Here is a 72089-nt window from a genome sequence, read left to right as displayed (position 1 = left end):
GAGGGGACACAGAGAGTTATAAGAGGAGGACACAGAGAGTTGTAAAGGAGGGATACAGAGAGTTATAGGGAGGATACAGAGAGTTATAAAGAAGGGGATACCAGAAGTTATATAGAGGAGGACCCAGAGGAGAGTTGTAAAGAGGGAGGATACCAGAGAGTTGTATAGAGGAAGGATACAGAAGTTGTATAGAGGAGGATACAGAGAGTTGTATAGAGGAGGGATACAGAGAGAGTTGTATAGAGGAGGACACAGAGAGTTGTATAGAGGAGGACACAGAGATATAGAGGAGGGATACAGAGAGTTGTAAAGAGGAGGACCCAGAGAGTTGTAAGGGAGGACACAGAGAGTTATATAGGGGACACCAGAGAGTTATAAAGAGGAGGACACAGAGTTGTATAGAGGAGGACACAGAGAGTTGTATAGAGGTTGTAAGGAAAGATACCAGAGAGTTGTATAGAGGAGGGATACCAGAGAGTTATATAGAGGAGGGATACCAGAGAGTTGTATAGAGGGAGGGATACAGAGAGTTGTATATAGGGAGGGACACCAGAGAGTTGTAAGAGGAGGGACACAGAGTGTTGTAAGAGGAGGGACACAGAGAGTTGCAACATAGAGGAGGATACCAGAGAGTTGTATAGAGGGAGGGACACCAGAGTTATAAAGAGGAGGATACAGAGAGTTGTAAGAAGGAGGGACACAGAGGTTATAGAGGAGGATACCTGAGAGAGTTGTATAGAGGAGAGGATACCAGTTGTATAGAGGAGGATACAGAGAGTTGTATAGAGGAGGACACAGAGAGTTAAAGAGGAGGACACAGAAAGTTATAAAGGAGGGATACAGAGGAGTTGTATAGAAGGAGGGACACTAGAGTTGTATAGGGAGGATACCAGAGAGTTGTATAGGGAGGGATACAGAGAGTTGTAAGGAGGATACCAGAGTTATAGGGAGGAGTTATAAAGGGAGGATAAAAGAGAGTTGTAAAGAGGAGGGATACAGAGAGTTGTAAGAGGGAGGGACACAGAGTTGTATAGAGGGAGGATACCAGAGAGTTGTATAGGAGGAGGACCTGAAGTTATAAGGAGGACCAGAGAGTTGTATAGGGAGGGACACCAGAGGGTTATAAGAAGGAGGACACTAGAGGGTTATATAGAAGGAGGACACCAGAGGGTTGTATAGAGGAGGGATACAGAAGGTTGTATAGAGGGAGGACCTAGAGAGTTGTATAGAGGAGGACACAGAAAGTTGTATAGAGGAGGGACACCAGAGAGTTGTAAAGAGGAGGATACCAGAGAGTTGTAAAGAGGAGGGACACAGAGAGTTGTAAGAGGGAGGATACAGAGTTGTATAGGGAGGATACAGAGAGTTGTAAGAGGAGGATACCAGAGAGTTATAAGGGAGGACCTGGAGTTGTAAGTTGTAAAGAGGAGGACCCAGAGAGTTGTATAGGGAGGGATACCAGAGAGTTGTAAGGGAGGATACAGAGAGTTGTATAGAGGGGGATACAGAGAGTTGTATAGGGAGGATACCAGAGAGTTGTATAGAGGAGGGATACAGAGAGTTATAGAGGAGGGATACAGAGAGTTGTAAGAGGAGGGACACCAGAGAGTTGTATAGAGGAGGGATACCAGAGGGTTGTATAGAGGAGGACACCAGAGAGTTGTATAGAAGGGAGGGATATAGAGAGTTATATAAGAGGAGGGATACTAGAGAGTTGTAAAGAGGAGGATACAGAGAGTTGTATAGAGGAGGATACACAGAGAGTTGTAAGAGGAGGATAACAGAGAGTTGTATAGAGGAGGGACACCAGAGAGTTGTAAGAGGAGGATACCAGAGTTGTATAGAGGAGGACACCAGAGAGTTGTAAAAGGAGGATACCAGAGAGTTGTATAGAGGAGGGATACCAGAGAGTTGTAAGAGGGAGGATACCAGAAAGTTGTATAGAGGAGGGATACCAGAGAGTTGTAAAGAGGAGGGATAACAGAGGAGTTGTATAGGGAGGATACCAGAGTTTATAGAGGAGGGACACAGAGGGTTGTATAGAGGAGGGACACCAGAGAGTTGTATAGAGGGAGGGACACCAGAGAGTTGTATAGAGGGAGGGACACTGAGAGTTGTAAAGAGGAGGGACCTGGAGAGTTGTATAGAAGGAGGGACACTGAGGGTTGTATAGGGAGGGATACAGAAAGTTGTATAGAGGAGGACACCAGAGAGTTGTATAGAGGAGGGATACCAGAGAGTTGTAAAGAGGAGGGACACCAGAGTTGTATAGAGGAGGGATACCAGAGAGTTGTATAGAGGAGGATACAGAGGGTTGTATAGGGAGGGATACAGAGAGTTGTATAGAGGAGGGACACCAGAGAGTTGTAAGAGGGAGGGATATCAGAGAGTTGTAAAGAGGGAGGGATACCAGAGAGTTGTAAGAGGAGGATACCAGAGAGTTGTAAAGAGGAGGATACTAGAGGGACCTGAGTTATAAAAGGAGGATACCAGAGAGTTGTAAAGAGGAGGATACCAGAGAGTTGTATAGAGGAGGGATACCAGAGAGTTGTATAGAGGAGGACACCAGAGGTTGTATAGAGGAGGGATACAGAGAGTTAAATAGAGGAGGGATACCAGAGAGTTGTAAGGAGGGAGAGGACACCAGAGAGTTGTAAGAAAGGAGGGATACCAGAGAGTTGTAAGAGGAGGGATACCAGAGAGTTGTAAGAGGAGGACACCAGGGTTGTATAGAGGAGGATACCAGAGAGTTGTAAAGAGGAGGGATACAGAGAGTTGTAAAGAGGAGGATACAGAGGTTGTAAGAGGAGGGATACCAGAGAGTTGTATAGAGGAGGGATACAGAGAAAGTTGTATAGAGGAGGGATACAGAGAGTTGTAAGAGAGGACACCAGAGAGTTGTATAGAGGAGGATACCAGAGAGTTGTAAGAGGAGGACACAGAGGGGTTGTAAAGAGGGACACCAGAGGTTGTAAAGAGGGAGGGACACCAGAGGTTGTATAGAAGGGAGGGATACCAGAGAGTTGTATAGAGGAGGATACAGAGGTTGTATAGAGGAGGGACACCAGAGGTTGTAAAGAGGGAGGATACAGAGGTTGTATAGAGGAGGATACAGAGAGTTGTATAGGGAGGATACCAGAGAGTTGTATAGAGGAGGATACAGAGAGTTGTATAGGGAGGGATACCAGAGAGTTGTAAAGAGGGAGGGATACAGAGAGTTGTATAGAGGAGGATACAGAGAGTTGTATAGAGGAGGACCCAGAGAGTTGTATAGGGAGGATACAGAGGTTGTAAGGGAGGATACTAGAGAGTTGTAAAGAGGAGGGATACCAGAGAGTTGTATAGAGGAGGGATACCAGAGAGTTGTAAGAGGAGGATACAGAGAGTTGTAAGGGAGGACACAGAGAGTTGTAAGAGGAGGGATACAGAGAGTTGTAAAGAGGAGGGACACCAGAGAGTTGTAAAGAGGAGGGATACAGAGAGTTGTAAGAGGAGGATACCAGAGAGTTGTAAAGGGAGGATACAGAGAGTTGTAAGAGGAGGACACAGAGAGTTGTAAGAGGAGGGACACAGAGAGTTGTATAGAGGAGGATACCAGAGGTTGTATAGAGGGAGGGATACCAGAGAGTTGTATAGAGGAGGGATACACAGAAGTTGTATAGAGAGGGATACCAGAGTTGTAAGAGGAGGATACCAGAGAGTTGTATAGAGGGAGGATACAGAGAGTTGTATAGAGGAGGATACTGAGAGTTGTAAGAGGAGGACACCAGAGAGTTGTATAGTTATAAAGAGGAGGGACACAGAGGTTAATAGGGAGGGATACAGAGAGTTGTAAGAGGAGGGATACAGAGAGTTGTAAGAGGAGGATACCAGAGAGTTGTATAGAGGAGGAGGGATACCAGAGAGTTGTAAGAGGAGGATACCAGAGGTTGTAAGAGGAGGATACCAGAGAGTTGTATAGAGGAGGATACCAGAGAGTTGTATAGAGGGAGGGATACCAGAGTGTTGTATAGAGGAGGGACACCAGAGGGTTGTATAGAGGAGGACACCAGAGAGTTATATAGAGGAGGGACACTGAGAGAGTTGTATAGAGGGAGGATACAGAGAGTTGTAAGAGGAGGGACACCAGAGAGTTGTATAGAAGGGAGGGACACAGAGGGTTGTATAGAGGGAGGATACCAGAAAGTTGTATAGAGGGACAAGGTTGAGGGAGGGATACAGAGTTGTAAGAGGAGGGACACAGAGAGTTGTAGGGGAGGATACCAGAGAGTTGTAAGAGGAGGGATACCAGAGAGTTGTATAGAGGGAGGATACCAGAGAGTTATAAAGGGAGGGACACCAGAGGTTGTAAGAGGAGGGACACAGAGAGTTGTATAGAGGAGGGACACCAGAGAGTTGTATAGAGGAGGGATACCAGAGAGTTGTAAGAGGAGGATACAGAAAGTTGTATAGAGGAGGATACAGAGAGTTGTATAGAGGAGGGATACCAGAGAGTTGTATAGAGGAGGATACCAGAGAGTTGTATAGGGGAGGGATACAGAGAGTTGTAAGAGGGAGGGACACAGAGAGTTGTATAGAGGAGGGATACAGAGGTTGTAAAGAGGAGGACACTAGAGAGTTGTATAGAGGAGGGATACCAGGAGTTGTATAGAGGAGGGATACAGAGAGTTGTAAGAGGAGGGACACAGAGAGTTGTAAGAGGAGGACACAGAGAGTTGTAAAGAGGAGGGACAACAGAGAGTTGTATAAAAGGACACCAGAGAGTTGTAAAGAGGAGGACACCAGAGGTTGTATAGAGGAGGGACACAGAGTTATAAGGGAGGGATACCAGAGAGTTGTATAGAGGGAGGGATACCAGAGAGTTGTAAAGAGGAGGGATACCAGAGAGTTGTATAGAGGGAGGATACAGAGAGTTGTAAGAGGAGGGATACCAGAGAGTTGTAAAGAGGAGGATACAGAGAGTTGTATAGAGGGAGGGACACAGAGAGTTATATAGAGGAGGACACCAGAGAGTTGTAAGAGGAGGGATACAGAGTTGTAAAGGGAGGGATACCAGAGAGTTGTATAGAGGGAGGGATACAGAGAGTTGTAAGAGGAGGATACAGAGAGTTGTATAGAGGAGGATACCAGAGAGTTATAAAGAGGAGGATAACAGAGAGTTGTATAGAGGGAGGGATACAGAGTGTTGTATAGAGGAGGGACACCAGAGGGTTGTATAGAGGAAGGGACACCAGAGAGTTGTATAGAGGAGGGACACAGAGAGTTGTATAGAGGAGGGATACAGAGAGTTGTAAAGGGAGGGACACCAGAGGGTTGTATAGAAGGAGGGACACAGAGGGTTGTATAGAGGGAGGATACCAGAAAGTTGTATAGGGGAGGGACACAGAGAGTTGTATAGGGAGGGATACAGAGAGTTGTAAAGGGAGGGACACCAGAGAGTTGTATAGAGAGGATACCAGAGAGTTGTAAGAGGAGGGATACAGAGAGTTGTATAGAGGAGGATACCAGAGAGTTGTAAGAGGAGGGACACAGAGAGTTGTAAGAGGGAGGGATATCAGATAGTTGTAAGAGGAGGATACCAGAGAGTTGTATAGAGGGGACACTAAGAGAGTTGTAAAAGAGGAGGATACCAGAGAGTTGTAAAGAGGAGGGATACCAGAGAGTTGTAAGAGGGAGGGATACCAGAGAGTTGTATAGAGGAGGAGGGAGTTATAAGAGGAGGACCAGAGAGTTGTATAGAGGAGGGATACCAGAGAGTTGTAAGAGGAGGGACACAGAGAGTTGTAAGAGGAGGGATACCAGAGAGTTGTAAGAGGAGGGATACCAGAGAGTTGTAAGAGGAGGGATACCAGAGGTTGTATAGAGGAGGGATACCAGAGAGTTGTAAAGAGGGAGGGATACCAGAGAGTTGTATAGAGGGAGGGATACCAGAGAGTTGTAAAGAGGAGGGACACCAGAGAGTTGTATAGAGGGAGGGATACCAGAGAGTTGTAAAGAGGAGGGACACCAGAGAGTTGTATAGAGGAGGGATACCAGAAGTTGTAAAGAGGAGGATACCAGAGAGTTGTAAGAGGAGGACACAGAGGGGAGGATACCAGAGAGTTGTATAGAGGGGAGGGACACCAGAGAGTTGTAAAGAGGAGGGACACAGAGAGTTGTATAGAGGAGGATACCAGAGAGTTGTATAAGGGGAGGATACCAGAGAGTTGTATAGAGGAGGATACCAGAGAGTTGTAAGAGGAGGGATACACAGAGAGTTGTATAGAGGAGGGATACACAGAGGTTGTATAGGAGGATACAGAGAGTTGTAAAGAGGGAGGGACACCAGAGAGTTGTATAGAGGAGGATACAGAGAGTTGTAAAAGGAGGACACCAGAGTTGTATAGAGGAGGGATACAGAGAGTTGTAAGAGGAGGACACAGAGAGTTGTAAAAGGAGGATACCAGAGAGTTGTAAGAGGAGGGATACAGAGAGTTGTAAGAGGAGGGATACCAGAGAGTTGTATAAGGAGGGACCAGAGGAGGGATACCAGAAGAGTTGTATAAGGGAGGGATACCAGAGAGTTGTATAGAGGGAGGGATACCAGAGAGTTGTAAGAGGAGGGATACCAGAGAGTTGTATAGGGAGGGATACCAGAGGTTGTATAGAGGAGGATACCAGAGGGTTGTATAGAGGAGGACACCAGAGAGTTGTATAGAGGAGGGACACCAGAGAGTTGTATAGGGAGGACACCAGAGAGTTGTATAGAGGAGGGACACCAGAGGGTTGTATAGAGGAGGGACACCAGAGGGTTGTATAGAGGGAGGATGAGAGTTGTATAGAAAAGGAGGACACCAGAGAGTTGTATAGAGGAGGGATACCAGAGAGTTGTAAAGAGGGAGGACACCAGAGAGTTGTAAGAGGGAGGGATACCAGAGAGTTGTAAAGAGGAGGATACCAGAGAGTTGTAAGAGGAGGATACAGAGAGTTGTAAGAGGGAGGGACACCAGAGAGTTGTAAAGAGGAGGGACACCAGAGAGTTGTATAGAGGGAGGGATACAGAGGTTGTAAAGAGAGAGTTGTAGGGAGGATACCAGAGAGTTGTAAAGAGGAGGGATACCAGAGAGTTGTATAGAGGAGGGATACAGAGAGTTGTAAAGAGGAGGATACCAGAAAGTTGTATAGAGGAGGGATACCAGAGAGTTGTAAGAGGAGGGATAACAGAGAGTTGTATACAGGGAGGATACCAGAGTGTTGTAAGGGAGGGACACCAGAGAGTTGTATAGAGGAGGACACAGAGAGTTGTATAGAGGAGGACACCAGAGAGTTGTATAGAGGAGGGACACCAGAGAGTTGTAAGAGGAGGGACACCAGAGGGTTGTATAGAAGGAGGGACACCAGAGGGTTGTATAGAGGAGGAGGTTGACACCAGAGAGTTGTATAGAGGAGGATACCAGAGTTGTATAGAGGGAGGATACAGAGAGTTGTAAGAGGAGGATACCAGAGAGTTGTATAGAGGAGGATACCAGAGAGTTGTATAGGGAGGATACCAGAGAGTTGTATAGAGGAGGGATACCAGAGAGTTGTAAGGGAGGACACCAGAGAGTTGTAAGAGGAGGATACAGAGAGTTGTAAGGGAGGATACCAGAGAGTTGTAAGAGGAGGACACAGAGAGTTGTAAGAGGAGGATACCAGAGGTTGTAAGGGAGGACACCAGAGTTGTAAAGAGGGGATACCAGAGGTTGTAAGGAGGAGGGATACCAGAGAGTTGTATAGAGGAGGGATACAGAGGTTGTAAAGGGAGACCAGAGAGTTGTATAAGGGAGGATACAGAGAGTTGTAAAGAGGATACAGAGAGTTGTATAGAGGGAGGGACACCAGAGAGTTGTATAGGGAGGGATACCAGAGAGTTGTATAGAGGGAGGATACCAGAGAGTTGTATAGAGGAGGATACAGAGAGTTGTAAAGATGGAGGGATACAGAGAGTTGTATAGAGGAGGGATACCAGAGAGTTGTATAGAGGGAGGGACACCAGAGAGTTGTATAGAGGAGGGATACCAGAGAGTTGTAAGGGAGGGGACACCAGAGAGTTGTATAGAGGAGGATACCAGAGAGTTGTATAGAGGGAGGACACCAGAGAGTTGTAAAGAGGAGGGATACCAGAGAGTTGTAAAGAGGAGGGATACCAGAGAGTTGTAAAGAGGAGGGATACCAGAGGTTGTAAAGGGAGGATACCAGAGAGTTGTAAAGAGGAGGGATACCAGAGAGTTGTATAGAGGAGGATACCAGAGAGTTGTATTGTTGTATAGAGGAGGATACAGAGTGTTGTATAGAAGGAGGGACACCAGAGGGTTGTATAGAGGAAGGGACACCAGAGAGTTGTATAGAGGAGGGACACCAGAGAGTTGTATAGAGGAGGGACACCAGAGAGTTGTAAAGAAGGAGGGACACTGAGGGTTGTATAGAAGGAGGGACACCAGAGGGTTGTATAGAGGAGGATACCAGAAAGTTATATAGAGGGAGGGACACCAGAGAGTTGTATAGAGGGAGGGATACCAGAGAGTTGTAAGAGGGAGGGACACCAGAGAGTTGTAAAGAGGAGGGATACCAGATAGTTGTAAAGAGGAGGATACCAGAGAGTTGTAAAGAGGAGGGATACCAGAGAGTTGTAAAAGGAGGGACACCAGAGAGTTGTAAAGAGGAGGGACACCAGAGAGTTGTATAGAGGGAGGGATACCAGAGAGTTGTATAGAGGGAGGATACACAGAGAGTTGTAAGAGGAGGGACACCAGAGGTTGTAAGAGGAGGACACCAGAGAGTTGTAAAGAGGAGGATACCAGAGAGTTGTAAAGAGGAGGGACACCAGAGAGTTGTAAGAGGAGGGATACCAGAGAGTTGTATAGAGGAGGATACCAGAGAGTTGTAAAGAGGAGGATACAGAAAGTTGTATAGAGGAGGGATACCAGAGTTGTAAAGGGAGGGATACAGAGAGTTGTAAAGAGGGAGGGATACCAGAGTGTTGTATAGAGGAGGGACACCAGAGAGTTGTAAGAGGAGGGACACCAGAGAGTTGTATAGAGGGAGGATACCAGAGAGTTGTATAGAGGGAGGGACACCAGAGAGTTGTAAAGAGGAGGGACACCAGAGGGTTGTAAAGAGGAGGACACCAGAGGGTTGTATAGAGGAGGGATACCAGAAAGTTGTATAGAGGAGGACACCAGAGAGTTGTAGAGGAGGGATACCAGAGAGTTGTAAGAGGGAGGGACACAGAGAGTTGTATAGAGGAGGGATACCAGAGAGTTGTATAGAGGAGGATACAGAGAGTTGTATAGAGGAGGATACAGAGAGTTGTATAGAGGGAGGGACACCAGAGAGTTGTAAGGGGGAGGGATACCAGAGAGTTGTAAGAGGAGGGACACCAGAGAGTTGTAAGAGGAGGGATACCAGAGAGTTGTAAGAGGAGGATACCAGAGAGTTGTAAGAGGGAGGGATACCAGAGAGTTGTAAAGGGAGGGACACCAGAGAGTTGTAAAGAGGAGGATACAGAGAGTTATAAAGGGAGGGATGCAGAGAGTTGTAAAGAGGAGGATACCAGAGAGTTGTAAGAGGAGGGATACCAGAGAGTTGTAAAGAGGAGGGATACAGAGAGTTGTATAGAGGAGGGATACCAGAGAGTTGTATAGAGGGAGGATACCAGAGTTGTATAGAGGAGGGATACCAGAGAGTTGTATAGAGGAGGGACACCAGAGAGTTGTATAGAGGAGGGATACCAGAGAGTTGTATAGAGGAGGACACCAGAGAGTTGTAAAGAGGAGGATACCAGAGAGTTGTATAGAGGAGGGATACCAGAGAGTTGTAAAGAGGAGGGATACCAGAGAGTTGTAAGAGGAGGATACCAGAGAGTTGTAAAGAGGAGGATACCAGAGAGTTGTAAAGAGGGAGGGATACCAGAGAGTTGTAAAGAGGAGGATACCAGAGAGTTGTATAGAGGGAGGATACCAGAGAGTTGTAAAGGGAGGGATACCAGAGTGTTGTATAGAGGGAGGGACACCAGAGAGTTGTATAGAGGAGGACACCAGAGAGTTGTATAGAGGAGGGACACCAGAGAGTTGTATAGAGGAGGGACACCAGAGAGTTGTAAAGAGGAGGGACACCAGAGGGTTGTATAGAAGGAGGGATACCAGAGTTGTATAGAGGAGGATACCAGAAAGTTGTATAGAGGGAGGGACACCAGAGAGTTGTATAGGGAGGATACCAGAGTGTTGTATAGAGGAGGACACCAGAGGTTGTATAGAGGGGAGGGACACCAGAGAGTTGTATAGAGGAGGGATACCAGAGAGTTGTAAGAGGAGGACACCAGAAAGTTGTAAAGGAGGAGTATAGAGGGAGAGTTGTATAGGAGGATACCAGAGAGTTGTATAGAGGAGGGATACAGAGAGTTGTAAAGAGGAGGATACCAGAGAGTTGTAAGAGGAGGGATACCAGAGAGTTGTAAAGAGGGAGGATACCAGAGAGTTGTATAGGGGAGGGATACCAGAGAGTTGTAAAGGGAGGGACAACAGAGGGTATACAGGAGGGATACAGAGAGTTGTAAGAGGGAGGGACACCAGAGAGTTGTATAGAGGAGGATACCAGAGTTGTATAGAGGAGGACACAGAGTTATATAGAGGAGGGATACAGAGAGTTGTAAGAGGAGGGATACCAGAGTTGTATAGAGGAGGGATACCAGAGTTGTATAGAGGAGGGATACCAGAGAGTTGTATAGAGGAGGGATACCAGAGAGTTGTATAGAGGAGGGACACCAGAGAGTTGTATAGAGGAGGACACCAGAGGGAGGATACAGAGAGTTGTATGAGGGAGGGATACCAGAGAGTTGTAAGAGGAGGATACCAGGATACCAGAGAGTTGTAAGAGGAGGGATACCAGAGAGTTGTATAGAGGAGGGATACCAGAGAGTTGTAAAGAGGGAGGGATACAGAGAGTTGTAAGGGAGGATCAGAGTGTTGTAGGGAGGGACACAGAGTTGTATAGAGGAGGAGTTGTAAGACACCAGAGAGTTGTATAGAGGAGGGACACCAGAGAGTTGTATAGAGGAGGGATACCAGAGAGTTGTATAGAGGAGGGACACCAGAGGTTGTATAGAGGAGGGATACCAGAAAGTTGTATAGAGGAGGGACACCAGAGAGTTGTATAGAGGGAGGGATACCAGAGAGTTGTAAAGAGGAGGGACACAGAGAGTTGTATAGAGGGAGGGATACCAGAGAGTTGTATAGAGGAGGGATACCAGAGAGTTGTAAGAGAGGAGGGATACCAGAGAGTTGTAAGAGGAGGACACCAGAGAGTTGTAAAGAGGAGGGATATCAGAGAGTTGTAAAGAGGAGGAGACACCAGAGAGTTGTAAAGAGGAGGGATACCAGAGAGTTGTAAAGAGGAGGGATACAAGAGGAGGGATACCAGAGAGTTGTAAAGAGGGAGGATACCAGAGAGTTGTAAAGAGGGAGGGATACCAGAGAGTTGTATAGAGGAGGGATACCAGAGAGTTGTAAAGAGGGAGGGACACCAGAGAGTTGTAAAGAGGGAGGGACACCAGAGAGTTGTAAAGAGGAGGATACCAGAGAGTTGTAAAGAGGGAGGGATACCAGAGAGTTGTATAGAGGAGGGATACCAGAGTTGTATAGAGGAGGATACCAGAGAGTTGTATAGAGGGAGGGATACAGAGAGTTGTATAGAGGAGGGACACAGAGAGTTGTATAGAGGAGGGACACCAGAGAGTTATATAGAGGAGGGACACCAGAGAGTTGTATAGAGGGAGGGACACCAGAGAGTTGTATAGAGGAGGGACACCAGAGAGTTGTATAGAGGAGGATACCAGAGAGTTGTAAAGGAGGACAGAGAGTTGGACAGGGACCAGAGAGTTAGAGGAGGACACCAGAGAGTTGTATAGAGGGAGGGATACCAGAGAGTTGTAAAGAGGGAGGGATACCAGAGAGTTGTAAAGAGGGAGGATACCAGAGAGTTGTAAAGGGGAGGGACACCAGAGAGTTGTAAGAGGAGGGACACTGAGAGTTGTATAGAGGAGGGATACCAGAGAGTTGTATAGAGGAGGGATACCAGAGAGTTGTAAGAGGAGGGATACCAGAGAGTTGTATAGGGAGGATACAGAGAGTTGTAAAGAGGAGGGATACAGAGAGTTGTATAGAGAGGATACCAGAGAGTTGTATAGAGGAGGATACCAGAGAGTTGTAAAGAGGAGGACACCAGAGAGTTGTTAGAGGGGAGGATAAGAGGTTGTAAAGAGGGATACCAGAGAGTTGTATAGAGGAGGGATACCAGAGAGTTGTAAGAGGAGGGATACCAGAGAGTTGTAAAGAGGAGGGATACCAGAGAGTTGTATAGAGGAGGGACACCAGAGAGTTGTATAGAGGAGGGACAACAGAGAGTTGTATAGGGAGGGACACCAGAGAGTTGTAAAGAAGGGAGGGACACAGAGAGTTGTATAGAGGAGGGACACCAGAGAGTTGTAAAGGAGGGGATACCAGAGAGTTGTAAAGAGGAGGATACCAGAGAGTTGTAAAGAGGAGGATACCAGAGAGTTGTATAGAGGAGGATACCAGAGAGTTGTAAAGAGGAGGACACCAGAGAGTTGTATAGAGGGAGGGATACCAGAGAGTTGTATAGAGGGAGGGACACCAGAGAGTTGTAAAGAGGAGGACACCAGAAAGTTATATAGAGGAGGACAGAGAGTTGTAAGAGGAGGGACACCAGAGAGTTGTAAAGAGGAGGGATACAGAGAGTTGTAAAGAGGAGGATACAGAGAGTTGTATAGAGGAGGATACCAGAGAGTTGTAAGAGGAGGACACCAGAGAGTTGTATAGAGGAGGGATACAGAGAGTTATGAGGAGGACACCAGAGAGTTGTATAGAGGGAGGGATACCAGAGAGTGTTGTATAGAGGAGGGATACCAGAGGGTTGTAAAGAGGAGGGATACCAGAGAGTTGTATAGAGGAGGGACACCAGAGAGTTGTAAAGAGGAGGGATACAGAGAGTTGTAAGGAGGAACCTGAGTTGAAAAAGGAGGGATACCAGAGAGTTGTAAAGGAGGGATACCCGAGGTTGTAAGAGGAGGGATACCAGAGAGTTGTAAGAGGAGGGACACCAGAGAGTTGTAAAGAGGGAGGGATACCAGAGAGTTGTATAAGAGGAGGGATACCAGAGAGTTGTATAGAGGGAGGGATACCAGAGAGTTGTAAAGAGGAGGGATACCAGAGAGTTGTAAAGAGGAGGGATACCAGAGAGTTGTATAGAGGAGGGATACCAGAGAGTTGTAAAGAGGAGGGACACCAGAGAGTTGTATAGAGGAGGGATACCAGAGAGTTGTAAGAGGAGGGACACCAGAGAGTTGTATAGAGGAGGGATACCAGAGAGTTGTAAAGAGGAGGACACCAGAGAGTTGTAAAGAGGAGGATACCAGAGAGTTGTAAAGAGGGGGACACCAGAGAGTTGGAGGAGGATACCAGAGAGTTGTAAAGAGGAGGGATACCAGAGAGTTGTAAAGAGGAGGGATACCAGAGAGTTGTATAGAGGAGGGATACCAGAGAGTTGTATACAGGGAGGGATACCAGAGTGTTGTATAGAGGAGGGACACCAGAGGTTGTATAGAGGAGGGACACCAGAGAGTTATATAGAGGGAGGGACACCAGAGAGTTGTATAGAGGAGGGACACCAGAGAGTTGTAAAGAAGGAGGGATACCAGAGGGTTGTATAGAAGGAGGGACACCAGAGAGTTGTATAGAGGAGGGATACAGAAAGTTGTATAGGGAGGGACACAGAGAGTTGTATAGAGGAGGATACCAGAGAGTTGTAAAGAGGAGGGACACCAGGAGTTGGACACCAGAGAGTTGTAAAGAGGGAGGGATACCAGAGAGTTGTAAAGAGGAGGGATACCAGAGAGTTGTAAAGAGGGAGGGACACCAGAGAGTTGTAAAGGGAGGGACACCAGAGAGTTGTATAGAGAGAGTTGTAGGGAGGGATACCAGAGAGTTGTAAAGAGGAGGAGGGATACCAGAGAGTTGTAAAGAGGGAGGGATACCAGAGAGTTGTATAGAGGAGGGATACCAGAGTTGTATAGAGGGAGGGATACACAGAGAGTTGTAAAGAGGAGGGACACAGAGAGTTGTATAGAGGGAGGGATACCAGAGAGTTGTAAGAGGAGGGACACCAGAGAGTTGTATAGAGGAGGATATAGGAGTTGTAAAGAGGGAGGGATACCAGAGAGTTGTAAAGAGGAGGGATACCAGAGAGTTGTAAAGAGGAGGGACACCAGAGAGTTGTATAGAGGAGGACACCAGAGAGTTGTAAGAGGAGGGACACCAGAGAGTTGTAAAGAGGACACCAGGAGGGATAGGACACAGAGAGTTGTAAAGAGGAGGGACACCAGAGAGTTGTATAGAGGAGGGACACCAGAGAGTTGTATAGAGGAGGGACACCAGAGAGTTGTATAGAGGAGGGACACCAGAGAGTTGTAAGAGGAGGATACCAGAGAGTTGTAAAGAGGAGGGACACCAGAGGGTTGTATAGAGGGAGGGATACCAGAGAGTTGTATAGTAAGAGAGTTGTATAGAGGGAGGGATACCAGAGAGTTGTAAGGGAGGGATACCAGAGAGTTGTAAAGAGGGAGGGATACCAGAGAGTTGTATAGAGGAGGGATACCAGAGAGTTGTAAAGAGGAGGGACACCAGAGAGTTGTATAGAGGGAGGGATACCAGAGAGTTGTATAGAGGAGGGATACACAGAGAGTTGTAAAGAGGAGGACACCAGAGAGTTGTATAGAGGGAGGGATACCAGAGAGTTGTATAGAGGAGGGACACCAGAGAGTTGTATAGAGGAGGGATACCAGAGAGTTGTAAAGAGGAGGATACCAGAGTTGTAAAGAGGAGGGATACCAGAGGGTTGTAAAGAGGAGGGATACCAGAGAGTTGTAAAGAGGGAGGGATACCAGAGAGTTGTATAGAGGAGGGATACCAGAGAGTTGTAAAGAGGAGGGATACCAGAGAGTTGTATAGAGGAGGGACACCAGAGAGTTGTAAAGAGGAGGGACACCAGAGAGTTGTAAAGAGGAGGGACACCAGAGAGTTGTATAGAGGGAGGGACACCAGAGAGTTGTAGGGAGGGACACCAGAAAGTTGTATAGAGGGAGGGACACCAGAGAGTTGTAAAGAAGGAGGGACACCAGAGGGTTGTATAGAGGAGGGATACCAGAGAGTTGTATAGAGGAGGGATACCAGAGAGTTGTAAAGAGGGAGGGGGACACCAGAGGAGGGATACCAGAGAGTTGTAAAGAGGAGGGACACCAGAGAGTTGTAAAGAGGAGGGATACCAGAGAGTTGTAAAGGAGGGATACCAGAGAGTTGTAAAGAGGGAGGGATACCAGAGAGTTGTAAAGGAGGCATACCAGAGGGAGGGATACCAGAGAGTTGTATAGAGGGAGGGATACCAGAGAGTTGTATAGAGGAGGGATACCAGAGAGTTGTAAGAGGAGGGACACCAGAGAGTTGTAAAGAGGGAGGACACCAGAGAGTTGTATAGAGGGAGGGATACCAGAGAGTTGTATAGAGGGAGGATACCAGAGAGTTGTATAGAGGAGGGACACCAGAGAGTTGTATAAGAGGGAGGGATACCAGAGAGTTGTAAACAGGAGGGATACCAGAGAGTTGTATAGAGGGAGGGACACCAGAGAGTTGTATAGAGGAGGGATTCCAGAGAGTTGTATAGAGGAGGGACACCAGAGAGTTGTATAGAGGGAGGGATACCAGAGAGTTGTAAAGAGGAGGGACACCAGAGAGTTGTATAGAGGAGGGACACCAGAGAGTTGTATAGAGGAGGGATACCAGAGAGTTGTAAAGAGGGAGGGACAGCAGAGAGTTTATAGAGGGAGGGACACCAGAGGGTTGTATAGAGAGAGAGTTGTAAAGAGGAGGGATAGCAGAGAGTTGTAAAGAGGAGGGATACCAGAGAGTTGTAAGAGGGAGGGATACCAGAGAGTTGTATAGAGGGAGGGATACCAGAGAGTTGTATAGAGGGAGGATACCAGAGAGTTGTAAAGAGGAGGGACACCAGAGAGTTGTATAGAGGAGGGATACCAGAGAGTTGTATAGAGGAGGGATACCAGAGAGTTGTAAAGAGGAGGATACCAGAGAGTTGTATAGAGGAGGGATACCAGAGAGTTGTAAACAGGAGGACACCAGAGGGTTGTATAGAGGGAGGGATACCAGAGAGTTGTAAAGGGGAGGATACCAGAGAGTTGTATAGAGGAGGGATACCAGAGAGTTGTATAGAGGGAGGATACCAGAGAGTTGTAAAAGGAGGGATACCAGAGAGTTGTATAGAGGGAGGATACCAGAGAGTTGTATAGAGGAGGATACCAGAGAGTTGTAAAGAGGGAGGGACACCAGAGAGTTGTATAGAGGAGGGATACCAGAGAGTTGTAAAGAGGAGGGACACCAGAGAGTTGTATAGAGGAGGGATACCAGAGAGTTGTAAAGAGGAGGGACACCAGAGAGTTGTAAAGAGGGAGGATACCAGAGAGTTGTAAGAGGGGGATAGAGAGAGTTGTAATACCAGAGAGTTGTAAAGAGGAGGGATACCAGAGAGTTGTAAAGAGGGAGGATACCAGAGAGTTGTATAGAGGAGGGATACCAGAGAGTTGTAAACAGGAGGGATACCAGAGTGTTGTATAGAGGGAGGGACACCAGAGGGTTGTATAGAGGAAGGGACACCAGAGAGTTATATAGAGGAGGGACACCAGAGAGTTGTATAGAGGAGGGACACCAGAGAGTTGTAAAGAGGGAGGGACACCAGAGGGTTGTATAGAAGGAGGGACACCAGAGGGTTGTATAGAGGAGGGATACCAGAAAGTTGTATAGAGGAGGGACACCAGAGAGTTGTATAGAGGGAGGGATACCAGAGAGTTGTAAAGAGGAGGGACACCAGAGAGTTGTAAAGAGGAGGATACCAGATAGTTGTAAAGAGGAGGGATACAAGAGTTGTAAAGAGGAGGGACACCAGAGAGTTGTATAGAGGGAGGACACCAGAGAGTTGTATAGAGGAGGATACCAGAGAGTTGTAAAGAGGAGGGACAGCAGAGAGTTTTATAGAGGAGGGACACCAGAGAGGAGGGATACCAGAGAGATTGTAAAGAGGAGGGATACAGAGAGTTGTAAAGAGGAGGATACAGAGAGTTGTAAAGAGGGAGGGATACCAGAGAGTTGTAAGAGGAGGGATACCAGAGAGTTGTATAGAGGGAGGGATACCAGAGAGTTGTAAAGAGGAGGGACACCAGAGAGTTGTATAGAGGAGGGATACCAGAGAGTTGTATAGAGGAGGGATACCAGAGAGTTGTAAACAGGGAGGACACCAGAGGGTTGTATAGAGGGAGGATACCAGAGAGTTGTAAACAGAGGAGGGATACAGAGAGTTGTATAGAGGAGGATACCAGAGAGTTGTATAGAGGGAGGATACCAGAGAGTTGTAAAGAGGAGGGATACCAGAGAGTTGTATAGAGGAGGGACACCAGAGAGTTGTATAGAGGAGGGATACCAGAGTTGTAAGAGGAGGGACACAGAGAGTTGTATAGAGGAGGGATACCAGAGAGTTGTAAAGAGGAGGACACCAGAGAGTTGTATAGAAGGGATAGAGAGTTGAAAGAGGAGGGACACCAGAGAGTTGTAAAGAGGAGGGGATACCAGAGAGTTGTAAAGAGGAGGGACACCAGAGAGTTGTAAAGAGGAGGGACACCAGAGAGTTGTAAAGAGGAGGGATACCAGAGAGTTGTAAAGAGGAGGGATACCAGAGAGTTGTATAGAGGAGGGATACCAGAGAGTTGTATACAGGGAGGGATACCAGAGTGTTGTATAGAGGGAGGGACACCAGAGGGTTGTATAGAGGAGGGACACCAGAGAGTTGTATAGAGGAGGGACACCAGAGAGTTGTATAGAGGGAGGGACACCAGAGAGTTGTAAAGAAGGAGGGACACCAGAGGGTTGTATAGAAGGAGGACACCAGAGGGTTGTATAGAGGAGGGATACCAGAAAGTTGTATAGAGGAGGGACACCAGAGAGTTGTATAGAGGAGGGATACCAGAGAGTTGTAAAGAGGGAGGGACACAGAGAGTTGTAAAGAGGAGGGATACCAGAGAGTTGTAAAAGAGGAGGGATAGAGAGAGTTGTAAAAAGGAGGGACACCAGAGAGTTGTAAGAGGAGGGACACCAGAGAGTTGTATAGAGGAGGGATACCAGAGAGTTGTATAGAGGAGGGATACCAGAGAGTTGTAAAGAGGGAGGGATACCAGAAAGTTGTATAGAGGGAGGGATACCAGAGAGTTGTAAAGAGGAGGGATACCAGAGAGTTGTATAGAGGGAGGGATACCAGAGAGTTGTATAGAGGGAGGGATACCAGAGAGTTGTAAAGAGGGAGGGACACCAGAGAGTTGTATAGAGGGAGGGATACCAGAGAGTTGTAAAGAGGGAGGGACACCAGAGAGTTGTATAGAGGGAGGGATATAAGAGAGTTGTAAAGAGGGAGGGATACATGAGAGTTGTAAAGAGGGAGGGATACCAGAGAGTTGTATAGAGGGAGGGACACCAGAGAGTTGTAAAGAGGGAGGGACAACAGAGAGTTGTATAGAGGGAGGGACACCAGAGAGTTGTAAAGAAGGAGGGACACCAGAGAGTTGTATAGAGGGAGGGACACCAGAGAGTTGTAAAGAGGGAGGGACACCAGAGAGTTGTAAAGAGGGAGGGACACCAGAGAGTTGTATAGAGAGGAGGACACCAGAGAGTTGTATAGAGGGAGGGACACCAGAGAGTTGTAAAGAGGAGGGACACCAGAGAGTTGTATAGAAGGAGGGACACCAGAGGGTTGTATAGAGGAGGATACCAGAGAGTTGTATAGAGGAGGATACCAGAGAGTTGTAAAGAGGAGGGACACCAGAGAGTTGTAAAGAGGGAGGGATACCAGAGAGTTGTAAAGAGGAGGGATACCAGAGGAGGGAGGGATACCAGAGAGTTGTAAAGAGGAGGGATACAGAGAGTTGTAAAGAGGGAGGGATACCAGAGAGTTGTATAGAGGAGGGATACCAGAGAGTTGTAAAGAGGGAGGGATACCAGAGAGTTGTAAAGAGGAGGGACACCAGAGAGTTGTATAGAGGGAGGGATACCAGAGAGTTGTAAAGAGGAGGGACACCAGAGAGTTGTATAGAGGGAGGGATACCAGAGAGTTGTATAGAGGAGGGATACCAGAGAGTTGTAAACAGGAGGGACACCAGAGGGTTGTATAGAGGAGGGATACCAGAGAGTTGTAAAGAGGGAGGGATAGCAGAGAGTTGTAAAGAGGAGGGATACCAGAGTTGTATAGAGGGAGGATACCAGAGAGTTGTAAAGAGGAGGGATACCAGAGAGTTGTATAGAGGAGGGACACCAGAGAGTTGTAAGAGGGAGGGACACCAGAGAGTTGTAAAGAGGAGGGATACCAGAGAGTTGTATAGAGGAGGGACACCAGAGAGTTGTAAAGAGGGAGGGACACCAGAGAGTTGTATAGAGGAGGGACACCAGAGAGTTGTAAAGAGGAGGGACACCAGAGGGTTGTATAGAGGAGGGACACCAGAGTTGTAAGAGGAGGGATACCAGAGAGTTGTATAGAGGAGGGATTCCAGAGAGTTGTAAAGAGGAGGGACACCAGAGAGTTGTAAAGAGGAGGGATACCAGAGGGTTGTAAAGAGGGAGGGACACCAGAGAGTTGTAAAGAGGAGGATACCAGAGAGTTGTAAGAGGAGGATACCAGAGAGTTGTAAAGAGGGAGGGATAGCAGAGAGTTGTAAGAGGAGGGATACCAGAGAGTTGTATAGAGGAGGGATACCAGAGAGTTGTAAAGAGGAGGGATACCAGAGAGTTGTATAGAGGGAGGGATACCAGAGAGTTGTATAGAGGAGGGATACCAGAGAGTTGTAAAGAGGAGGGACACCAGAGAGTTGTATAGAGGAGGGATACCAGAGAGTTGTATAGAGGGAGGGACACCAGAGAGTTGTATAGAGGAGGGATACCAGAGAGTTGTATAGAGGAGGATACCAGAGAGTTGTAAACAGGAGGACACCAGAGGGTTGTATAGAGGAGGGATACCAGAGAGTTGTAAACAGGGAGGGATACCAGAGAGTTGTATAGAGGAGGGACACCAGAGGGTTGTATAGAGGAGGGACACCAGAGAGTTGTATAGCGGAGGACACCAGAGAGTTGTATAGAGGGAGGGATACCAGAGAGTTGTAAAGAGGAGGGACACCAGAGGGTTGTATAGAGGGAGGGACACCAGAGAGTTGTATAGAGGGAGGGATACCAGAGAGTTGTAAAGAGGAGGGACAGCAGAGAGTTTTATAGAGGGGGAGGACACCAGAGGGTTGTATAGAGGGAGGGATACCAGAGAGATGTAAAGAGGAGGGATAGCAGAGAGTTGTAAAGAGGGAGGGATAGCAGAGAGTTGTAAAGAGGAGGGATACCAGAGAGTTGTATAGAGGAGGGATACCAGAGAGTTGTAAAGAGGGGAGGGATACCAGAGAGTTGTATAGAGGAGGATACCAGAGAGTTGTAAAGAGGAGGGACACCAGAGAGTTGTATAGAGGAGGGATACCAGAGAGTTGTATAGAGGAGGGATACCAGAGAGTTGTAAACAGGGAGGGACACCAGAGGTTGTATAGAGGGAGGATACCAGAGAGTTGTAAACAGGGAGGGATACCAGAGAGTTGTATAGAGGGAGGGACACCAGAGGGTTGTATAGAGGAAGGGACACCAGAGAGTTGTATAGAGGGAGGGACACCAGAGAGTTGTATAGAGGGAGGGACACCAGAGAGTTGTAAAGAAGGAGGAACACCAGAGGGTTGTATAGCGGGAGGGACACCAGAGAGTTGTAAAGAGGGAGGGACACCAGAGGGTTGTATAGAGGGAGGGACACCAGAGAGTTGTATAGAGGGAGGGATACCAGAGAGTTGTAAAGAGGGAGGGACACCAGAGAGTTTTATAGAGGGAGGGACACCAGAGGGCTGTATAGAGGGAGGCATGAGAGAGAGAGGGATACCAGAGAGTTGTATAGAGGGAGGGACACCAGATAGTTTTATAGAGGGAGGGACACCAGAGAGTTGTATAGAGGGAGGGACACCAGAGGGTTGTATAGAGGGAGGGATGAGAGAGAGAGGGATACCAGAGAGTTGTAAACAGGGAGGGACACCAGAGGGTTGTATAGAGGGAGGGACACCAGAGAGTTGTAAACAGGGAGGGATACCAGAGAGTTGTATAGAGGGAGGGACACCAGAGGGTTGTATAGAGGGAGGGACACCAGAGAGTTGTATAGAGGGAGGGACACCAGAGAGTTGTATAGAGGGAGGGACACCAGAGGGTTGTATAGAGGGAGGGACACCAGAGAGTTGTAAACAGGGAGGGATACCAGAGAGTTGTATAGAGGGAGGGACACCAGAGGGCTGTATAGAGGGAGGGACACCAGAGAGTTGTATAGAGGGAGGGACACCAGAGAGTTGTATAGAGGGAGGGACACCAGAGGGTTGTATAGAGGGAGGGATGAGAGAGAGAGGGATACCAGAGAGTTGTAAACAGGGAGGGATACCAGAGAGTTGTATAGAGGGAGGGATACCAGAGAGTTGTAAACAGTGAGGGATACCAGAGAGTTGTATAGAGGGATGGACACCAGAAGGTTGTATAGAGGGAGGGACACCAGAGAGTTGTATAGCGGGAGGGACACCAGAGAGTTGTAAAGAGGGAGGGACACCAGAGAGTTGTATAGAGGGAGGGATACCAGAGAGTTGTATAGAGGGAGGGATACCAGAGAGTTGTAAAGAGGGAGGGATACCAGAGAGTTGTATAGAGGGAGGGATACCAGAGAGTTGTATAGAGGGAGGGATACCAGAGAGTTGTAAAGAGGGAGGGACACCAGAGAGTTGTATAGAGGGAGGGATACCAGAGAGTTGTATAGAGGGAGGGACACCAGAGAGTTGTATAGAGGGAGGGATACCAGAGAGTTGTATAGAGGGAGGGATACCAGAGAGTTGTAAACAGGGAGGGACACCAGAGGGTTGTATAGAGGGAGGGATACCAGAGAGTTGTAAAGAGGGAGGGATAGCAGAGAGTTGTAAAGAGGGAGGGATACCAGAGAGTTGTATAGAGGGAGGGATACCAGAGAGTTGTAAAGAGGGAGGGATACCAGAGAGTTGTATAGAGGGAGGGACACCAGAGAGTTGTAAAGAGGGAGGGACACCAGAGAGTTGTAAAGAGGGAGGGACACCAGAGAGTTGTATAGAGGGAGGGACACCAGAGAGTTGTAAAGAGGGAGGGACACCAGAGAGTTGTATAGAGGGAGGGACACCAGAGAGTTGTAAAGAAGGAGGGACACCAGAGGGTTGTATAGAAGGAGGGACACCAGAGTGTTGTATAGAGGGAGGGATACCAGAGAGTTGTATAGAGGGAGGGATACCAGAGAGTTGTAAAGAGGGAGGGACACCAGAGAGTTGTAAAGAGGGAGGGATACCAGAGGGTTGTAAAGAGGGAGGGACACCAGAGAGTTGTAAAGAGGGAGGGATACCAGAGAGTTGTAAAGAGGGAGGGATACCAGAGAGTTGTAAAGAGGGAGGGATAGCAGAGAGTTGTAAAGAGGGAGGCATACCAGAGAGTTGTATAGAGGGAGGGATACCAGAGAGTTGTAAAGAGGGAGGGATACCAGAGAGTTGTATAGAGGGAGGGATACCAGAGAGTTGTATAGAGGGAGGGATACCAGAGAGTTGTAAAGAGGGAGGGACACCAGAGAGTTGTATAGAGGGAGGGATACCAGAGGGTTGTATAGAGGAAGGGAGTGGAAGAGAGAGAGGGATACCAGAGAGTAGTATAGAGGGAGGGATACCAGAGAGTTGTATAGAGGGAGGGATACCAGAGAGTTGTATAGAGGGAGGGATACCAGAGAGTTGTAAACAGGGAGGGACACCAGAGGGTTGTATAGAGGGAGGGATACCAGAGAGTTGTAAACAGGGAGGGATACCAGAGAGTTGTATAGAGGGAGGGACACCAGAGGGTTGTATAGAGGGAGGGACACCAGAGAGTTGTATAGCGGGAGGGACACCAGAGAGTTGTATAGAGGGAGGGATACCAGAGAGTTGTAAAGAGGGAGGGACACCAGAGGGTTGTATAGAGGGAGGGACACCAGAGAGTTGTATAGAGGGAGGGATACCAGAGAGTTGTAAAGAGGGAGGGACAGCAGAGAGTTTTATAGAGGGAGGGACACCAGAGGGTTGTATAGAGGGAGGGATACCAGAGAGATGTAAAGAGGGAGGGATAGCAGAGAGTTGTAAAAGAGGGAGGGATAGCAGAGAGTTGTAAAGAGGGAGGGATACCAGAGAGTTGTATAGAGGGAGGGATACCAGAGAGTTGTAAAGAGGGAGGGATACCAGAGAGTTGTATAGAGGGAGGGATACCAGAGAGTTGTAAAGAGGGAGGGACACCAGAGAGTTGTATAGAGGGAGGGATACCAGAGAGTTGTATAGAGGGAGGGATACCAGAGAGTTGTAAACAGGGAGGGACACCAGAGGGTTGTATAGAGGGAGGGATACCAGAGAGTTGTAAACAGGGAGGGATACCAGAGAGTTGTATAGAGGGAGGGACACCAGAGGGTTGTATAGAGGAAGGGACACCAGAGAGTTGTATAGAGGGAGGGACACCAGAGGGTTGTATAGAGGGAGGGACACCAGAGAGTTGTATAGCGGGAGGGACACCAGAGAGTTGTATAGAGGGAGGGATACCAGAGAGTTGTAAAGAGGGAGGGACACCAGAGGTTTGTATAGAGGGAGGGACACCAGAGAGTTGTATAGAGGGAGGGATATCAGAGAGTTGTAAAGAGGGAGGGACACCAGAGAGTTTTATAGAGGGAGGGACACCAGAGGGTTGTATAGAGGGAGGCATGAGAGAGAGAGGGATACCAGAGAGTTGTATAGAGGGAGGGACACCAGAGGGTTGTATAGAGGGAGGGATACCAGAGAGTTGTAAAGAGGGAGGGACACCAGAGGGTTGTATAGAGGGAGGGACACCAGAGAGTTGTATAGAGGGAGGGATATCAGAGAGTTGTAAAGAGGGAGGGACACCAGAGAGTTTTATAGAGGGAGGGACACCAGAGGGTTGTATAGAGGGAGGCATGAGAGAGAGAGGGATACCAGAGAGTTGTATAGAGGGAGGGACACCAGAGGGTTGTATAGAGGGAGGGATACCAGAGAGTTGTAAAGAGGGAGGGACACCAGAGGGTTGTATAGAGGGAGGGACACCAGAGAGTTGTAAAGAGGGAGGGACACCAGAGAGTTGTATAGAGGGAGGGACACCAGAGCGTTGTATAGAGGGAGGGATGAGAGAGAGAGGGATACCAGAGAGTTGTATAGAGGGAGGGATGAGAGAGAGAGGGATACCAGAGAGTTGTATAGAAGGAGGGACACCAGAGGGTTGTATAGAGGGAGGGATACCAGAGTGTTGTATAGAGGGAGGGACACCAGAGGGTTGTATAGAGGGAGGGATACCAGAGAGTTGTAAAGAAGGAGGGACACCAGAGGGTTGTATAGAGGGAGGGATACCAGAGAGTTGTATAGAGGGAGGGACACCAGAGAGTTGTAAAGAGGGAGGGACACCAGAGAGTTGTATAGAGGGAGGGATACCAGAGAGTTGTATAGAGGGAGGGACACCAGAGAGTTGTAAAGAGGGAGGGACACCAGAGAGTTGTATAGAGGGAGGGACACCAGAGAGTTGTAAAGAAGGAGGGACACCAGAGAGTTGTATAGAGGGAGGGACACCAGAGAGTTGTATAGCGGGAGGGACACCAGAGAGTTGTATAGAGGGAGGGATACCAGAGAGTTGTAAAGAGGGAGGGACACCAGAGGGTTGTATAGAGGGAGGGACACCAGAGAGTTGTATAGAGGGAGGGATACCAGAGAGTTGTAAAGAGGGAGGGACACCAGAGAGTTGTATAGAGGGAGGGACACCAGATGGTTGTATAGAGGGAGGCATGAGAGAGAGAGGGATACCAGAGAGTTGTATAGAGGGAGGGACACCAGAGGGTTGTATAGAGGGAGGGATACCAGAGAGTTGTAAAGAGGGAGGGACACCAGAGGGTTGTATAGAGGGAGGCATGAGAGAGAGAGGGATACCAGAGAGTTGTATAGAGGGAGGGACACCAGAGGGTTGTATAGAGGGAGGGATACCAGAGAGTTGTATAGAGGGAGGGATGAGAGAGAGAGGGATACCAGAGAGTTGTATAGAGGGAGGGATACCAGAGAGTTGTAAAGAGGGAGGGACACCAGAGAGTTGTATAGAGGGAGGGACACCAGAGGGTTGTATAGAGGGAGGGATGAGAGAGAGAGGGATACCAGAGAGTTGTATAGAGGGAGGGATGAGAGAGAGAGGGATACCAGAGAGTTGTATAGAAGGAGGGACACCAGAGGGTTGTATAGAGGGAGGGATACCAGAGGGTTGTATAGAGGAAGGGACACCAGAGAGTTGTATAGAGGGAGGGACACCAGAGAGTTGTATAGAGGGAGGGACACCAGAGAGTTGTAAAGAAGGAGGGACACCAGAGGGTTGTATAGAGGGAGGGATACCAGAGAGTTGTATAGAGGGAGGGATACCAGAGGGTTGTATAGAGGGAGGGATACCAGAGGGTTGTATAGAGGAAGGGAGTGGAAGAGAGAGAGGGATACCAGAGAGTAGTATAGAGGGAGGGATACCAGAGAGTTGTATAGAGGGAGGGATACCAGAGAGTTGTATAGAGGAAGGGAGTGGAAGAGAGAGAGGACACCTTAGAGTTGTATAGAGGGAGGGATACCAGAGGGTTGTATAGAGGAGGGATACCAGAGGGTTGTATAGAGGAAGGAGTGGAAGAGAGAGAGGGACACCAGAGAGTTGTATAGAGGGAGGGACACCAGAGAGTTGTATAGAGGGAGGGATACCAGAGGGTTGTATAGAGGGAGGGATACCAGAGAGTTGTATAAAGAGGGAGGGATACCAGAGGGTTGTATAGAGGGAGGGACACCAGAGAGTTGTATAGAGGGAGGGATACCAGATAGTTGTAAAGAGGGAGGGATACCAGAGAGTTGTATAGAGGAAGGGAGTGGAAGAGAGAGCGGTGACAGAGGAGATAATGAACGTATGAATGAAGGTTAGTCAAAGCTTCTGTATACTACAAACAATCTGTATGCTTTGGTAAGGAGGTGTCTGCTGTTTACTCAGAGGTGGTGATGACAGACACTTCATGTGTGAATACTCAACAATCACACAAAATACACTGAGGAACAATACAATTACTAAACACAGAGAGAAAGATTGAGTGGGGAGAGAGAGTGGTAGAGATAGAGAGAGAGAGTGGTAGAGGGAGAGAGAGTGGTAGAGATAGAGAGAGAGAGAGAGTGGTAGAGGGAGAGAGAGTGGTAGAGATAGAGAGAGAGAGTGGTAGAGGGAGAGAGAGCGGTAGAGATAGAGAGAGAGAGTGGTAGAGGGAGAGAGAGTGGTAGAGATAGAGAGAGAGAGTGGTAGAGGGAGAGAGAGTGGTAGAGATAGAGAGAGAGAGTGGTAGAGGGAGAGAGAGTGGTAGAGATAGAGAGAGAGAGAGTGGTAGAGGGAGAGAGAGTGGTAGAGATAGAGAGAGAGAGAGTGGTAGAGGGAGAGAGAAAGTGGTAGAGATAGAGAGAGAGAGAGTGGTAGAGGGAGAGAGAGTGGTAGAGATAGAGAGAGAGTGGTAGAGGGAGAGAGAGTGGTAGAGATAGAGAGAGAGAGTGGTAGAGGGAGAGAGAGAGAGACATAGGGATGAGTCAAAGATTAGTTTAATGTCATTCCCACTGATTGAAGGAGAGAAAGTGATAGAAAAACAGGTTGAGTGAAACTATCCCTTGTTTATTTAAACCACCTCCAGATAGTTCCACCTACAATGACATTAACACAGGTAACACATACAACACAAACACCACCCAAAGCCATTCATCCTAAATTAATCCACCTTTATTGTTTGATTGAGAGGTATTTAATACAAAGAACACATTTTGTCTGAAGAGGGAGATTACTCTTTCCCAGTTGAGTAACTTTCACCAGAGATGACAGTTTCTCCACCTTGTTTTCATTTACACTATTATTTTTCTCATAGTTTTATTTCTCATAGTTTTTTTTCTCTGTTTCTCACAAAGGTTATGATGGAGCAATCCTTGCATGAGTCAGAGCATTTGAAGCATACTTCCACAGAAACAGCACAGCACAGTACAAGATACAAACAAACAGACTAACAGCCATGTAAAGACCTTGAAGTGGAGCTAGATGGAACAGTACAGTACAAGATACAAACAAACAGACTAACAGCCATGTAAAGACCTTGACGTGGAGCTAGATGGAACAGTACAGTACAAGATACAAACAAACAGACTAACAGACATGTAAAGACCTTGAAGTGGAGCTAGATGGAACAGTAGAGTACAAGATACAAACAAACAGACTAACAGACATGTAATGACCTTGACGTGGAGATAGATGGAACAGTAGAGTACAAGATACAAACAAACAGACTAACAGACATGTAAAGACCTTGACGTGGAGCTAGATGGAACAGTAGATTACAAGATACAAACAAACAGACTAACAGCCATGTAAAGACCTTGAAGTGGAGCTAGATGGAACAGTACAGTACAAGATACAAACAAACAGACTAACAGCCATGTAAAGACCTTGACGTGGAGCTAGATGGAACAGAACAGTACAAGATACAAACAAACAGACTAACAGACATGTAAAGACCTTGAAGTGGAGCTAGATGGAACAGTAGAGTACAAGATACAAACAAACAGACTAACAGCCATGTAAAGACCTTGACGTGGAGCTAGATGGAACAGTAGAGTACAAGATACAAACAAACAGACTAACAGACATGTAAAGACCTTGACGTGGAGCTAGATGGAACAGTAGAGTACAAGATACAAACAAACAGACTAACAGACATGTAAAGACCTTGACGTGGAGCTAGATGGAACAGAACAGTACAAGATACAAACAAACAGACTAACAGCCATGTAAAGACCTTGACGTGGAGCTAGATGGAACAGAACAGTACAAGATACAAACAAACAGACTAACAGCCATGTAAAGACCTTGAAGTGGAGCTAGATGGAACAGTAGAGTACAAGATACAAACAAACAGACTAACAGCCATGTAAAGACCTTGACGTGGAGCTAGATGGAACAGTAGAGTACAAGATACAAACAAACAAAAGCCTTGACAAAACAACATCATGAAACAGAGTGGAGAATCAAGACTGTAGCCTGACAACACAACATCAGGAACAGAGTGGAGAATCATGGCTGTATCCTGACAACACAACATCAGGAACAGAGTGGAGAATCAAGACTGTAGCCTGACAACACAACATCAGGAACAGAGTGGAGAATCATGGCTGTTTCCTAACAACACAACATCAGGAACAGAGTGGAGAATCATGGCTGTATCCTGACAACACAACATCAGGAACAGAGTGGAGAATCAAGACTGTAGCCTGACAACACAACATCAGGAACAGAGTGGAGGATCATGGCTGTAGCCTGACAACACAACATCAGGAACATAGTGGAGAATCATGGCTGTAGCCTGACAACACCAGAAACAGAGTGGAGAATCAAGACTGTAGCCTGACAACACAACATCAGGAACAGAGTGGAGAATCAAGACTGTAGCCTGACAACACAACACCAGGAACAGAGTGGAGGATCATGGCTGTAGCCTGACAACACAACATCAGGAACAGAGTGGAGAATCAAGACTGTAGCCTGACAACACAACATCAGGAACAGAGTGGAGAATCAAGACTGTAGCCTGACAACACAACATCAGGAACAGAGTGGAGAATCATGGCTGTAGCCTGACAACACAACATCATGAACAGAGTGGAGAATCAGGGCTGTAGCCTGACAACACAACATCAGGAACAGAGTGGAAAATCATGGCTGTAGCCTGACAACACAACATCAGGAACAGAGTGGAGAATCAAGACTGTAGCCTGACAACACAACATCAGGAACAGAGTGGAGAATCAAGACTGTATCCTTACAACACAACATCAGGAACAGAGTGGAGAATCAAGACTGTAGCCTGACAACACAACATCAGAAACAGAGTGGAGAATCATGGCTGTAGCCTGACAACACAACATCAGGAACAGAGTGGAGAATCATGGCTGTAGCCTGACAACACAACATCAGGAACAGAGTGGAGAATCATGGCTGTTTCCTAACAACACAACATCAGGAACAGAGTGGAGAATCAGGGCAGTAGCCTGACAACACAACATCAGGAACAGAGTGGAGAATCAAGACTGTAGCCTGACAACACAACATCAGGAACAGAGTGGAGAATCAAGACTGTAGCCTGACAACACATCATCAGGAACAGAGTGGAGAATCAGGGCTGTAGCCTGACAATACCACATCAGGAACAGAGTGGAGAATCAAGACTGTAGCCTGACAACACAACATCAGGAACAGAGTGGAGAATCATGGCTGTAGCCTGACAACACAACATCAGGAACAGAGTTGAGAATCATGGCTGTAGCCTGACAACACAACATCAGGAACAGAGTGGAGAATCATGGCTGTAGCCTGACAACACAACATCAGGAACAGAGTGGAGAATCATGGCTGTAGCCTGACAATACAACATCAGGAACAGAGTGGAGAACCATGGCTGTAGCCTGACAACACAACATCATGAACAGAGTGGAGAACCATGGCTGTAGCCTGACAACACAACATCATGAACAGAGTGGAGAACCATGGCTGTAGCCTGACAACATCATACAGTATATTTTTGCATACTGTAGTACCACATGAAAGTTAAACATGTCTTCCAATAAGGTGATGTACAGTATCGTTATATACTGTACGCTTCACACCGCAGTTGAATCAGGATTGGTACTGTAAGTGATAACTGTCTCCAAAATAAACTGTTTTCTCATGTTCACCTTCAACAGAGAAGCTTAAATACTGAACAAAAATATAAATGCAACATGTAAAGTGTTGGTCACATGATTCATGAGCTGAAATAAAAGATCCCAGAAATGTTCCATATGCACAAACATGTTATTTCTCTCAGATTTTGTGCACAGATTTGTTTACATCCCTGTTAGTGAGCATTTCTCTTTTGCCAAAATAATCCATTCACCTGACATGTGGCATATCAAGAAGCTGATTAAACAGCATGATCATTACACAGGTGCACCTTGTGCTGGGGACAAAAAGGGCCACTCTGAAATGTGCAGTTTTGTCACACGACGCAATGCCACAGATGTCTCAAGTTTTGAGGGAACGTGCATTTGGCATGCTGAATGCAGGAATGTCCAACAAAGTTGTTGCCTCACAAATTAATGGTAATTTCCCTACCCATAAGCCGCCCCCAACGTAATTTTTGAGAATTTGGCAGTGCGTCCAACCGGCCTCTCAACCGCAGACCATGTTTTACCACCACGCCAGCCCAGGACATCCACAGGCTTCTTCACCTGCCGGGATCGTCTGAGAACAGCCACTCAGACAGCTGATGAAACTGTGGGTTTGCACAAGCAAATAATTTCTACATAAACTGTCAGAAACTGCTTCAGGCAAACACATCTGCGTGCTTGTCATCCTCATCAGGGTCTTGACCTGACGTTGTAATCAACTTCAGTGGGCAAATGTTCACCTTCGATGGCAACTGGCACGCAAATGTGTTCTTCACATTTGCGTGATCGAGCGGTTTGCTGATATCAACGTTGTGAACAGAGTGCCCCGTGGTGGCGGTGGGGTTAGGGTATGGGCAGGCATAAGCTATGGACAATAAACACAATTGCATTTTACCAAAGGCAATTTGAATGCACAGAGATACCGTGGTGAGATCCTCAGGCCCATTGTTCTGCCTTTCATCCGCAGCCATCACCCCATGTATCAGCATGATAATGCACATCCCCATGTCGCAAGGATCTGTACACATTTCCACAAAGCTGAAAATGTCCCATTTCTTCCATGGCTTGCATACTCACCAGATATGTCACCCATTGAGCATGTTTGGGATGCTATGGATCAACGTGTACGACAGCTTGTTCCAGTTCCAGACATTATCCACCACCTTCACAAGTCATTGAAGAGGAGTGGGACAACATTCCCACAGCCATTGAAGCGGAGTGGGACAACATTCCCACAGCCATTGAAGAGGAGTGGGACAACATTCCCACAGTCATTGAAGCGGAGTGGGACAACATTCCCACAGCCATTGAAGCGGAGTGGGACAACATTCCCACAGCCATTGAAGCGGAGTGGGACAACATTCCCACAGTCATTGAAGCGGAGTGGGACAACATTCCCACAGCCATTGAAGCGGAGTGGGACAACATTCCCACAGCCATTGAAGCGGAGTGGGACAACATTCCCACAGTCATTGAAGCGGAGTGGGACAACATTCCCACAGCCATTGAAGAGGAGTGGGACAACATTCCCACAGCCATTGAAGAGGAGTGGGACAACATTCCCACAGTCATTGAAGAGGAGTGGGACAACATTCCCACAGCCATTGAAGAGGAGTGGGACAACATTCCCACAGCCATTGAAGAGGAGTGGGACAACATTCCCACAGTCATTGAAGAGGAGTGGGACAACATTCCCACAGCCATTGAAGAGGAGTGGGACAGCATTCCCACAGCCATTGAAGAGGGGTGGGACAACATTCCCACAGCCATTGAAGAGGAGTGGGACAACATTCCCACAGCCATTGAAGAGGAGTGGGACAACATTCCCACAGCCATTGAAGAGGGTGGGACAACATTCCCACAGCCATTGAAGAGGAGTGGGACAACATTCCCACAGCCATTGAAGAGGAGTGGGACAACATTCCCACAGTCATTGAAGAGGGTGGGACAACATTCCCACAGCCATTGAAGAGGAGTGGGACAACATTCCCACAGCCATTGAAGAGGAGTGGGACAACATTCCCACAGTCATTGAAGAGGGGTGGGACAACATTCCCACAGTCATTGAAGAGGGTGGGACAACATTCCCACAGCCATTGAAGAGGAGTGGGACAACATTCCCACAGCCATTGAAGAGGAGTGGGACAACATTCCCACAGCCATTGAAGAGGGGTGGGACAACATTCCCACAGCCATTGAAGAGGAGTGGGACAACATTCCCACAGTCATTGAAGAGGGGTGGGACAACATTCCCACAGCCATTGAAGAGGGGTGGGACAACATTCCCACAGCCATTGAAGAGGGGTGGGACAACATTCCCACAGCCATTGAAGAGGAGTGGGACAACATTCCACAGCCATTGAAGAGGAGTGGGACAACATTCCCACAGTCATTGAAGAGGAGTGGGACAACATTCCCACAGTCATTGAAGAGGAGTGGGACAACATTCCCACAGTCATTGAAGAGGAGTGGGACAACATTCCCACAGTCATTGAAGAGGGGTGGGACAACATTCCCACAGTCATTGAAGAGGGGTGGGACAACATTCCCACAGTCATTGAAGAGGAGTGGGACAACATTCCCACAGCCATTGAAGAGGAGTGGGACAACATTCCCACAGTCATTGAAGAGGGGTGGGACAACATTCCCACAGTCATTGAAGAGGAGTGGGACAACATTCCCACAGTCATTGAAGAGGAGTGGGACAACATTCCCACAGGCCACAATCAACAGCCTGATCTCCTCTATGTGAAGGAGATACTGAATGTTATTCTGATCCACGCCCCTACCTTTTGTTTAAGGTATCTATGACTAAAAGATTCATACTGTATCTGTATTCCCAGTCATCCATAGATTAGTGCCTATTGAATTTATTTAAATTGACTGATTTCCTTATATGAACTGTAACTCAGTAAAATGTTGTGTTAATTTTTCAGCAACTATTTAGCAACTCCTTTAATCCTAAGTGATTTATAGTACAGCGGGTGCACACATCTTTAGTATAGGGTCTGTGAATCCGCAGGAATCGAACCCACCACCTTTACATTACTAGGGACACATTATCAGCCAAGAGAAACAGGACCTCAATTCTTAACTGTCAATGTGTTGCACCTTTTTGTAGCATTAGCAATACTGTATGATGTGGAATAATTAATCAATAAGGTCCAAGGGGGTATGGTATATGGCCAATATACCCCGGCTAAGGGCAGTTCTTACACATGACTCAACATGGAGTGCCTGCATACAGCCCTTGGTGGTGGTTTATCGGCCATATATCACAAACCCCTGAGGTGCCTTATTGCCATTATAAGCTGGTTACCAGCATAATTAGAGCAGTAAATATCCATGTTTTATCATACCCGTGATATACAGTCTGATATACCACAGCTGTCAGCATATCAGCATTCAGGGCTGGAACCAACCAGTTTATAACACAACCTCAGTTACTGTAACTTTAGTGACAAAGGTCAGAAGTACAACAATGGCACCATTTTATCCAAACACATCAGAATGTTTGCTGAACGTTGCTGGAATGCAGACATCCAACATTCTGTTCTTGAGGGAACATTGACACCCACTTTAAAATCTGTAGAAATCTGTGATTGTTTCTGTGTGTGTGTGTGTGTGTGTGTGTGTGTGTGTGTGTGTGTGTGTGTGTGTGTGTGTGTGTGTGTGTGTGTGTGTGTGTGTGTGTGAGACAATGTCTCCTCCTCCTCTTGCCTTCCACTGTTTGAACACAGTCACCCACAGGGGCAACTCTTAACATCCACTGTGTGTGCTGGTGTCCATGTGTAATTGTAACTCTACCTGAATGACACGCTAAGCTTGGACTAAAACCACACAGGTCCAATACAAACACTAATAAAATGTCCCTGTATTGAAGCAGTAACAGGGTGATGTTGGACTAATAAAATGTCCCTGTATTGAGGCAGTAACAGGGTGATGGGGACTACTAAAATGTCCCTGTATTGAGGCAGTAACAGGGTGATGGTGGACTAATAAAATGTCCCTGTATTGACGCAGTAACAGGGTGATGGGGACTAATAAAATGTCCCTGTATTGAAGCAGGAACAGGGTGATGGTGGACTAATAAAATGTCCCTGTATTGAGGCAGTAACAGGGTGATGGTGGACTAATAAAATGTCCCTGTATTGACGCAGTAACAGGGTGATGGGGACTAATAAAATGTCCCTGTATTGAAACAGGAACAGGGTGATGGTGGACTAATAAAATGTCCCTGTATTGAAGCAGGAACAGGGTGATGGTGGAACATACTTCAACCTTTTCTCTCCCTCTCTTGGTAAATAACGAGTGTTGACATTCTGAACGACATTAGTGTTTAACAATGGCAAAATTCTCCTGAACAAACACTGTTATTCATGTGACTTTTTTGTGTTTTATGGAGACAAAAGAGTGTGTGTGTGTGTGTGTGTGTGTGTGTGTGTGTGTGTGTGTGTGTGTGTGTGTGTGTGTGTGTGTGTGTGTGTGTGTGTGTGTGTGTGTGTGTGTGTGTGTGTGTGTATGCCTGCGTGCGTGGGACCTGTATTAATCTGTGTCAACAATATAACTGTTGGATTAGGTTCTAACTATACAGTGACTGGACTCCACCATCAACTACACAGTCAGTGGCTGGACTCCACCATAAACTACACAGTTAGTGGCTGGACTCCACCATAAACTACACGGTCAGTGGCTGGACTCCACCATAAACTACACAGTCAGTGGCTGGAATCCACCATAAACTACACGGTCAGTGGCTGGACTCCACCATAAACTACACAGTCAGTGGCTGGACTCCACCATAAACTACACAGTCAGTGGCTGGACTCCACCATCAACTACACAGTCAGTGGCTGGAATCCACCATAAACTACACAGTCAGTGGCTGGACTCCACCATCAACTACACAGTCAGTGGCTGGACTCCACCATCAACTACACAGTCAGTGGCTGGACTCCACCATAAACTACACAGTCAGTGGCTGGACTCCACCATAAACTACACAGTCAGTGGCTGGAATCCACCATAAACTACACGGTCAGTGGCTGGACTCCACCATAAACTACACAGTCAGTGGCTGGACTCCACCATAAACTACACAGTCAGTGGCTGGACTCCACCATCAACTACACAGTCAGTGGCTGGAATCCACCATAAACTACACAGTCAGTGGCTGGACTCCACCATCAACTACACAGTCAGTGGCTGGACTCCACCATCAACTACACAGTCAGTGGCTGGACTCCACCATAAACTACACAGTCAGTGGCTGGACTCCACCATAAACTACACAGTCAGTGGCTGGACTCCACCATCAACTACACAATCAGTGACTGGACTCCACCATAAACTACACAGTCAGTGGCTGGACTCCACCATAAACCACACAGTCAGTGGCTGGACTCCACCATAAACTACACAGTCAGTGGCTGGACTCCACAATCAACTACACATTCAGAGGCCCAACCACTAATGCCACATCCCAATAGTCTCAATCTGCTTCCTTCCTTTTCCTGTCCCCTTTCCTTATCTCCTATCACAGATCAGAAAGACCTCACCATATGAATGCAATAAGATGGAACTCTATCAACCTACCAGGCCTCTCACATCTCAGTCATAACAAAGGAATGGAATTCTGTCAACCTACCGGGTCTCTCACATCTCAGTCATAAGAAAGTCAAGGTAACAATCGTAACCAGCAGTATTGGAATATTGGAATACTGTATAAAACATATCCTGGACACTGGCAGGAGAGACCACTGAAAACGAAACACATACTAATGAACCTAGAGGCCTTCAGTCTTGACACGGTGCATTCTGCACATCAGCCAGCAGAGGACAGTATTTAACTCAACCAGCTAAAGGAATGATTGGCAGACAACCCTTTGACTAGGCCCTGGGTAGGCAACCTTGTTGCTGGTGTGCCGCAGGATTTTGTCCCAACTAGGCTATAATATAATATATAATATACTATAATATTTAGAGAGAGAGAGAGAGAGAGAGAGAGAGCTATTTCTATACTAGATATGTATTTGTTTTAATTTATATATATTTAAACATGTAGAAAATGGTCCTCTGTTATTACACATTTTGCCTGTATTTTTCTACCATAATGTCTGAAGGTTCACCTCAGCCTGGTCTCAATTCCCCCAAATCCTTAGACATGTTCCCTAACCCCGTTGATGACAAGTACCAACATCGCGCTGAAAAAATATACAAGAAGGTGCAGGAGGAATATCTTCCAAATGAAAGCAGCAATGTAAGGATCTTCAAACAAGCCTGGATGGAGGCAGAAGGATGTGCAACAGATGTGAAGGAATGATTCCAAAAGGACAAGTCCAAGTACAAACAAAAGACCTGTCACACCACATATCGAAGAGCGAACGTGGAGTTTGCCGATGAAGTGAAAACGGTCATCAGATTTTGGTTTCTTTGCCTCCAGCTCTTTCCTAATGAACTTGACACATTTTGGAGAGGAGTCCTGCTTTGAGATAAAGACATGTTTTGGCGCTGAACTGAAGTCCTACCCAGAGATGGGGAATTATGAAAAGGAGGTGTTAATTCCACCAAATGAAGCGTTCAAAGTTACTGCCATGCAGTAAGAGAGAAAATTATGAAAAACCTGTGGCACAATGTTGTGTGTAAACTAAAGAGTATCAAGCCCACCTAGGTTATCCTGAATTTCAACATTTTTAAGAAGCTAATTATTAATTAATAAAATAAATCTTGATCTTGAGTCATTGTCCCTAAATAGAATTGAAATCAAACAGTCTGGCTACTTATCCTTCTTATAGTAAATGAAGCCAAACAGCGTGTGTCCCTAACTCTGTTGACGACAAGTACAAACACTGCACTGAAAAAATGTACAAGAAGGTGCAGGAGGAGTATCTTTCAAATGAATACTCCACTGAGGGGATCTTCAAACAAGCCTGGATGAAGGCAGAAGGATGTGCAACTATTGAGAAAGTGAAGAAACGATTCCAAAAGGACAAGTCCAAGTACAATATCAAGGCTATCTGTGCTTACTCAGCAGAGTTACCTGAGATATTCCCAGAGTTCAACCAAGAAGTCCGGACCAGTAGAACAGAGTACACCACCTCATTCCCCTTCCACTCCCTTCATTTCCTGCTGACTGATGCCATTCGCCTCCTGAAACTGAACCAAAAGACCTGTCACACCACGTATCGAAGAAGCAACATGGAGTTTGTTAGTAAAGTTAACAAAGTAATCAGATTTGGCTTCTTTGCCTCCAGCTCTCTCGACAAGGGAATTAGTACAAGATTTGGAGAGAAGTCTTGCTTTGAGATAAAGACATGTTTTGGCGCTGACCTGAAGTCCTTCCCCAAACTGGGGAATCATGAAAAGGAGGTGTTGATTCCACCGTATGAAGTGTTCAGAGTTACTGCTGTGCTGAAGAAAGAGAATTATAAAAACCTTTGGTGCGATGTTGTGCGATGTTGCGATGTTGTATCACCAAGCCCCGGAGTAACCTGAATTGCAAACTTTTTAGGCAAACAATTATTAACTAAGAAAATCTCTTGATCTTGAGTCATTGATTTAAATTATATCCAGGGACAAACATTCAGGCTGCTTATCCTCTTAAAGCCAAACAATGTGTTTTCACTGTCTAAAGATTTTAATGTAGTAAGTAATTGGTTCATTGGTGAATGTTAAATACAAACCTTATCCTGACTACCAGAAATAGTGATTATTAAGATGTGTGTATTAACCTGTGTATCAGACTCCATAGGAGACTTTAAAGCACTTATATACCTTCTGCAGCTTGTGGCAACATGAATAAAGACAATCATTGAGCTTGACTACAGTATGTCTCATCCTTTTAGTTTTCACTTTCACTGTACTACATTTAGACCGTCTGAAGATACAACATTACATGGGCCACTGATTAAGATGTAATACAACATGACACAAGTTGAATTGTCCAATAAAGTGATACAGGAAACTACCGACTGGGGGGATATTTACTGTACTGTCTTTATTTGTGCAGCAACAGCAAACAATGGGTTACAACAATTACAACAAAAGACTAAATATTACAACATACTCCCCCGTGGACATGTTGTCTACAATAAGGGGGAAATCAGAAAGGATAATAAGAATTGGGTAGAGGGGGGGAGATGGGGAAAGAGAGAGAGAGCAAGAGACAGAGACACAAAGAGAGACACAGAGAGTGCAACAGAGAAAGTCTACAAGCGGTACCTGGTTTATCCGGGTAATATACTAACTTCAATTAAGTCAATTCTGGATGTCTCTTCACAAAGTGCCTCACCCTGATTGGCCAAAAGTCATGTCACACATCACCAGCTGATTTGCATAGCAGGTGGGGCCACCCACCCGCAATCCATGATTGGCTCCGAAGTTTAGACTAGGGGCCTCAAGGTTTGCCATAGTTCTGTTTTCCTTATTCCCTAAAAGTTCATTAATTGATTGGTTGATTGATAGACTAATCGATCAATCAGTTGATAGATTAAAGTGGTATATTGGCTATTAGTATTCCAGGCCTGAATCATTCCCTGATTAGAGAGGAAGGATGATGATGATGTTGAAGGGTATTTCTGTACTGTTACGCATTCACACACACACACACGCACCCACACACCTTTTCTCAGTGTCAGTAGTGGTGTTGATGGTGTTATGCCTGGGTGAGTGTGTGTGTTAGAATGTGACCTATGTTGATCTCTATTGCATCTATACATTGGCTGGCCTCCAACATAAACTTCACACATTCAGCAGCAATGTTTCCAAACACGAAGGCCAGATCCCTTCCTTTCCTTGTCTCCTTTCCTTGTCTCCACCACAGATCTGAAAGACCACACCATATGAACACAATATGATGGAACTCTATCAACCTACCAGGTCTCTCACATCTCAGTCATAACAAAGGAATGGAACACTGTCAACCTACCAGGTCTCTCACATCTCAGTCATAACAAAGGAATGGAACACTGTCAACCTACCAGTTCTCTCACATCTCAGTAATTTCAAAGGAAAGGTAACAAACATAACCAGCATTATTAGAATACTGTATAAATCATACCCTGGATACTGGCAGGAGAGACCACTGAAAACCAAACACACTAATGTACCCAGAGGCCTTAGTGTCTTGAAAAGGTGCATTCCTCACATCAGCCAGTAGAGGACAGTATTTAACTCAACCAGCTAAAGGAATGATAGGCAGACAAAGCTTAGCCTAGGCTAGGGGTAAGCAACCCTGTTCCTGGAGTGCTGCAGGGTTTTGTTCCAACTAGGCTCCACACCAGACCAACTGAGCTAATTGATCAGTTAAGTGAATGACAAAATTCAACACACCTGGTCTTCCTGGTTGGTTAAATCAAAAACATGAAGTGCCTGCAGCACTCCGGGATCAGGGTTGCTTACTAGGTTCAGTACTAAAATAACAAATAATAATGTTTAGGTTTAGTACTTTCCAACCCTCTCCTCAGGCATCACCAGACTGGCACACCTGCTTAATTTAGTCAAGGGGTTGATGGCTGGTAGACATAATCAAGTATGCCAGTTTAGGGCTAAAACAAACACTTTGAAATGTCTGTTGGTCCCTGAGAAGATGGTTGGGAAACCCTGGACTGGGGGCCTCAAGCTTCACTGTAGTGCTGCTTTCCTTTATTCTTTATTCTGGGTGATTGATTGATTAAAGTGGTATATTGGCTATCAGTATTCCAGACCTGAATCAGTCATTGATTAGAGGGGAAGGATGATGATGAGGTTGAAGGGTCTTTCTGTATTGTTACTATGGGAACCTTTTCTCAGTATCAGCAGTGGTGGTGCTGTTGTTAGTCATGTTCACACACAGATCAGTATTGTAGAAGTTTGAACAAACAATTCTCAGAAGCCTTGTGTTACTTCCTGCCTGTGTGGGAGGGGTGTATATGCCTGTGTGCATTAGATTGTGACCTGTATTAATCTGTGTGAACACACATCCCTCTACAGATATCTAAGGCCACATCCCAATAGTCTCAATCTGCTTCCTTCCTTTCCTCATCCCCTTTCTTTACCTCATATCATTTGTAAAATACTACAGATCTGAAAGAACTCACCATATGATCACAATATGATGGAACTCTATCAACCTACCAGGCCTCTCAAATCTCAGTCATAACAAAAGAATGGAACTCTATCAACCTACCAGGCCTCTCAAATCTCAGTCATAACAAAAGAATGGAACTCTATCAACCTACCAGGCCTCTCAAATCTCAGTCATAACAAAAGAATGGAACTCTATCAACCTACCAGGTCTCTCACATCTCAGTCATAGGTTGTCAGGTAAAGTGGAGGTGATATGATCCTTAACTTGCCTCTCAAAGCACTTCATGATGAAAGAAGTGAGTGCTACGAAGCGATAGTCAATTAGTGCAGTTACCTTTGCTTTCTTGGGTACAGGAACAATGATGGACTGTTACTGTACTGTTACCATTTTGTCCCAACTAGGCACCACATCTGGCCAACTGAGATAATTGATCAGCTCAGTGATTACCTGAATTCAACATGCCTGGTCTTCCAGGTCGGTTAAATGAAAAACATCAAGTGCCTGCATCACTCCAGTACCAGGGTTACTTACTATGTTCAGTACTTCCCAACCCTCTCCTCAGAGACCACTAGACTGGCCCACCTGCTTAATTTAGTCAAGGGGCTGTTGGTTAGTAGACTGTATCAGGTTTGCCAGTTTAGGGCAAAAACAAACACTCTGAAATGTCTGATGGTCCCTGAGGAGAGGGTTGGGAAACCCTGGACTGGGGACCTCAATCTTCACTGTAGTGCTGCTTTCCATTATTTTGGGTGATTGATTGATTAAAGTGGTATATTGGCTATTAGTATTCCAGACATGAATCAGTCCCTGGTTAGAGGAGAAGGATGATGATGAGGTTGAAGGGTCTTTCTGTACTGTTACTATGGGAACCTTTTCTCAGTATCAGCAGTGTTGTTGCTGGTGTTGGTCATGTTCACACATAGATCAGCATGAAATAAGTATGAACAAACAATTATCGAAAGCCATTTTGTGTTTCCTGCCTGTGTCCGTGCATTAAAATGTGACCTACAGATATTTTCTGGTGGATGAGGTGCCATCTCATCTCATCTCATTCAACCAAAATGTGTCTTACACATTTAACCCTTCTGAATAAGAGAGATGCAGACGTTAATCGACGTCATCGGCACCCCGGGGAGAATGGCAGATTTTTACACCTTGCCGGCAACTGGATTCAAGCCAGCAACTTTTCGATGACTGGACCAACGCTCTTAACCGCTTGGCTACATGTGTCTGTGTGTGCTGGTGTTTGTGGTTTGATGGGTACTTGTGCCCGCATGTGCCTATTCTTAGCAAGAGAGGAGGAGGGACTGTGAAAATAACCTTAAGAGCAGCGGTATAACAAGGCTCTGTGATAGCTGATCTCCATTACATTTTGCCATTGGACCAATATACACTGCTCAAAAAAATAGAGGGAACACTTAAACAACACAATGTAACTCCAAGTCAATCACACTTCTGTGAAATCAAACTGTCCACTTAGGAAGCAACACTGATTGACAATACATTTCACATGCTGTTGTGCAATGGAATAGACAGCAGGTGGAAATTATAGGCAATTAGCAAGACACCCCCAATAAAGGAGTGGTTCTGCAGGTGGTGACCACAGACCACTTCTCAGTTCCTATGCTTCCTGGCTGATGTTTTGGTCACTTTTGAATGCTGGCGGTGCTTTCACTCTAGTGGTAGCATGAGACGGAGTCTACAACCCACACAAGTGGCTCAGGTAGTGCAGCTCATCCAGGAGGGAACATCAATACGAGCTGTGGCAAGAAGGTTTGCTGTGTCTGTCAGCGTAGTGTCCAGAGCATGGAGGCGCTTCCAGGAGACAGGCCAGTACATCAGGAGACGTGGAGGAGGCCGTAGGAGGGCAACAACCCAGCAGCAGGACCGCTACCTCCACCTTTGTGCAAGGAGGAGCAGGAGGAGCACTGCCAGAGCCCTGCAAAATGACCTCCAGCAGGCCACAAATGTGCATGTGTCTGCTCAAACGGTCAGAAACAGACTCCATGAGGGTGGTATGAGGGCCCGACGTCTACAGGTGGGGGTTGTGCTTACAGCCGGACGTTTGGCATTTGCCAGAGAACACCAAGATTGGCAAATTCGCCACTGGCGCCCTGTGCTCTTCACAGATGAAAGCAGGTTCACACTGAGGACATGTGACAGACGTGACAGAGCCTGGAGACGCCATGGAGAATGTTCTGCTGCCTGCAACATCCTCCAGCATGACCCGGTTTGGCGGTGGGTCAGTCATGGTGTGGGGTGGCATTTCTTTGGGGGGCCGCACAGCCCTCCATGTGCTCGCCAGAGGTAGCCTGACTGCCATTAGGTACCGAGATGAGATCCTCAGACCCCTTGTGAGACCATATGCTAGTCCGGTTGGCCCTAGGTTCCTCCTAATGCAAGACAATGCTAGACCTCATGTGGCTGGAGTGTGTCAGCAGTTCCTGCAAGAGGAAGGCATTGATGCTATGGACTGGCCCGCCCGTTCCCCAGACCTGATTCCAATTGAGCACATCTGGGACATCATGTCTCGCTCCATCCACCAACGCCACGTTGCACCACAGACTGTCCAGGTGTTGGCGGATGCTTTAGTCCAGGTCTGGGAGGAGATCTCTCAGGAGACCATTCGCCACCTCATCAAGAGCATGCCCAGGTGTTCAAAGTTACTGCCGTGCTGAAGAAAGAAAATGATGAAAACCTTTGGTTTGATGGTGTACAAACTAAAGAGTACCAACACACTGAGAAACCCGAATTGTAACATTTTTGACAAGCCAACTATTAATTAAGAAAATCAATCTTGATCTTGAATCATTGTCCCTAAAGAGAATTGACCTAACATTGACAACTATGCTGCTTATCCTTTTTAAAGTAAATTAAAGTAAATTAAGCCAAACAACGTGCTTTCAGTGTCTAAAGCTTTCATTGTATTACGTTAATTGGTTCATTGGTGGATGTTACATAAAGACCTCATCCTGACTACCAGAAATAGTGATTATTAAGATGTGTGTATTAACCTGTGTATCAGACTCCATAGGAGACTTTAAAGCACTTATATGCTTTATGCAGCTTGGCAAAATGAATAAAGAACATCATTGAGCTTGACTACAGTATGTCTCATCCTTTTAGTTTTCACTTTCACTGTACTACATTTAGACAGTCTGAAGATACAACGTTACATGGGCCACTGATTAAGATGTAATACAACATGACACAAGTAATGTCTAGTGGGAAAGTCATGTCGTCCAGTGAGTAAGCCATGTCTAGTGGGAAAGTCATGTCGTCCAGTGAGTAAGCCATGTCTAGTGGGAAAGTCATGTCGTCCAGTAAGTCATGTCGTCCAGTATAACTTTAGACCGTCCCCTCGCCCATACCCGGGCTTCGTTACCCATCGCTCCACAAAAGCCGCGGCCCTTGCAGAGCAAGGGGAACTACTACTTCAAGGTCTCAGAGCAAGTGACGTCACTGATTGAAATGCTAATTAGCGCGCACCGCTAACTAAGCTAGCCGTTTCACATCCGTTACACATACACAACAAAAGCCTGCATACACAACAAAAGCCTGCATACACAACAAAAGCCTGCAAAAGCCTGCATACACAACAAAAGCCTGCATACACAACAAAAGCCTGCATACACAACAAAAGCCTGCATACTCAACAAAAGCCTGCAAATGCCTGCATACACAACAAAGCCTGCAAAAGCCTGCATACACAACAAAGGCCTGCATACACAACAAAGGCCTGCATACACCGTCCAAGAGGACGGTTGTCCACCTCCGATGTAAAAAGATACCAACAGTAGTTCTCCAGGAGGAGGTTAGTCCACCTCTGGTATAAAAAGATACAAACAGTAGTTCTCCAAGAGGAGGTTTGTCCACCTCTGCTGTAAAAGGATTCAAACCAGTAGTTCTAAAGGAGGAGGGTTGTCCATCTCTGGTGTAAAAGGATACAAACAAACGTTCCTCTTCTTCACTTGGAGTTAGTGTGCTCATTTTTAGATATTTGCACTATGAGAAGCAATGTAAACCCTGTCTGAGACACGTATGGAATAGAACATACCTTTGCATGAAATGCAGGCATCTTTAAGATGCTGTATCTGTCAACAAGGCAGTCAGTCTCTCCTCAGTGCTTCTGAGAAATTATACTTATATAGAGTACCTGTCACACAAAAACAGACTCACACACTCACCCCCACACAGGCAGGAAACACCATATAGCTTTTGAGAATTGTTTGTTCATACTTCTTTCATACTGAGCTGATACTGAGAAAGGGTATGTGTTCGTGTGTGCTTGCTTGCGTATTAGTACCGAAAGACCCTTAATTCTCATGATCATCTTTCCCCTCTATTCAGGAACCAATAGCCAATATACCACTAATCAATTGATTGATCAATCAGTTGATCAATCAACCAATCAATGAATCAACTATCAGGGAATAAGGAAAACAGAACTAAGGCAAACCTTGAGGCCCCTAGTGTAAAATTCTAAGCCAATCAAGGACGGCAGAGGCGGGCCCCACCTGCAATGAGAATCAGCTGGTGATGGGTGACATGCCTTTGGAACTACCGACTGGTGGGGGGATATTCACTGCACTGTCTTGCTTTACACCCCCCCCCCCCCAGACATTTTGTCTCCAATAAGAGGGAAATCAGAAAGGACAATAAGAACTGGGTAGAGACCAACAGAGAAAGAAGTCTACAAGCGGTACATGGTTTATTCTGTTATACACATACCTCAATGGACATATCTTCACAACGTGCCCCGCCCTGATTGGCCCACAGGCATGTCACCCATCACCAGCGGATTCTCATAGCAGGATTGTATACTTGGGGCCTCAAGATTTGCCTTATTGCTGTTTTGCTTATTCCCTGATAGTTGATTCATTGATTGGTTGATTGATCAATCAATTGATTGATTAGTGGTATTTTGGTTATTGGTCCTTGAATAGAGGGGAAAGATTATGAAGTTTAATGGTCTCTCAGTACTAATATGCAAGCACACACACAAACACGAACACACACACCTTTTCTCAGTATCAGCAGTGGTGTTGCTGTTAGTCATGTTCACACATAGCTCAGTATGAAAGAAGTATGAACAAACAATTCTCAGAAGCTGTATGGTGTTTCCTGCCTGTGTGGGGGTATATATGTGTGTGTGTGTGTGTGTGTCTGTTTTTGTGTGACGAGTTCTCTATATAAGTGTAATTTCTCAGAAGCACTGAGGAGAGGCTGTGACTGCCTTGCAGACAGATGCAGCATCTTAAAGACGCCTGAAGTTCATGCAAATGTATGTTCTATTCCATATGTGTCTCTGAGACAGGGTTTACATTGCTACCCACAGTGCAAACCTGTAAGAAAGAGCACATGAACTGCAAGTGAAGAAGAGGAAAGTGTATTTGTATCCTTTTACACCAGAGGTGGAGAACCCTCCTCCTGGAGAACTACTGTTTATATCCTTTTACATAAAAGCTGGACAACCCTCCTCCTGGAGAACTACTGTTTTGTATCCTTTTACACCAGAGGTGGACAACCCTCCTCTTGGAGAACTACGGTTTTGTATCCTTTTACGCCAGAGGTGGACAACCCTCCTCCTGGAGAACTACGGTTTTGTATCCTTTTACACCAGAGGTGGACAACCCTCCTCCTGGAGAACTACGGTTTTGTATCCTTTTACATAAAAGCTGGACAACCCTCCTCCTGGAGAACTACGGTTTTGTATCCTTATACATCTGAGCTGGACAACCCTCCTCCTGGAGAACTACTGTTTTGTATCCTTTTACACCAGAGGTGGAACAACCCTCCTCCTGGAGAACTACTGTTTATATCCTTTTACACCAGAGGTGGACAACCCTCCTCCTGGAGAACTACTGTTTTATATCCTTTTACACCAGAGGTGGACAACCCTCCTCTTGGAGAACTACTGTTTTATATCCTTTTACACCAGAGGTGGACAACCCTCCTCCTGGAGAACTACTGTTTTATATCCTTTTACACCAGAGGTGGACAACCCTCCTCCTGGAGAACTACTGTTTATATCCTTTTACACCAGAGGTGGACAACCTTCCTCCTGGAGAACTACTGTTTTATATCCTTTTACACCAGAGATGGACAACCGTCCTCCTGGAGAACTACTGTTTTGTATCATTTTACACCAGAGGTGGACAACCCTCCTCCTGGAGAACTACTGTTTTATATCCTTTTACACCAGAGGTGGACAACCCTCCTCTTGGAGAACTACTGTTTTATATCCTTTTACATCAGAGGTGGACAACCCTCCTCCTGGAGAACTACTGTTTTATATCCTTTTACACCAGAGGTGGACAACCCTCCTCCTGGAGAACTACTGTTTTATATCCCTTTTGGAGAACTACTGTTTTATACACCAGAGGTGGACAACCCTCCTCCTCTTTTTATATCCTTTTACACCAGAGGTGGAGAACTACTGTTTTATATCCTTTTACACCAGAGGTGGACAACCCTCCTCCTGGAGAACTACTGTTTTATATCCTTTAATGTGGACCCCTGGAGAACTACTGTTTTATATAATTTTACACCAGAGGTGGACAACCCTCCTCCTGGAGAACTACTGTTTTATATCCTTTTACAGCAGAGGTGGAACAACCCTCCTCTTGGAGAGCTACTGTGTATGCAGGCTTTTGTTCCAGCCCTACTCTAACACATTTTAACCTAGAACCTAGCTCTGGGAGACCGCAGTAGTGAGAGTATATGGTGCTGACACAGATTCTCTCCATTCCACCTGGTCGGAGGAGTTCAAGAGTGTGCAGAGCCTTAGACGCCCAGCCCTGAGAGGGTGGAGAGGAGGATATGATGGTCCACATTGTCAAAGGCAGTAGATAGATCTAGGAGGACGAGAACAGAGGAGAGAGAGAGTCAGCTTTGGCAGAGCGGAGAGCCTCCGTGACACAGAGAAGCGCAGTCTCAGTTGAGTGAACCATCTTAAAGCCTGACTGGTTAGGGTCAAGAAGATTATTAAGAGAAAGATAGTGATAGAGTTGGTCAGAGACAGTATGCTCAAGTGTTTCAGGAATTAATATCATAGTTTTAGATGTCAGAGTGGTCGAGTGTTGGTTTCTTGAGGAGGGGAGCAACTCTGGCCATTTTGAAGTCAGAGGGGACCAGTTGATGAAGGAAGTGAGGAATGGGAGAAGGTCTCCTGATATGGGCTGGAGTGGTTAGGAGAGGATGGGGTCAGGTGGGCAGGTTGTCGGGCTGCCGGACCGCACTAGTCACATGATTTCATCTGGAGAGTAAGGGGAGAAAGAGGTCAAGGCATAGGGTAGTTCTGTGTGAGTGGGGCCATTGGACTCAATTGGCTGAGTGAATGAGGAGCGGATGTCATTAACCTTTTTTTAAAAGTGGTTGACAAAGTCCTCCTCAGAGATGGAGGGGGGGGGGGACGTGGAAAAGACTTTCCTAGGGTTAGAGAATCAGAAACTTCACATTTAGAGTGATAAAACGTGGCATCAGATACAGAGGAAGAGAAGTTAGAGAGGAGTGAGTGAAAGGATGATAGGTCCTCCGGAAGTGATGTTTTCCTTCATTTTTGCTCAGCTGCCTGCAGCCCTGTTCTGTAAGCTCTCAATGAGTCACTCAGCCACGGAGCAGGAGGGGAGAAAAAGGGACAGTGTAAATCATAGGATGCGGAAAGGGAGGAGTGTAGGGTCGAAGAGTCAGAATCAGGAAAATGCGGTAGAAGTATTTTGCAGAAGGGAGATATGATAGGATAGAAGAGGAGAGAGTAGAGAGAGAGAGAGAGAGAGAGAGAGAGAGAGAGAGAGAGAGAGAGAGAGAGAGAGACGGCACATGACCATCTAGATAGGTGCTGAGTGGTTAGGGTTGGAGGAAAGGGAGACAGAAAAGGAAACTAAGTAGTGATCAGAGACCTGGAGGGTTGCAGTGAGATTAGGAGGCGAAAAGACTCTAGTAAAGATGAGGTCAAGCGTATTGCCTGCCTTGTGAGTGGGACTGGGGAAGGGTGGGGTCAAGTGTATTGCCTGCCTTGTGAGTGGGACTGGGGAAGGGTGGGGTCAAGTGTATTGCCTGCCTTGTGAGTGGGACTGGGGAAGGGTGGGGTCAAGTGTATTGCCTGCCTTGTGAGTGGGACTGAGGAAGGGTGGGGTCAAGTGTATTGCCTGCCTTGTGAGTGGGACTGGGGAAGGGTGGGGTCAAGTGTATTGCCTGCCTTGTGAGTGGGACTGGGGAAGGGTGGGGTCAAGTGTATTGCCTGCCTTGTGAGTGGTCAAAAGAGGGGAAAGAAAGAGTTAAGTAGAAGTTAATGGAAGGCAGACATCGGGAGGTTGAAGTCACCAAGTATGAAGAGTGATAAGCCATCGTCAGGAAGTTAGCTTATCACCTGATTCTACAAACCGTATCAAGGTACTAACTAATTTGAATCGGATGTGTTAAAGCAGGGCTGGAGTAAAACCCTGCACACAAAGTACTGCAACTCTCCATGAGGACAATTTTCTGCCCCTATTTAAACATATGAAATAATCTCTCACCTAGATTGATGACTGCAGCCATTTTTGCTTACTGTTTGTTGTTTTAAATAGAGACGTCTAGAAGGGCCGTGGGTCATATTAGATTGTGTAGAAATGCAGGAAATGTGATTGAGATGCCCTTAGAAATGGGAGGACCTCCAGGCCCCCTGGAAAGTCCTCCTCTGCAAATAGCACTGCTGGGCGATTTAAAAAGTCATAGTCAATCGATCAACAATATAATAAAACTCATTTTTTATTTACAATATGTAGAATCTATGAGAATAGAAAGGTTCAGAAGATTTGTGAAACATCACAGCACAGTTGATCAAATATATAATTTTATTTATTTCACCTTTTTTTAACCAGGAAGGCAAGTTGAGAAGAAGTTCTCATTTACAACTGCGACCTGGCCAAGATAAAGCAAAGCAGTTCGACAGATACAACGACACAGAGTTACACATGGAGTAAAACAAACATACAGTCAATAATACAGTAGAAAAATAAGTCTATATACAATGTGAGCAAATGAGGTGAGATAAGGGAGGTAAAGGCTAAAAAAGGCCATGGTGGCAAAGTAAATACAATATAGCAAGTAAAACACTGGAATGGTAGATTTGCAGTGGAAGAATGTGCAAAGTAGAAATAAAAATAATGGGGTGCAAAGGAGCAAAATAAATAAATAAAATTAAAATAAATACAGTAGAGAAAGAGGTAGTTGTTTGGGCTAAATTATAGGTGGGCTATGTACAGGTGCAGTAATCTGTGAGCTGCTCTGACAGCTGGTGCTTAAAGTTAGTGAGGAAGGTAAGTGTTTCCAATTTCAGAGATTTTTGTAGTTCGTTCCAGTCATTGGCAGCAGAGAACTGGAAGGAGAGGCGGCCAAAGAAAGAATTGGTTTTGGGGTTGACCAGAGAGGTATACCTGCTGGAGCGCGTGCTACAGGTGGGTGCTGCTATGGTGACCAGCGAGCTGAGATAAGGGGGGACTTTACCTAGCAGGGTCTTGTCGATGACATGGAGCCAGTGGGTATATGGGGCTTTGGTGACAAAACGGATGGCACTGTGATAGACTGCATCCAATTGGTTGAGTAGGGTATTGGAGGCTATTTTGTAAATGACATCGCCGAAGTCGAGGATTGGTAGGATGGTCAGGTTTACAAGGGTATGTTTGGCAGCATGAGTGAAGGATGCTTTGTTGCGAAATAGGAAGCTATTCTAGAGTTAACTTTGGATTGGAAATGTTTGATGTGGGTCTGGAAGGAGAGTTTACAGTCTAACCAGACACCTAGGTATTTGTAGTTGTCCACGTATTCTAAGTCAGAGCCGTCCAGAGTAGTGATGTTGGACAGGCGGGCAGGTGCCGGCAGCGATCGGTTGACGAGCATGCATTTAGTTTTACTTGTATTTAAGAGCAATTGGAGGCCACGGAAGGAGAGTTGTATGGCATTGAAGCTTGCCTGGAGGGTTGTTAACACAGTGTCCAAAGAAGGGTATACAGAATGGTGTCGTCTGCGTAGAGGTGGATCAGTGACTCACCAGCAGCAAGAGCGACATCATTGATGTATACAGAGAAGAGAGTCATTGCAAGAATTGAACCCTGTGGCACCCCCATAGAGACTGCCAGAGGTCCGGACAGCAGACCCTCCGATTTGACACATATGGCAAATAGGAACTGGATGGTGTTCAGAGACAGATGGGAGGGGTTGTGAGGAGCTGAAGGCTGGAACTAAAAACAAACAAAAATCAACTATTGTAAAATATACTTGTGTACATAAAATGTGTTTAGTGTATATACATGTATATAGATACCTCACAAGTCCTTAACTGGCAGCGTCATTAAATTAAAGTTGAATGAAAACACACATACACCTACAAATTAACACAAAGAAACAGTACACCCTCGATATAATTCATATCATACTGTAGAGATCTTTTTAGTTGCACACAATATAGCTGGGTCACCCTGTCCTGCCCCTAGGGGTCCACGGCCCTGTAGCGCACCAACCCAACACACCCCACTCAGCTTTAGGATCTTAGTGAAACATTCATTGTTGATTTGAGGTGTGTTGGGCCAAGTCCAGAGTGACAACAGTACAGCAGACCCCCAGGGCCAGGACTGAGCAGTCCAGCCTATATAGATATCTCCCCTGACGTGGGCATGTTTTCAATACAGACTCCTTTAGGCGTACAGTATTCCATATAAAGCATCCAGACCTTATGAAAGTTCGATAATCACAGCACCAGATCAGGTGTTGCTGATGTGTGCTTATTCAGGTTCAGGAGTAATGCTGGGAAAGGTACTTTCTTGTATACTGGAGCCTCAGAATGGAATGAGTTGCCTCTGCCCATGAAAACATCCTCCTCTCTGGGCAGCTTTAAAAATAAAGTAAAAATATCTTTGATGTCCTCTGTGCCCATATGAATAACCCCTATGATGTAACTAGAATGATGAGATGTTCTTCCTCTCTGTTTTTGTTTATTATTCACTGCCATACTGTGTTTAACTGTGTTTGATCTTGTCTAGCCCTCTTGTCTCAAGAGGACCACAATGGAAATAAGTCCCAGACTTTATTGTGTGTCACCTCAATGATTTTATTAATGTGCATGTATGGCTTTTATGTTTATTGTGTGCTTGTTTTTTTAAATGGTCAAATTAATAAACTAATAAACTATAGAAAAAACACTATTTCCATTGCTCGTTAGTTCTATTCTCGTACTGTCTCTGCATTGTGCATTTATCTTCGACATATTCTTACACCTGTCAGCACCCGATCCTCCTAAAATTAGGCATGACAAAGAATTACTTTGGAGTACATTTATACATGACATTATCCAAGAAAATAATAAATGGTTCAATAATTTCCCAGATCCCAGACTGTAGCTTTAAGTTTAAGCTGTTGTCATTAAGCTACTGTTGGTCTACCCGTCAGTTCAAGATGAAACATTCACTGAATATACTGCAAAATGCACCTGAGCTCCATACACTGGTCTTCCCTGGCTGTCTGACCCTGCTGGGAATCTTCCCACTCCTAAATGGTAGGCTTTAAAAATATTGCAAGTACAAGTACAAGTCTCTCTAACTCTGCTCTCATCAAACTACACCTAGCATATTGGCTGATATAGTCCAGTAATACAACATAAGTGCCATGTGAGAATCTCTGGTAATTTAACCCATTTCTTTAAACCGGTTATGGCTAGGCGATCCGCTAGCGGGACACCTCGACAACATCAGGTGAAATTGCAGAGCGCGAAATTCAAATTACAGAAATATAAATAGTTAATATTCATGAAAATACACGTGTCCTACATCAAAATGAAGCTTCAACAAGGCTTTAGGGCGAAAGCACACCATGCGATTATCCGAGGTCGGCGCCCTGCATACAAAAACATTTTTCAACCAGGCAGGTGCGCCACGAAAGTCAGAAATAGCGATAAAATAAATGCCTTACCTTTGAATATCCTCTTCTGTTGGCACTCCAAAAGGTCCCAGCTACATCACAAATGGTACCGAGATGAGATCCTCAGACCCCTTGTGAGACCATACGCTGGTCCGGTTGGCCCTGGGTTCCTCCTAATGCAAGACAATGCTAGTCCTCATTTGGCTGGAGTGTGTCAGCAGTTCCTGCAAGAGGAAGGCATTGATGCTATGGACTGGCCCGCCCGTTCCCCAGACCTGATTCCAATTGAGCACATCTGGGACATCATGTCTCGCTCCATCCACCAACGCCATGTTGCATCACAAACTGTCCAGGTGTTGGCGGATGCTTTAGTCCAGGTCTGGGAGGAGATCCCTCAGGGGACCATTCGCCACCTCATCAAGAGCATGCCCAGGCGTTGTAGGGAGGTCATACAGGCACGTGGAGGCCACACACACTACTGAGCCTCATTTTGACTTGTTTTAAGGACATTACATCAAAGTTGGATCAGCCTGTAGTGTGGTTTTCCACTTTGATTTTGAGTGTGACTCCAAATCTAGACCTCCATGGGTTGATAAATTTGATTTCCATTGATAATTTTTGTGTGATTTTGTTGTCAGCACATTCAACTATGTAAAGAAAAAAGTATTTAATAAGATTATTTGGGAGAGGTATAGTCTTTTGACCATACATACACACATAAGTGTGCAAAGCTGTCATCAAGGCAAAGGTTGGCTTCTTTGAAGAATCTCAAATATAAAATATATTTTGATTTGTTTAACACTTTTTTTGTTGTTACTATATGTACATGATTACGTGTTATTTCGTAGTGTTGTCTTTACCATTATTCGTCAATGTAGAAAATAGTAAAAATAAAGAGTAGGTGTACCCACATTTGACTGGTACTGTATATCTATATGTTTTTACAGGACAAATGTGAGGGTGCACATGCCCCATGACGCTTCTGATGGTACCTTCTGTTTTGTTGTCATGTGGACTAGAATGTGTGTAAAAAAAGCATTGGGTAATATTACATCTCCTGTCCTCTTTACCCACCATGTGTAAATCTGGTGTAAATCTACAGAAGATATATATTACATCTCCTGTCCTCTTTACCCACCATGTGTAAATCTGGTGTAAATCTACAGAAGATATATATTACATCTCCTGTCCTCTCTACCCACCATGTGTAAATCTGGTGTAAATCTACAGAAGATATATATTAAATCTCCTGTCCTCTTTACCCACCATGTGTAAATCTGGTGTAAATCTACAGAAGATATATATTACATCTCCTGTCCTCTTTACCCACCATGTGTAAATCTGGTGTAAATCTACAGAAGATATATATTACATCTCCTGTCCTCTTTACCCACCATGTGTAAATCTGGTGTAAATCTACAGAAGATATATATTACATCTCATTAAAAAGCAACTCCACTAGTTCTCAGGTTGTTCTCTGATTGGTTTAAAATTGTAAGCAGCAGCAGTAGCACCCCTTAGCAACTAACGTCTCAAATAGGAAGCTAAAAGCTCTGTGGCTAATCTGATCAACACTGTCAGGGTTAGTAGTTTCCTGTGTCTGATGTCAGAGCTCAGTAATGCTCAATCTGTCAACCACAACAAGGAGAGAACGGTCTCGTTCCAGGCCAACTATATTGCTGTTGAGTTTGACGCTACGACAAGTGAGCATCAGATCGCTATACCATATGATGTGGTTAACTGATATGTTAAACAGTAATCCAGGAGATGTGAGATCTGGCCAACATCATGAGTGGTGTTGGAGGAGAGAAAGGGGGAGGGACTTGGTTATGAAGGAAGCTTTCAGCAGCCATCTTGTTGACTGGCAGAGACAACAGAGGCCATAGGGTGGCAGTTAACTGTCATAACATCTACTGTCTATCCACAGGTTAACTGTCATAACCTGTGGATAGACAGTAGATGTTAACTGTCATAACATCGACTTTTTATCCAGTTTAATTGTCATAAAATCTACGGTCTATCCACAGGTTAACTGTCAAAACAGCTACTGTCTATCCACAGGTTAACTGTCATAAAATCTACTGTCTATCCACAGGTTAACTGTCATAACATCTACATTTACATTTAAGTCATTTAGCAGACGCTCTTATCCAGAGCGACTTACAAATTGGTGCATTCACCTTATGACATCCAGTGGAACAGTAAGTTTAAGGGGGAGGGGGGGTGAGAGGGATTACTTTATCCTATCCTAGGTATTCCTTAAAGAGGTGGGGTTTCAGGTGTCTCCGGAAGGTGGTGATTGACTCCGCTGTCCTGGCGTCGTGAGGGAGTTTGTTCCACCATTGGGGGGCCAGAGCAGCGAACAGTTTTGACTGGGCTGAGCGGGAACTGTACTTCCTCAGTGGTAGGGAGGCGAGCAGGCCAGAGGTGGATGAACGCAGTGCCCTTGTTTGGGTGTAGGGCCTGATCAGAGCCTGGAGGTACTGAGGTGCCGTTCCCCTCACAGCTCCGTAGGCAAGCACCATGGTCTTGTAGCGGATGCGAGCTTCAACTGGAAGCCAGTGGAGGGAGCGGAGGAGCGGGGTGACGTGAGAGAACTTGGGAAGGTTGAACACCAGACGGGCTGCAGCGTTCTGGATGAGTTGTAGGGGTTTAATGGCACAGGCAGGGAGCCCAGCCAACAGTGAGTTGCAGTAATCCAGACGGGAGATGACAAGTGCCTGGATTAGGACCTGCGCCGCTTCCTGTGTGAGGCAGGGTCGTACTGTCTATCCACAGGTTAACTGTCATAACATCTACTGTCTATCCACAGGTTAACTGTCATAACATCTACTGTCTATCCACAGGTTAACTGTCATAACATCTACTGTCTATCCACAGGTTAATTGTCATAACATCTACTGTCTATCCACAGGTTAACTGTCATAACATCTACTGTCTATCCACAGGTTAATTGTCATAACATCTACTGTCTATCCACAGGTTAATTGTCATAACATCTACTGTCTATCCACAGGTTAACTGTCATAACATCTACTGTCTATCCACAGGTTAATTGTCATAACATCTACTGTCTATCCACAGGTTAACTGTCCTAACATCTACTGTCTATCCACAGGTTAATTGTCATAACATCTACTGTCTATCCACAGGTTAATTGTCATAACATCTACTGTCTATCCACAGGTTAACTGTCATAACATCTACTGTCTATCCACAGGTTAATTGTCATAACATCTACTGTCTATCCACAGGTTAACTGTCATAACATCTACTGTCTATCCACAGGTTAACTGTCATATCATCTACTGTCTATCCTCAGGTTAACTGTCATAACATCTACTGTCTATCCTCAGGTTAACTGTCATAACATCTACTGTCTATCCACAGGTTAACTGTCATAACATCTACTGTCTATCCACAGGTTAACTGTCATAACATCTACTGTCTATCCACAGGTTAACTGTCATAACATCTACTGTCTATCCACAGGTTAACTGTCATAACATCTACTGTCTATCCACAGGTTAACTGTCATAACATCTACTGTCTATCCACAGGTTAATTGTCATAACATCTACTGTCTATCCACAGGTTAATTGTCATAACATCTACTGTCTATCCACAGGTTAACTGTCATAACATCTACTGTCTATCCACAGGTTAATTGTCATAACATCTACTGTCTATCCACAGGTTAACTGTCATAACATCTACTGTCTATCCACAGGTTAACTGTCATATCATCTACTGTCTATCCTCAGGTTAACTGTCATAACATCTACTGTCTATCCTCAGGTTAACTGTCATAACATCTACTGTCTATCCACAGGTTAACTGTCATAACATCTACTGTCTATCCACAGGTTAACTGTCATAACATCTACTGTCTATCCACAGGTTAATTGTCATAACATCTACTGTCTATCCACAGGTTAACTGTCATAACATCTACTGTCTATCCACAGGTTAACTGTCATATCATCTACTGTCTATCCTCAGGTTAACTGTCATAACATCTACTGTCTATCCTCAGGTTAACTGTCATAACATCTACTGTCTATCCACAGGTTAACTGTCATAACATCTACTGTCTATCCACAGGTTAACTGTCATAACATCTACTGTCTATCCACAGGTTAACTGTCATAACATCTACTGTCTATCCACAGGTTAACTGTCATATCATCTACTGTCTATCCTCAGGTTAACTGTCATAACATCTACTGTCTATCCACAGGTTAATTGTCATAACATCTACTGTCTATCCACAGGTTAATTGTCATAACATCTACTGTCTATCCACAGGTTAACTGTCATAACATCTACTGTCTATCCACAGGTTAACTGTCATAACATCTACTGTCTATCCACAGGTTAACTGTCATAACATCTACTGTCTATCCTCAGGTTAACTGTCCTAACATCTACTGTCTATCCACAGGTTAACTGTCATAACATCTACTGTCTATCCACAGGTTAACTGTCATAACATCTACTGTCTATCCTCAGGTTAACTGTCCTAACATCTACTGTCTATCCACAGGTTAATTGTCATAACATCTACTGTCTATCCACAGGTTACTTTGACACTATAACTGTTGTCTTGACACCACTATAATACAGAATATCTCTAAGAGATGGAAATCCTATGTGTTACTGAGAAATGTATGGAACTCATCCAGTGATGTCATTACCAGTCACACAACCTGACAGACTGTGACCATGACAACTGACCACACGGTGCAGTGGTAGACTTGAGGTCGAGGGGAGCGTCAGAAAGACAGAAAGGGGGAACGTTAACCCTTTCTCAGAAGCGTCACTTTTAGTTGAAAATGGGCCTGTGGTGAACCAAGGTAGAGCTGTGTACATCCTCGTGCATGTGTACGTGTGCAGACATGAAGATCTGCATGACTTTGTGCACGTATTAGCTTGGTGCTTCAGTGTGGGAACATGATTTGTGGTCATGTCTGCTTGTAAAGTCAGATCTCTGACCAGGTATAAGTAGATCTTGGCAGACCGTCTGCAGAAACATGTCCTGAAGCTGAACAATACAAAACAACCTCTATCGTGCTCCAGTCTGGTAAGTCCAGCTATCAGATACCGTAAACCTCATTGTAATCTCTGCATGATACGGCTTCATTAAATGGTGGCATTGCAGTAACTCCTATCAATGTTTAAATACTTGATCATATCAAAGCTATGTTGTATGTTGGGTACTGTTATGATGAAAGCTATGTTGTATCATGTTGGGTACTGTTATGATGAAAGCTATGTTGTATCATGTTGGGTACTGTTATGATGAAAGCTATGTTGTATCATGTTGGGTACTGTTATGATGAAAGCTATGTTGTATCATGTGTTTGTATTGTTATGATGAAAGCTATGTTGTATCATGTTGGGTATTGTTATGATGAAAGCTATGTTGTATCATGTTGGGTACTGTTATGATGAAAGCTATGTTGTATCATGTTGGGTACTGTTATGATGAAAGCTATGTTGTATCATGTTGGGTATTGTTATGATGAAAGCTATGTTGTATCATGTTGGGTACTGTTATGATGAAAGCTATGTTGTATCATGTTGGGTACTGTTATGATGAAAGCTATGTTGTATCATGTTGGGTACTGTTATGATGAAAGCTATGTTGTATCATGTTGGGTATTGTTATGATGAAAGCTATGTTGTATCATGTTGGGTACTGTTATGATGAAAGCTATGTTGTATCATGTTGGGTATTGTTATGATGAAAGCTATGTTGTATCATGTTGGGTACTGTTATGATGAAAGCTATGTTGTATCATGTGTTTGTATTGTTATGATGATTGGTATTTGTCTCCTGTACATGTTGTTTTACTACAGGTGCTGTTGAAGTCATGGGGACAGACAACATCCTAACCTTTGCTGTGCTGTGTGTCTTCTATGCTTTGACTCTGAGTGTGGATACAAAGACGGTAAGATACAACACTATTTTGAGTGCATTTGAATATGAGTGAGAGAGCGATTCAATTATCAAAATAACAGGCACAAGTTTAGTATGGACAAAGTTTGAAGACATTATGACTGATGGCCAGCCTTACATCTTGTCTCTCATCATCATTTTATTAGCATTTTCTTGTGTCATACCTGTTTGTCTATTTTTCTCTCTTCCTTTCACTAAAGGTCAGTTTCCCTCTGCATGGTCTAAAATCCAACATCCCTTTAAACATGGCTCCAGACTCTGTTGATGACTCCTACAAGGGCTGTGAGGATAAGATGCGCGGGAAGGTGCATGACTATTACCTGCCAAAAGAGAGAGGAGAGAACAAAGATTTCAACCAGGCTTGGACCGCTGCTGAGGACCATTACACAAAAAAGGAAAACTGTCTAAAAACTATTCCCTGGCAATCCAGGTGTATGTGACTGAATACTCCCAAATGTTCAAGTCATTCAACGAGGCCACTCGTACTCAAAAGAAGAGCTACAGCACAACATTCCAGTACCACTCCCTGCACTTCCTTCTGACCAATGCTTTACGAATCCTGAACAAGAAAAATAAGCGTTTCCAAACCTTCCGAGGAACCAACGTGTCTTTCCACGGAGTCCGAAATACTGAAATGCGATTCGGACAGTTCACCTCGAGCTCTTTAGACAAGAAAATCGCTGGTGAACGCTTTGGAAATCGCTCCTGTTTTGAGATCACCACCTACTTTGGTGCCCCGCTGGGGGAGTACGCATCTCAGATGGCTCATGAGAAGGAGGTGCTGATTCCCCCCTACGAGGTGTTCAGAATTACAGAGGTGCTGAAGAGAAAAGCCAAGAAAGACCTCTGGTGTGACGTCGTCTACAAATTGCAGAGTACTAAGAAAGGAAAAAGTGACCTGAAATGCCAGATGGTTGGACCACTCCAAGGAGAGTAAAATCAAAACAGCAACACAGCTGTGCTGCTTTCAGTCAAATATGAAATGCAGTTTTTAGTGCAACACCTGGCTTCCCCATCCACCATCGCTCCCTCCCACAAATACAGGAAAGATTTCAAATAGTATTTGAACCCAGGTCTGGTCATATATTGCATTTACTGTAACTATATTTACTGTAGCATTAACTGTAACTATATTTACATTAACTATATGTACTGTAGCATTTACTGTAACTATATTTACTGTAGCATTAACTGTTACTATATTTACTGTAGAATTTACTGTAACTATATGTACTGTAGCATTAACAGTTACTATATTTACTGTAACTATATTTACTGTAGCATTTACTGTAACTATGTGTACTGTAGCATTAACTGTTACTGTGCCTACATGGAAAAATGTATTATCTAATGTGGTGTAATTTAGAGTTAATTATGTTTTTATCATACATTTTCAGCATTTGCCCTGTAGCATCAATAAAGCATCATTGAGCCTGATTAAAGCAGTTCAATGGTTTTCAAAGACCACCTTCGACAAATGATTACATTGTGCATTCTCCACAACTACCAGAAGGGGTCAGCATTTCATGCATAAAACAGACCCACTATTTTTAGCTACATCTCTCAGTGGTCACCTCACCTGGTCCTGGAGAGCTAATGTAAACCGTAGAGAAAATGCATCCTATGAGATTTTAGGATTTAAATAGCGAATAAGCCTAAAATTGTTCAAATAGTGTGAAGGGGATCATGGTCATGAGTGAGTTAGAGAGAAGATACCCCAGTTAAACATCGCCTAGGGACATTAGAGTTACAATTAGTTGTTCATACATTACTTTTTGTAATTGGGCATAGGTGAGTGTCTAGCAGCAATGTAAGTTAAAACATAAGATGAATGTGTCAGCACTCAAAACAAGATTTAAAAGATATGTTTTGCTGTTTTGTTCATTTAGAGGCAACGAGCTAAAACACACATTGTGTACTGACAACAGTAGAAGCTCAGCTACAATACAGTATGAAACTTGTCCTACTCAGTATAGAGTTAAGTTAAGAGTTATGGAGTAAAACATGATGTCAAGTGGCATGTAAATGTCCGTTTTCATCTTCCTTGGGCAATGATCCATTTCCAAAAAAGGGCAGAGGAATAAAGATCAACAGATTCAAAACTAACTAGTAAAAACAGCCAATGGGAGACCGTCACGAGTTTGTATTGTATGAATGAGACCTGTACTGAAGTGGCATTTTATCTATGCAAATAGCAGATACAGGATAAATGACTGTCCGGAGGGAGGGAGGCGCACCAAAGTGAAGACAACTTGGTAACATCCCAGCCACAAGCACCAGAGATGTAACCTGATAATAACTAGGATCATCTTTGAGTCTCTACTCTAGATTGCAGTGAAGATGGTGAAGTTTGTAGTGTGGGCTGTTTTCTCATTGACCTTCAGTATGGTCAGTGGAATGGTATGTTTGTTTGTGTGCACAAGTCACATACCTTAACTGAATGTTTCAAATGAATTTGAAATCCTAAAAAGGTGAAATAGCTCAATCCTTTTTCTCCTCTCCAAGGTGAGGCCTGACACCGTTCTGGACATGGCACGTTCATCATGATGATGCGTACAAGGGCTGTGTTCCAGCGATGTTGACTAAGGTGAAGGTGTACCTGAGAGATGAGATTACAGCCAATACGGACGACTTTGGAACTCGTTGGACAGACCATTATGATGATGCGTACAAGGGCTGTGTTCCAGCGATGTTGACTAAGGTGAAGGTGTACCTGAGAGATGAGATTACAGCCAATACGGACGACTTTGGAACTCGTTGGACAGACCATTATGATGATGCGTACAAGGGCTGTGTTCCAGCGATGTTGACTAAGGTGAAGGTGTACCTGAGAGATGAGATTACAGCCAATACGGACGACTTTGGAACTCGTTGGACAGACCATTATGATGCTACTGACAACAAAGAATCTGATGGGGAACTTACAGTTGAACATATTGTTGCAATCAAGTTGTACTCTGGTATTTTTTACAAAACACTCAATGATGCAGTTTGTGTGGGAAAAGATAAATACAAAGCAAAAACATTTGAGTTCTATGCATGGCATTTCCTGCTGTCTGATGCCATACGTATTCTGAATGAAAAAAATCATCCCAATGAAACCGTATACCGTGGAACCAAACGTGTTTACAAGGGTCAATTAAATCAAGAAATTAGATTTGGCAAATTCCTCTCAACCTCTACTTCTCTTTGCTGCAGAATTTGGAACTGAAAATAGTTTTGAAATTGAAACATGCTATGGTGCCTCTGTGGAAAAATATACGATCATGGGGTCACTTGAGGCAGAGATTTTGATCCCTCCTTATGAGAAATTTAAAATTGAGGAAGTGAAAAATAGAAACACAGTCAAAGACCTGTGGTGCAAAGTTGTTTTCAAACTGAAAAATGCAACATATCTAAGTGATCTGAACTGTGCTTTAGTGTAAATACAGATCAAGCCCTGTTAGGAATCAGATAATGATTCTACTTCTTTGCATTTACTGAAATCTGTCATCTAGATGGTGCCTCTGTCTACAGCTTCTATCAATACCAACACTGTAAAATGTTATAAACCACTGCCTTAAAATGGTAAGTTATGTCAACATGGGAAATGTTAACCTCATATTAGTATACAAGTTCATTCAACTCTAAATTGTACATCCAGGGTAAACGTATATTGTGTGAATACAGCAAACGATTGAGTCATGTGCGTGGTCCATATCTTTTTGAGAGATACATTCATCGGTTCATTTTCCATGAAGATGTTTAAATCAAACAAGTCTACCTCTGCTTTCTTAAACTTTTTTTAACAAATATATTTTGTTATACAAATATATTTTCAATGTCTGTTAGTTATATTTTAATCAGTTAGTGGGTCACTGTTATTGTTACAATCTGACATCAGGACACAGATATTAAGATGTAAGTCAATAGACTTGTAGTACCCTGTGTAACAGACTCCATGCTGTTATTGTTACATTCTGACATCAGGACACAGATACTGTATTAAGATGTAAGTCAATAGACTTGTAGTACCCTGTGTAACAGACTCCATGCTGTTATTGTTACATTCTGACATCAGGACACAGATATTAAGATGTAAGTCAATAGACTTGTAGTACCCTGTGTAACAGACTCCATGCTGTTATTGTTACATTCTGACATCAGGACACAGATATTAAGATGTAAGTCAATAGACTTGTAGTACCCTGTGTAACAGACTCCATGCTGTTATTGTTACATTCTGACATCAGGACACAGATATTAAGATGTAAGTCAATAGACTTGTAGTACCCTGTGTAACAGACTCCATGCTGTTATTGTTACATTCTGACATCAGGACACAGATACAGATATTAAGATGTAAGTCAATAGACTTGTAGTACCCTGTGTAACAGACTCCATGCTGTTATTGTTACATTCTGACATCAGGACACAGATATTAAGATGTAAGTCAATAGACTTGTAGTACCCTGTGTAACAGACTCCATGCTGTTATTGTTACATTCTGACATCAGGACACAGATATTAAGATGTAAGTCAATAGACTTGTAGTACCCTGTGTAACAGACTCCATGCTGTTATTGTTACATTCTGACATCAGGACACAGATATTAAGATGTAAGTCAATAGACTTGTAGTACCCTGTGTAACAGACTCCATGCTGTTATTGTTACATTCTGACATCAGGACACAGATATTAAGATGTAAGTCAATAGACTTGTAGTACCCTGTGTAACAGACTCCATGCTGTTATTGTTACATTCTGACATCAGGACACAGATATTAAGATGTAAGTCAATAGACTTGTAGTACCCTGTGTAACAGACTCCATGCTGTTATTGTTACATTCTGACATCAGGACACAGATACAATGACTATTAAGATGTAAGTCAACATCAGACTTGATGTAGTACCCTGTGTAACAGACTCCATGCTGTTATTGTTACATTCTGACATCAGGACACAGATATTAAGATGTAAGTCAATAGACTTGTAGTACCCTGTGTAACAGACTCCATGCTGTTATTGTTACATTCTGACATCAGGACACAGATATTAAGATGTAAGTCAATAGACTTGTAGTACCCTGTGTAACAGACTCCATGCTGTTATTGTTACATTCTGACATCAGGACACAGATACAGACTGCTGTTATTAAGATGTAAGTCAATAGACTTGTAGTACCCTGTGTAACAGACTCCATGCTGTTATTGTTACATTCTGACATCAGGACACAGATATTAAGATGTAAGTCAATAGACTTGTAGTACCCTGTGTAACAGACTCCATGCTGTTATTGTTACATTCTGACATCAGGACACAGATACAGATATTAAGATATTAAGATGTAAGTCAATAGACTTGTAGTACCCTGTGTAACAGACTCCATGCTGTTATTGTTACATTCTGACATCAGGACACAGATATTAAGATGTAAGTCAATAGACTTGTAGTACCCTGTGTAACAGACTCCATGCTGTTATTGTTACATTCTGACATCAGGACACAGATATTAAGATGTAAGTCAATAGACTTGTAGTACCCTGTGTAACAGACTCCATGCTGTTATTGTTACATTCTGACATCAGGACACAGATATTAAGATGTAAGTCAATAGACTTGTAGTACCCTGTGTAACAGACTCCATGCTGTTATTGTTACATTCTGACATCAGGACACAGATATTAAGATGTAAGTCAATAGACTTGTAGTACCCTGTGTAACAGACTCCATGCTGTTATTGTTACATTCTGACATCAGGACACAGATATTAAGATGTAAGTCAATAGACTTGTAGTACCCTGTGTAACAGACTCCATGCTGTTATTGTTACATTCTGACATCAGGACACAGATATTAAGATGTAAGTCAATAGACTTGTAGTACCCTGTGTAACAGACTCCATGCTGTTATTGTTACATTCTGACATCAGGACACAGATATTAAGATGTAAGTCAATAGACTTGTAGTACCCTGTGTAACAGACTCCATGCTGTTATTGTTACATTCTGACATCAGGACACAGATATTAAGATGTAAGTCAATAGACTTGTAGTACCCTGTGTAACAGACTCCATGCTGTTATTGTTACATTCTGACATCAGGACACAGATATTAAGATGTAAGTCAATAGACTTGTAGTACCCTGTGTAACAGACTCCATGCTGTTATTGTTACATTCTGACATCAGGACACAGATATTAAGATGTAAGTCAATAGACTTGTAGTACCCTGTGTAACAGACTCCATGCTGTTATTGTTACATTCTGACATCAGGACACAGATATTAAGATGTAAGTCAATAGACTTGTAGTACCCTGTGTAACAGACTCCATGCTGTTATTGTTACATTCTGACATCAGGACACAGATATTAAGATGTAAGTCAATAGACTTGTAGTACCCTGTGTAACAGACTCCATGCTGTTATTGTTACATTCTGACATCAGGACACAGATATTAAGATGTAAGTCAATAGACTTGTAGTACCCTGTGTAACAGACTCCATGCTGTTATTGTTACATTCTGACATCAGGACACAGATATTAAGATGTAAGTCAATAGACTTGTAGTACCCTGTGTAACAGACTCCATGCTGTTACTGTTACATTCTGACATCAGGACACAGATATATAAGATGTAAGTCAATAGACTTGTAGTACCCTGTGTAACAGACTCCATGCTATTGTTACATTCTGACATCAGGACACAGATACTGATTAAGATGTAAGTCAATAGACTTGTAGTACCCTGTGTAACAGACTCCATGCTGTTATTGTTACATTCTGACATCAGGACACAGATATTAAGATGTAAGTCAATAGACTTGTAGTACCCTGTGTAACAGACTCCATGCTGTTATTGTTACATTCTGACATCAGGACACAGATATTAAGATGTAAGTCAATAGACTTGTAGTACCCTGTGTAACAGACTCCATGCTGTTATTGTTACATTCTGACATCAGGACACAGATACTGTATTAAGATGTAAGTCAATAGACTTGTAGTACCCTGTGACTGCTAACATTCTGACTCAGGACATGATGTCTGTTATTGTTACAGACTCCATGCTGACATCAGGACATCAGATATATTAAGATGTAAGTCAATAGACTTGTAGTACCCTGTGTAACAGACTCCATGCTGTTATTGTTACATTCTGACATCAGGACACAGATATTAAGATGTAAGTCAATAGACTTGTAGTACCCTGTGTAACAGACTCCATGCTGTTATTGTTACATTCTGACATCAGGACACAGATATTAAGATGTAAGTCAATAGACTTGTAGTACCCTGTGTAACAGACTCCATGCTGTTATTGTTACATTCTGACATCAGGACACAGATATTAAGATGTAAGTCAATAGACTTGTAGTACCCTGTGTAACAGACTCCATGCTGTTATTGTTACATTCTGACATCAGGACACAGATATTAAGATGTAAGTCAATAGACTTGTAGTACCCTGTGTAACAGACTCCATGCTGTTATTGTTACATTCTGACATCAGGACACAGATATTAAGATGTAAGTCAATAGACTTGTAGTACCCTGTGTAACAGACTCCATGCTGTTATTGTTACATTCTGACATCAGGACACAGATATTATTAAGATGTAAGTCAATAGACTTGTAGTACCCTGTGTAACAGACTCCATGCTGTTATTGTTACATTCTGACATCAGGACACAGATATTAAGATGTAAGTCAATAGACTTGTAGTACCCTGTGTAACAGACTCCATGCTGTTATTGTTACATTCTGACATCAGGACACAGATATTAAGATGTAAGTCAATAGACTTGTAGTACCCTGTGTAACAGACTCCATGCTGTTATTGTTACATTCTGACATCAGGACACAGATATTAAGATGTAAGTCAATAGACTTGTAGTACCCTGTGTAACAGACTCCATGCTGTTATTGTTACATTCTGACATCAGGACACAGATATTAAGATGTAAGTCAATAGACTTGTAGTACCCTGTGTAACAGACTCCATGCTGTTATTGTTACATTCTGACATCAGGACACAGATACAGATATTAAGATGTAAGTCAATAGACTTGTAGTACCCTGTGTAACAGACTCCATGCTGTTATTGTTACATTCTGACATCAGGACACAGATATTAAGATGTAAGTCAATAGACTTGTAGTACCCTGTGTAACAGACTCCATGCTGTTATTGTTACATTCTGACATCAGGACACAGATATTATTAAGATGTAAGTCAATAGACTTGTAGTACCCTGTGTAACAGACTCCATGCTGTTATTGTTACATTCTGACATCAGGACACAGATATTAAGATGTAAGTCAATAGACTTGTAGTACCCTGTGTAACAGACTCCATGCTGTTATTGTTACATTCTGACATCAGGACACAGATAGATATTAAGATGTAAGTCAATAGACTTGTAGTACCCTGTGTAACAGACTCCATGCTGTTATTGTTACATTCTGACATCAGGACACAGATATTAAGATGTAAGTCAATAGACTTGTAGTACCCTGTGTAACAGACTCCATGCTGTTATTGTTACATTCTGACATCAGGACACAGATACTGTATTAAGATGTAAGTCAATAGACTTGTAGTACCCTGTGTAACAGACTCCATGCTGTTATTGTTACATTCTGACATCAGGACACAGATATTAAGATGTAAGTCAATAGACTTGTAGTACCCTGTGTAACAGACTCCATGCTGTTATTGTTACATTCTGACATCAGGACACAGATATTAAGATGTAAGTCAATAGACTTGTAGTACCCTGTGTAACAGACTCCATGCTGTTATTGTTACATTCTGACATCAGGACACAGATATTAAGATGTAAGTCAATAGACTTGTAGTACCCTGTGTAACAGACTCCATGCTGTTATTGTTACATTCTGACATCAGGACACAGATATTAAGATGTAAGTCAATAGACTTGTAGTACCCTGTGTAACAGACTCCATGCTGTTATTGTTACATTCTGACATCAGGACACAGATATTAAGATGTAAGTCAATAGACTTGTAGTACCCTGTGTAACAGACTCCATGCTGTTATTGTTACATTCTGACATCAGGACACAGATATTAAGATGTAAGTCAATAGACTTGTAGTACCCTGTGTAACAGACTCCATGCTGTTATTGTTACATTCTGACATCAGGACACAGATATTAAGATGTAAGTCAATAGACTTGTAGTACCCTGTGTAACAGACTCCATGCTGTTATTGTTACATTCTGACATCAGGACACAGATATTAAGATGTAAGTCAATAGACTTGTAGTACCCTGTGTAACAGACTCCATGCTGTTATTGTTACATTCTGACATCAGGACATATTAAGATGTAAGTCAATAGACTTGTAGTACCCTGTGTAACAGACTCCATGCTGTTATTGTTACATTCTGACATCAGGACACAGATATTAAGATGTAAGTCAATAGACTTGTAGTACCCTGTGTAACAGACTCCATGCTGTTATTGTTACATTCTGACATCAGGACACAGATACAGATATTAAGATGTAAGTCAATAGACTTGTAGTACCCTGTGTAACAGACTCCATGCTGTTATTGTTACATTCTGACATCAGGACACAGATATTAAGATGTAAGTCAATAGACTTGTAGTACCCTGTGTAACAGACTCCATGCTGTTATTGTTACATTCTGACATCAGGACACAGATATTAAGATGTAAGTCAATAGACTTGTAGTACCCTGTGTAACAGACTCCATGCTGTTATTGTTACATTCTGACATCAGGACACAGATATTAAGATGTAAGTCAATAGACTTGTAGTACCCTGTGTAACAGACTCCATGCTGTTATTGTTACATTCTGACATCAGGACACAGATACAGATATTAAGATGTAAGTCAATAGACTTGTAGTACCCTGTGTAACAGACTCCATGCTGTTATTGTTACATTCTGACATCAGGACACAGATATTAAGATGTAAGTCAATAGACTTGTAGTACCCTGTGTAACAGACTCCATGCTGTTATTGTTACATTCTGACATCAGGACACAGATACAGATATTAAGATGTAAGTCAATAGACTTGTAGTACCCTGTGTAACAGACTCCATGCTGTTATTGTTACATTCTGACATCAGGACACAGATATTAAGATGTAAGTCAATAGACTTGTAGTACCCTGTGTAACAGACTCCATGCTGTTATTGTTACATTCTGACATCAGGACACAGATACAGATATTAAGATGTAAGTCAATAGACTTGTAGTACCCTGTGTAACAGACTCCATGCTGTTATTGTTACATTCTGACATCAGGACACAGATATTAAGATGTAAGTCAATAGACTTGTAGTACCCTGTGTAACAGACTCCATGCTGTTATTGTTACATTCTGACATCAGGACACAGATACAGATATTAAGATGTAAGTCAATAGACTTGTAGTACCCTGTGTAACAGACTCCATGCTATTATTGTTACATTCTGACATCAGGACACAGATATTAAGATGTAAGTCAATAGACTTGTAGTACCCTGTGTAACAGACTCCATGCTGTTATTGTTACATTCTGACATCAGGACACAGATACTGTATTAAGATGTAAGTCAATAGACTTGTTGTACCCTGTGTAACAGACTCCATGCTGTTATTGTTACATTCTGACATCAGGACACAGATATTAAGATGTAAGTCAATAGACTTGTAGTACCCTGTGTAACAGACTCCATGCTGTTATTGTTACATTCTGACATCAGGACACAGATATTAAGATGTAAGTCAATAGACTTGTAGTACCCTGTGTAACAGACTCCATGCTGTTATTGTTACATTCTGACATCAGGACACAGATACAGATATTAAGATGTAAGTCAATAGACTTGTAGTACCCTGTGTAACAGACTCCATGCTGTTATTGTTAAATTCTGACATCAGGACACAGATATTAAGATGTAAGTCAATAGACTTGTAGTACCCTGTGTAACAGACTCCATGCTGTTATTGTTACATTCTGACATCAGGACACAGATACTGTATTAAGATGTAAGTCAATAGACTTGTAGTACCCTGTGTAACAGACTCCATGCTGTTATTGTTACATTCTGACATCAGGACACAGATATTAAGATGTAAGTCAATAGACGTGTAGTACCCTGTGTAACAGACTCCATGCTGTTATTGTTACATTCTGACATCAGGACACAGATATTAAGATGTAAGTCAATAGACTTGTAGTACCCTGTGTAACAGACTCCATGCTGTTATTGTTACATTCTGACATCAGGACACAGATATTAAGATGTAAGTCAATAGACTTGTAGTACCCTGTGTAACAGACTCCATGCTGTTATTGTTACATTCTGACATCAGGACACAGATATTAAGATGTAAGTCAATAGACTTGTAGTACCCTGTGTAACAGACTCCATGCTGTTATTGTTACATTCTGACATCAGGACACAGATATTAAGATGTAAGTCAATAGACTTGTAGTACCCTGTGTAACAGACTCCATGCTGTTATTGTTACATTCTGACATCAGGACACAGATATTAAGATGTAAGTCAATAGACTTGTAGTACCCTGTGTAACAGACTCCATGCTGTTATTGTTACATTCTGACATCAGGACACAGATATTAAGATGTAAGTCAATAGACTTGTAGTAGTGTAACAGACTCCATGCTTGCAGCTTCTGCCAACATTAATAAAGAAAGACATTCAGCATTCTTACATTCACATGTCTTTGTTAAACTTCCACTGAAGCCTCCTCCACTTTTGAGAGACTTAGACACACGATTAACTAATGAATGAGTGAATTATTTAGTTGTTCGGTAAAGGGATACTGGAAACTACCAGTTGGCATTGAAGGAACTTTTACTGTTTTTACTGCATTGTGTAGAAATGGAAAATACAAAATAACTTTTTTCAAACATTCAAAATAATGCAAAAACTTTCAGAATCTTGAAAACAAATATGTAAAAATGCAACATAAGGCAACATGTCATATAATAATAATAATATTTATAATAATAATGTCATAGAAATACTTTTGACTGTCACATGACCTTTCACCTTTGGCCAAATAAGGACTGTCTTGCTCCACAGTGCGCAGGCAACGTTACATCTTAAATCAGATTAACCGTTCAAATCAGATGTCTGGAACTCTGACTAGAGTTATTGACCAAGAGAGATAGAAATAGAGAGTGAGATTGACAAACAAAGAGAGAATCACAGACAGACAGACAGACATACAGACAGAATCCCAAATTGCCCCTTGCCCCTACCAACAGATTTCAAATAGTATTTGAACACAGGCCTGGTCATATATAGCATTTACTGTAACTATATGTACTGTAGCATTTACTGTAACTGTATTTATTGTAGCATTTACTGTAACTATATGTACTGTAGCACTTACTGTAACTATATTTACTGTAGCATTTACTGTAACTATATGTACTGTAGCACTTACTGTAACTATATGTACTGTAGCATTTACTGTAACTATATTTACTGTAGCATTTACTGTAACTATATGTACTGTAGCACTTACTGTAACTATATGTACTGTAGCACTTACTGTAACTATATTTACTGTAGCATTTACTGTAACTATATGTACTGTAGCACTTACTGTAACTATATGTACTGTAGCATTTACTGTAACTATATTTACTGTAGCATTTACAGTAACTATATTTACTGTAGCATTTACAGTAACTATATTTACTGTAACTATGTTGTATACCATATATGATGGAATGGGCCACCAACAACAATGTAAACAATGTAAAAAATGCTGCGAGATTTTCACATGAAACTAGCACTAGCACATATTTAAATAGAACATGTAGTCACCTCCCTCTTCTGAATTATATTATTACATATTTAAATAGAACATGTGGTCACCTCCCTCTTCTGAATTATATTATTACATATTTAAATAGAACATGTAGTCACCTCCCTCTTCTGAATTATATTATTACATATTTAAATAGAACATGTGGTCACCTCCCTCTTCTGAATTATATTATTACATATTTAAATAGAACATGTGGTCACCTCCTCTTCTGAATTATATTATTACATATTTAAATAGAACATGTGGTCACCTCCCTCTTCTGAATTATATTATTACATATTTAAATAGAACATGTGGTCACCTCCCTCTTCTGAATTATATTATTACATATTTAAATAGAACATGTGGTCACCTCCCTCTTCTGAATTATATTATTACATATTTAAATAGAACATGTAGTCACCTCCCTCTTCTGAATTATATTATTACATATTTAAATAGAACATGTGGTCACCTCTCTCTTCTGAATTATATTATTACATATTTAAATAGAACATGTGGTCACCTCTCTCTTCTGAATTATATTATTATATATTTAAATAGAACATATTTAAATATTACATATTTAAATAGAACATGTGGTCACCTCTCTCTTCTGAATTATATTATTACATATTTAAATAGAACATGTGGTCACCTCCCTCTTCTGAATTATATTATTACATATTTAAATAGAACATGTGGTCACCTCTCTCTTCTGAATTATATTATTACATATTTAAATAGAACATGTGGTCACCTCCCTCTTCTGAATTATATTATTACATATTTAAATAGAACATGTGGTCACCTCTCTCTTCTGAATTATATTATTACATATTTAAATAGAACATGTGGTCACCTCCCTCTTCTGAATTATATTATTACATATTTAAATAGAACATGTGGTCACCTCTCTTTCTGAATTATAATTATTACATATTTAAATAGAACATGTGGTCACCTCCCTCTTCTGAATTATATTATTACATATTTAAATAGAACATGTGGTCACCTCCCTCTTCTGAATTATATTATTACATATTTAAATAGAACATGTGGTCACCTCCCTCTTCTGAATTATATTATTACATATTTAAATAGAACATGTGGTCACCTCCTCTTCTGAATTATAATATTACATATTTAAATAGAACATGTGGTCACCTCTCTCTTCTGAATTATAATATTATTACATATTTAAATAGAACATGTGGTCACCTCCTCTTCTGAATTATATTATTACATATTTAAATAGAACATGTGGTCACCTCCCTCTTCTGAATTATAATATTACATATTTAAATAGAACATGTGGTCACCTCCTCTTCTGA

The 72089-nt window shown here is 43.8% G+C and overlaps 1 protein-coding gene and 2 pseudogenes across 1 annotated transcript; all 3 read left to right on the top strand.

Annotated features, from left to right (window-relative positions):
* The first annotated feature begins 36128 nt into the window (after positions 1-36128).
* On the top strand, positions 36129-36757 carry LOC135569019 (T-cell ecto-ADP-ribosyltransferase 1-like; annotated as a pseudogene).
* Positions 36758-36823: 66 nt separating this feature from the next.
* On the top strand, positions 36824-37799 carry LOC135569018 (erythroblast NAD(P)(+)--arginine ADP-ribosyltransferase-like; the record flags this gene model as incomplete). The annotated part of the gene is given in 2 exon segments (XM_065015834.1): positions 36824-37466; positions 37469-37799. Coding segments are annotated over 2 exon segments (720 nt in total), but the record flags the coding sequence as incomplete, so codon positions are not given.
* A 19118-nt stretch (positions 37800-56917) lies between these two features.
* On the top strand, positions 56918-59404 carry LOC135569016 (erythroblast NAD(P)(+)--arginine ADP-ribosyltransferase-like; annotated as a pseudogene).
* Positions 59405-72089: the final 12685 nt, after the last annotated feature.

Source organism: Oncorhynchus nerka, unplaced genomic scaffold (genome assembly GCF_034236695.1).
Source record: "Oncorhynchus nerka isolate Pitt River unplaced genomic scaffold, Oner_Uvic_2.0 unplaced_scaffold_1258, whole genome shotgun sequence".
NCBI classification, from domain to species: Eukaryota; Metazoa; Chordata; class Actinopteri; order Salmoniformes; family Salmonidae; genus Oncorhynchus; species Oncorhynchus nerka.
The sequence above is the reverse complement of the archived record's forward strand: the minus strand, read 5'-3'. Positions and strand labels throughout refer to the sequence as shown.